We start from the raw sequence: 72,089 nt of genomic DNA, 5'->3' as shown, positions 1-72,089 counted from the left end.
AGGTACTACTCGGTTAGTTCATGTTACTAATATGCTATACATCCTTCGTTAATGACTTAACAATCGTTAACTATAATCTCTGCTTCGACTTAATAGATTCCATTTCATAATAAATCAAGTGTATTATTCAAATACATGATTGATTTTACACTTTCATTTTTGATGAACTTGAAACTTTCCAGAAAACATCATCTGTGCCTTGTAAGGTTCACAAAAAATTCCACGAGCAACAACATCCTTCACCAAGGAATATCAATAAGAATAAATAATGAAGTATTGATTTCATTAGTGAAATATTCCGCGAAGATTATATGATCTCTAATGTTTTAGAGATTTTTTATTTCTAATTCAAGCCAAAAATCAAATGAGCTTAATATGATATTAACTCATTAAATCTGTATTACATCTGAAGAAAATATACATACATATATTTTCATAAAGATTGTAATGAAAATTCTTTTGTACAAAATATTACTTGTGAAATCTTTAACGGGTAGGTAATACTCGGGAAGTATATAAGTTCACAATTAATATGTTACACTGTACATTCTTCAACTTTGATTCAAAAATTATTAACTATACTCACAGCGATATACAATCGTTTACATACAAATTCAATTATATATTCTGACAGAACGAAATCCAAGTCAAGATTTAACAAGTGACATCATTCTTAGATCTCTACATCTTTCAAAGCTATACTTTGACTTCAAAATTGTGAAAGATCCTTTAGCATTGTTATTACCGAAAATAATCTTGCAATCGTTTTCAAAGTATCCAGTTTTATCACACTTCCAACCAGTCAACTTTGACTTTTCAGATTAGCCTTATTGTAACTTTGACATATACGTTCTTGTTACCGGGGAACCTTTCATGTTCCACCACATTAGCAGTAAATTTACCAACAACTTTATTAATCCTTGACCTTTTGAAAAATCCTTATACTCATTGAAACCCTATCATGTACTCATCCACATCTTGTAACAATAATTGGCATACCAACCACCGAGAATTAGCAATCAGTATTTTGAATCTCGCAGCATTTTCTACGACAACAGTTATATATAGATAACATCTATCTTCTAGACTTACATACTTCGAATGTGAAGTTTCTGAAAAACACCCCAAACTACGAAACTAGTTCTCCGAATTTTGAAAAAATGCTGATGAAGCAGTAAAAACTGTAAACGACCTTAACAGTCAAAAGTTTGATGATAAAGAATAGTATGGTGGTAAAGCTGAGAAAAAGAGAAGGTTTGGAACTGGAAAAAGGATTGAGCAGACCATGAAGGAGGCTGTGGACAAATCACAAAAATGAAATCTACCTTCAAAGAATACAAATGATTCAGTGTCTGCTGAAATTCTTAGCAAATACCTTGCTCCTTACTCTAAAACCTTTGCGGACAATATTCTTCATCATCATCTTATGTTTAAATATTCTAAGATATCATCGTATCTTCCATTATAAATATCCTCCATATTTCTGAAGATATTTTTTTATAACCATTCTTATCTGAAATCATTCATCTCTTCGCGCTATCTGTGTAACATCATAAAAGAAACTATTTTAGTTTCTAAAATCTGAAAAATTCAAAAAATAGATGTTTTGAAGTAATGTTGGGAATTGAAGCAAGAGTTAGTATAATATAATGACACTTGATCAACGTGATTATATTATAGTAAGTCATGCTGAGTTTCTAATGGAACGTGATAAAGGTTCACAGATCACACCCTCATCATGAACCATGTTACATAACTCTTTCATTCTATTTAATCTCTAAATATATCAAGAAAATACTTTTCTTGATGATTTGGTCTTTTCCAGATATTCTGGTAATTTGACAAATCAAGATCGTGCCATTACAATTTCTTTCTTAGAACATTAACTATGTTCATTCCGAAATGTATAGCTATGAATTCTGGACCATTATTCGCTTGACTTGAAGTCGGGAAGGAAAAAAACGAAAGCATGGAGCTCCTAAATATAAGGGAAAATATAAAGCCTGACAACAACACATATATTACAAACCGTGTATATCAATGCGTATAGCAATATAAAGACACAGGAGAATGAAAAATACTATAACTCCAAGGTAATAGTAGAAGAAAATAACTTTCTTTGATGGCAGATGAAAAAGAAGAATGAAGGATACGATAGCCAAGAAAATATCAAGAATCAAAACTGGATTAAGTATTTCACAATCTTTTGGAAGTATGAAATAAGGAAGAAGATGTAGGAGTGGTGAAAATAATGAAACGAAAGTGGTTAATTTATAGCAAAATATCAGACATAACAATCGAGGCAGATTACGCATTTAAAGGAAATCTTAATTTCCTTAAATTTTGAAGAATCAAATCTTATTTAGATTATGAAGATTTTCTATTCCTTAAATTCCGAAAATCAATCGTAACTACGTCAAAAGTTAAAACGAATCTCTATTCTTTCATTTCAATCTTTTACGATAACTTCTCTCATACGCTTCGAGAAATCGGATTGTTTTATCCATATTATTCAACGGTGATAAAATTCTATTTATCAACTCATATTCATCATGAAAACATTTTTATTGTTAGCCATGACGACCTCACTCAAATTTCGGGACGAAATTTCTTTAACGGGTAGGTACTATGATGACCCGGAAATTTCTGACCAAATTTAAACTTTATCTTTAAATGATTTAATGTTTTCGACACGATAAGAAAAGTCTGTAATGTTGAGTCTCAAAGTTTTTGAACTATATTCATGTAATCAATTATTCTTTGACTGTTCTCGAAGATTCACGAACAATATATATATAACTTAATGTGCATATATATATATATATATATATATATATATATATATATATATATATGATTTCAAGTTATTTAGTAAACGATAGTAACATTCGATTATTGATTCGATTGATATTTAGATAAGTTAACTAAAACGTTTAAGATGAACCAGTAAAACACTAATTTGCTACAGTATTTTCGAATTGCTACAGTACCCGAAAAGCTACAGTGTTTTCAAAAATCACTATTTGCTACAGTAAAAAAAAACTTTGCTGCAGTAACTTTGCTACAGTAAACACTATTTCAAAATGAAAATGTATATATGTATATGTATATACTACGAGACGATGATTTATAGAAGTAAATGACCAAAGCACTCGAAAGTTTAAGATACACTTTGAGTGATATAGTTTATTGATAATTTAAGAATATATTTTAACAAAGGTACGAGTCACGAAACGTAAAGAGCCAGTTTTCTCAGCGTACGAATGGACATTCGAAAAACGGGAACCGGGACATAAGTCGAGTGATGACGTACGACTTATCAGAACAAAAATTACAGGTTAACTATGCATGAGAATTTAATATAATATATAAATAATTATATAAATTAAATATATTATATAATAATATGTCGACAAGGTACACGTTAAACAAATGTGAGCTGTAAAACATCCCCATGAGATCGCATGGGAAAAGGCCTTGGGAGCCATACGATCGCATGGCAGACCTGGACTGACCACATCTATAAATTTGATCGAATTCTGTTTTGTAAAACACATATCTCTCTCAATCTATATTACTTCCTCTGTATTTATTTTATTTATATTATTATTATTATTATTATTATTATTATTATTATTATTATTATTATTATTATTATTATTATTATTATTATTATTATTATTATTATAAATCTTATTATTATTATTAGTAGTATTATACATAAAATACTACGACGAGGCCATGAGCGGGTCACTTTTGAAATGGGTATTCGAGCGGGATAGAGCTAAGAAAATTATGGGTTATAGCTATGGAGGTTATTAGTATTACTTAGGGGTTATGACCATGAGTCAAAGGTCAAACCTAGTGTTTATCATCTCTGTTGCGTCTACGTACTTTCCTATAATATTGAATCACAATATTGATACGTGAGCATTCATATCTTATCTTTTATATATTAATTGTGTATTCATGTCTAGTGCTCGAGTATATATATTTATGCATGCTTGTATGCTAAATTTTGTCGTTAAACAGTTTATGATGAATCACGAATTAAATATATATATTACCGATAAAAGGTATATGATATGCATGTTTTTGGAAAGCTGGTGAAAAATCAATAACTTTTCATTTATAAATCGCGTAATTTCGATTAACGAATTAAAAGATATGGTCAATTGAATTATGATTGACGTTAATTGGAATTGCTTTTGAATCTGCAATTAATATTTAAACAACTTGTTTGTAAGATTGATAAATTGGATTTTTGAATATTACCAGCCGAGTAAATGAATCCTTATATAAGGCACGTCTCGTTTTGTTGAACTATTGTCAAAATTGACTTTTTGAAACGACTTTGAATAACTTTTGTATGTCGATCTGGAGCATTAGGATTGTGATACACTATGACCTGACCTAGCTTGATAGACAATTATTGACCAACATATATTCTCTAGGTTGAGATCTACGGTTATTTGGTATTCCAAGTTTCGGTCACATTTCGGTGAACGACTTTATGTACTGCTAAGGTGAGTTTCATATGCTCCCTTTTTAAATGCTTTTGCAATCTATATTTTTGGACTGAGAATACATGCACTTTACTTTAAACGCAATGGATACAAGTACATACTAATTTCTACACTGAGTTTGAACCGAAAATCCCTTAACTTTGGTAACTAGTAACTGCCGGTTATAAGAACTGGTAGGCGCGAGTAATTATTAGGTTGAACCAAATCTCTAATAGAAAATTGCATGACTAAGGCATTATTGACCTAAATTGATTATGGTGAGGCACCCCAAATAAGACCAGCATTCATCTTTAATGCTTCACTATTTTTCGTTGAGAGTACCGATGCCTGTGCTCAGAATCAGAACTTGCTTTAGATCTACATCTCCAAGCAGCAAAACGTGATTCGGATGTAATCAAAAGAGCCAGCCATTTGTCAAAATAATCCTTTCACACCTCCACTATTTCTACTCCACCACCACACCCACATCATCTTTACTATTACTCAAAAAATCCAGAAAGCAAGATTCCTTCCGAAAACCCGATGTTATAAACCTCATAAGTATCGTGGCAAGGTCTTGAAAAAGTTTACCAGCTAAAAGTTTCTCGCGATGAAGTCTATATATATATATATATATATATATATATATTCAAAGTTCTAAAAAGGAGCAGACTTTAATAAGAGGAATGTTGAAGAGAACTTGACCGAAAATGATTATCAAATGAAGAAAAGTTCAAAAAGTGCTTCTCAAAAATACTTCAGCACTCCGAATAAAAGTCTAAAAACTACATTACCCTTTTATCTCATCCCTCAAAAACAACTTCACTACCACTCCAAAATTCCTTCTCCATCATTGACAGATGACCTACAAGTTGAGATTACTACCGTTCTAGCAGCAAGGATTTGAGTCTTTATCAAGCCTATGACGATGGGTGCAGCATGACTGGCTATGAGTGTATTTATTTCTTAGATCTATAGGGAACCATAAACACTTGAGTGATTGAGTGACCCGTGAAAGCTAGCCTATGTCATGTAACCTCCTCGCATGTTTGTAGAGATAATTTCAATCATAACATAGATGACTCACCTTATCTTTTTGATCTTATAATAAAAAACAAACTGCTTAGTCTATTAAAAAAGAAACTCCGAAAAGATTCTTAAGGAAATGAGAGTTTGCTTGAGGACAAGCAAAGTATAAGTGTGAGATATTTGATATCGGCTAAAAAGTCACGTTTGTACCCCAGTATTAAGGCCCAAAAACAAGAAAGATTCAAACTTTGTTAGCAAAATACCCACTTCGTCGGTTAAAATTGAAGAACAAGTAATTACGAAGACAGTGCAAAAAGAATCAAGAGAATCGGAGCTAAAACGAAGATTATAGATCGAAAACGGTGAAAGACAAGAAATCAAGTAACGATCCAAGAAAATTAGGCTGACCAGGCCAGCAAACGGCTTGCCATATGGCCTGCCAGTATGGCAAAAGGCCTGCCAAACATTCAGATCAAACGGGCTCGATAAACGGCTTGCCTTAGCAAATGGCCTCCAAAAACGGCCTGCCAAACGGCCTGCCAGCCGTTTACAGGCAAAAATCTTGTTTATTTAAAGGGTCATTGTCATTCATTCCAATACACACTTCAATTCACTTCTTTCTCACTCTTGTACAATATTAGTCATACTCTCAAGGCCTTCGAATCCTTACGGGAAACCTAGTACCTGGAGAAGAACGCCGAAGATTGTATTTGGAGCAGTCTGGAGTCTTGAAGTTGTCACTTTTGTATTCAGAACTCGTTTAATCTACTGGTACTTCTATCCCTTATCTTTATATAATGTCTTCTATCATTATGTTATGAGATATTGCTGCCATGATTAGCGAGTAGTTATCTTTAGTGTATGCTACGATGTAAGCAGTTATAATGTCGAAATAATATTATGGTTTGTGTATGTTGTTGAAATGCTTTCCGATTATGCTTTAAACTCAATCGCTTTTCCAACTAATAGAACGTAGTTATTGGCTCTGTTATTGAGAAGTTGCGAACCCCGATTCAGAGTACACTATCTGTGTCACCCTTTGGTAAGAGAAGTCTATCGGATACAACGTAAGATCGACTGAGGCACACCGGTGGTAGTAAGTCTATCAAGCTTTAGATTCCGACTGAGGACTCTTTCGTAGTGAAGCATCTGACTAGACTCTTAGTACATTGTCGGTCCCAGACCATGCTAGTGTAGTCACCAAGCATATAAACTTTGTACGTGCACATTGAAGCACATCGGTTGTTGTAAGATGTACCTCTGCTAAGTAAGGCCATGGAACCCAGTCAGTGCTGATTAGTACACTGCACCATAACGCGGTCTCAAGCATTGCACCCCGCTTGAGGGATTCTTAGTTAATTAAGGAACTGTTTGTTTAGACACATAAAGGATTGGACCGTTAGGATAACCGAACGTGTTCATGGAAGTCAGCTTGACTTGGCCATGGTGTTCTTTATGGTTGAACTCTTTTTAAGGGCCTAACTATCTTTTAAAACCAATCATTAACGAAAGCATTGAAACACATCACGTCTCTTGGATATGGTAAACCATGTATTCTATTATACTTAAGAAAGTTTATGTAGTGACCCGAACTTTTCCATGTTTATATATATATTAAATGAAATTGTTATTTACATGATTAAGTGTTTCCAACATGTTAAGCAATCAAACTTGTTAAGACTTGATTAACTGAAATAGGTTTCATATAGACAATTGACCACCCAAGTTGACCGGTGATTCACGAACGTTAAAACTTGTAAAAACTATACGATGACATATATATGGTTATATATATAGTTAACATGATTTTAATATAAGTATGTATCTCATTAGGTATTTTAACAATGAGTTATATACATAAAAAATGAGACTATTAATTTAAGAAACTCGAAAACGATATATATAACGATTATCGTTATAACAACGTCTTACTAGGTACATATGAATCATATTAAGATATTGATACACTTGGTTAATTATGTTAAATGATAAGTAAATATATTATTAAGTGTATTAACAATGAAATACATATGTAAAAATAAGACTACTAACTTAATGATTTCGAAACGAGACATATATGTAACGATTATCGTTGTAACGATATTTAACTGTATATATATCATACTAAGATATATTATATATCATAATATCATGATAATATAACAATTTAACATCTCATTTGTTATAATAAACAATGGGTTAACAACATTCAACAAGATCGTTAACCTAAAGGTTTCAAAACAACATTTACATGTAACGACTAACGATGACTTAACGACTCAGTTAAAATGTATATACATGTAGTGTTTTAATATGTATTCATACACTTTTTAAAGACTTCAAGACACTTATCAAAATACTTCTACTTAATAAAAATGCTTACAATTACATCCTCGTTCAGTTTCATCAACAATTCTACTCGTTTGCACCCGTATTCGTACTCGTACAATACACAGCTTTTAGATGTATGTACTATTGGTATATACACTCCAATGATCAGCTCTTAGCAGCCCATGTGAGTCACTAACACATGTGGGAACCATCATTTCGCAACTAGCAGGAAATATCTCATAAAATTACAAAAATATGAGTAATCATTCATGACTTATTTACATGAAAACAAAATTACATATCCTTTATATCTAATCCATACACCAACGACCAAAAATACCTACAAACACTTTCATTCTTCAATTTTCTTCATCTAATTGATCTCTCTCAAGTTCTATCTTCAAGTTCTAAGTGTTCTTCATAAATTCCAAAAGTTCTAGTTTCATAAAATCAAGAATACTTCTAAGATTGCAAGTTTACTTCCAAGTTTTCTAAATCCATTCCAAGTAATCATCCAAGATCAAGAAACCTTTGTTACTTACAGTAGTTTATCTTTCTAATACAAGGTAATAATCATATTCAAACTTTAATTCAATTTCTATAACTATAACAATCTTATTTCGAGTGGAAATCTTACTTGAAATTGTTTTCGTGTCATGATTCTGCTTCAAGAACTTTCAAGCCATCCAAGGATCCTTTGAAGCTAGATCTATTTTTCTCATTTCCAGTAGGTTTATCCAAGGAACTTGAGGTAGTAATTATGTTCATAACATCATTCGATTCATACATATAAAGCTATCTTATTCGAAGGTTTAAACTTGTAATCACTAGAACATTGTTTAGTTAATTCTAAACTTGTTCACAAATAAAAGTTAATCCTTCTAACTTGACTTTTAAAATCAACTAAACACATGTTCTATATCTATATGATATATTAACTTAATGATTTAAAACCTGGAAACACGAAAAACACCGTAAAACCGGATTTAAGCCGTCGTAGTAACACCGCGGGCTGTTTTGGGTTAGTTAATTAAAAACTATGATAAACTTTGATTTAAAAGTTGTTATTCTGGAAAAATGATTTTTATTATGAACATGAAACTATATTCAAAAATTATGGTTAAACTCAAAGTGGAAGTATGTTTTCTAAAATGGTCATCTAGACGTCGTTCTTTCGACTGAAATGACTACCTTTACAAAAATGACTTGTAACTTATTTTTCTGACTATAAACCTATACTTTTTCTGTTTAGATTCAAAAAATAGAGTTTAATATGAAACCATAGCAATTTGATTCACTCAAAACGGATTTAAAATGAAGAAGTTATGGGTAAAACAAGATTGGATAATTTTTTCTCATTTTAGCTACGTGAAAATTGGTAACAAATCTATTCCAACCATAACTTAATTAACTTGTATTGTATATTATATAATCTTGAGATACCATAGACATGTATACAATGTTTCGACCTATCATGTCGACACATCTATATATATTTCGGAACAACCATAGACACTCTATATGTGAATGTTGGAGTTAGCTATACAGGGTTGAGGTTGATTCCAAAATATATATAGTTTGAGTTGTGATCAATACTGAGATACGTATACACTGGGTCGTGGATTGATTCAAGATAATATTTATCGATTTATTTCTGTACATCTAACTGTGGACAACTAGTTGTAGGTTACTAACGAGGACAGCTGACTTAATAAACTTAAAATATCAAAATATATTAAAAGTGTTGTAAATATATTTTGAAAATACTTTGATATATATGTATATATTGTTATAGGTTCGTGAATCAGCCAGTGGCCAAGTCCTACTTCCCGACGAAGTAAAAATCTGTGAAAGTGAGTTATAGTCCCACTTTTAAAATCTAATATTTTTGGGATGAGAATACATGCAGGTTTTATAAATGATTTACAAAATAGACACAAGTACGTGAAACTACATTCTATGGTTGAATTATCGAAATCGAATATGCCCCTTTTTATTAAGTCTGGTAATCTAAGAATTAGGGAACAGACACCCTAATTGACGCGAATCCTAAAGATAGATCTATTGGGCCTAACAAACCCCATCCAAAGTACCGGATGCTTTAGTACTTCAAAATTTATATCATATCCGAAGGGTGTCCCGGAATGATGGGGATATTCTTATATATGCATCTTGTTAATGTCGGTTACCAGGTGTTCACCATATGAATGATTTTTATCTCTATGTATGGGATGTTTATTGAAATATGAAATCTTGTGGTCTATTGTTACGATTTGATATATATAGGTTAAACCTATAACTCACCAACATGTTTGTTGACGTTTAAAGCATGTTTTTTCTCAGGTGAATACTAAGAACTTCCGCTGTTGCATACTAAAATAAGGACAAGATTTGGAGTCCATGTTTGTATGATATTGTGTAAAAACTGCATTCAAGAAACTGATTTCGATGTAACATATTTGTATTGTAAACCATTATGTAATGGTCGTGTGTAAACAGGATATTTTAGATTATCTTTATTTGATAATCTACGTAAAACTTTTTAAACCTTTATTTATGAAATAAAGGTTATGGTTTGTTTTAAAAATGAATGCAGTCTTTGAAAAACGTCTCATATAGAGGTCAAAACCTTGCAACGAAATCAATTAATATGGAACATTTTTAATCAATAAGAACGGGACATTTCAGTTGGTATCCGAGCGTTGGTCTTAGAGAACCAGAAAATTTGCATTAGTGTGTCTTATCGAGTTTGTTAGGATGCATTAGTGAGTCTGGACTTCGACCGTGTTTTCTTTAAAAATGATTGCTTAACATTTTTGTTGGAAACTATATATTATTAACATGTATATATTATGTGATATATTAATCTCTTAACATGTTTGATATTGTGTGATAGATGTCTACCTCTAGCACAAATCCCATTGACTCACCTAATAATAACGAAGTGTGGAATATATATTAGACTGATTCACAAGTTCCCGAAGAAGAACCGGAAGAAGAATCAGAACCGGAAGAAGAATCAGAACTGGAAGAGGAGGAACCGGAGGAGGAAATAGAACCGGTGAGGGAAATAATAAAACGGTTAAGTAAAAGAAAATCCTCAACCAACCGACCAAGGTTAATTATGGTCAATGGTGTTTCCGCCAAGGAAGCAAAATATTGGGAGGATTACCAATTCTCCGATGAATCGGATTCTGACGAGAATTCCGATGATGTTATAGAAATTACCCCAACTGAATTTAAAAAGGCAAAAGAAAATAATAAGGGAAAGGGCATAAAAATAGAGAAATCTAATTCCAACCCCGATGAACTTTATATGTATCGTCAACCCCCGAAGCCCTTAAGTTGTAACAATGACCCAGAAACCTCTAAACCACCAGGTTTTTCTAAACCGTTGTGGAAAATGACAGCTCGTATTAGGGGAACTTCATATATCCCTAGAAACTTGGAAAAACGAACCAAAACCGAAGAAGAAGAAACGAACGAGTTGGAATAAGATAGTTCTATTCGTGTGGTGTAATATATGTAATATAGTGTGCTTATGCTTTATGATATATGTAAAAATTGCTTGTATTAATAAGTATTTTTTTTTATGAATCTAACTCTTGTCTATTTTACAGTATAAAAACACAAAATGGATAGACAACCCAATATTTTAAGAGACCTACCCGGAGACATGATTGATGAAATCTTGTCTAGAGTCGGTCAGAATTCTTCGGCACAACTATTTACGGCGAAATCAGTTTGTAAGACATTCGAAGAACGTTCCAAGAATGTCTTGGTTTATAAGAGACTTTCGTTTGAAAGATGGGGGATATCACATTGGGAAACCCATAAGTTACGATGTGTTTACTTTGACGCATATATTGCGGGGAACCCAAATGCTATTTTACGCAACGGGTTAAGAAATTATTTTGACTCAATGTATCCGAATATAGGACTTCATGATTTAGAAAAAGCGGCTAACATGCAACATAAAGAAGCATGCTATGCTTACGGGTTAGTAATGTTCGCTTCTCACCAAAGTGATAAAAAGAAAATCGGGCTACAACTATTAAACAAAACGTTCCCACAAGTGACGGAGTCGGTAATTGGGGTAAGAAATGAGGTTTTTAGGTTATTACGAGACTGTTGGTCATTACGTAACCCTCGTCCCTTTGACGACGTTACAACACGCTGTCTTATCAACGGCCATAACGGTTATGTTCCACAAGACCAAGGATGGGAAGTAGTCCTAGTAAAACCAGAATGCATGACTTGTTTCTGGACGTATGAATTACGTGTCTTTATTGCCTTTGCTGAACGACTTGTGTACTAGCTAGAATTATCTTCACAACGATCTTGTATCAAAGTTATTGTATGCTATATTTCATGCTTTATGTAAAATAAGCGGTATTGTAAGTTTGTAAAATATTGTATAAAAGTTTGAACGCGAAATATTATTATAATCAGTTTTTCATATAGAATTGTAGTAGTTGAATTGTATATTAGCTACTAAGTATGAACTTAACGGGTAGGTACTACCCGAATTTAAACTTATAAAACGCTAATATGAAGAAAAAGCTTTTATAAATGAGTTCATATTATGCTACGAAATACTATTAACTACTCTTAATATTCTGTATGATTAACTTGTTCCATTTGACTATTTTGAAGGAAATGGCACCGACTACTAAACACACCGTGAATATGAATGAAGAGGAATTTCGTACTTTTCTAGCTTCAAACATAGCCGCAGTACAGGCTGCGCTACATACCAACAATAACCTTGGATCTAGCAGTACAGGAAATCGTGTAGGATGCACCTACAAAGAATTCACTGCCTGCAAACCTTTGGAATTTGATGGAACCGAAGGACCGATCGGATTGAAACGGTGGACCGAGAAGGTCGAATCGGTGTTTACCATAAGTAAGTGTACTGAAGAGGACAAAGTGAAGTACACTACGCATACCTTCACAGGTTCTGCGTTAACATGGTGGAATACCTATCTAGAGCAAGTGGGACAAGATGATGCGTACGCACTACCGTGGTCAGCATTCAAGCACTTGATGAATGAGAAGTACCGTCCCAGAACTGAGGTCAATAAGCTCAAGACAGAACTTAGAGGGTTACGAACCCAAGGATTTGATATTACCGCGTACGAAAGACGATTCACAGAATTGTGCCTATTGTGTCCGGGAGCGTTCGAAGATGAGGAAGAGAAGATCGACGCGTTTGTGAAAGGATTACCGGAAAGAATCCAAGAAGATATAAGTTCACACGAGCCCGCCTCCATACAACAGGCATGTAGAATGGCTCACAAACTAGTGAACCAGATTGAGGAAAGAATTAAAGAACAGACGGCTGAAGAGGCCAATGTGAAGCAAGTCAAAAGAAAGTGGGAGGAAAACGGTGATAAGAATCACCAATACAACAACAACAGCAATTACAATAATAATCGCAACAATTATCCCAACAATCGCAACATCAATCGCAACTACAACAAACGGCCCAACAACAACAACAACAACAACAACAACAACAGCAACAGCAACTACAACAATCATCCCAATAACAATAACAACCGCAACAACAACAACAACAACAACAACAATCAGAAGCAGCTATGCCAAAGGTGTGAAAAGTATCACTCGGGATTCTGCACCAAATTTTGCAACAAGTGTAAAAGAAATGGTCATTGCGCGGTGAAGTGTGAGGTCTACGGACCAGGGGTTAACAGAACGAAAGGAACAAATGGTGTCGGAACGAGTAATGGCGGAGCAAGTAGTGTCGGAGCAAGTTATGCCAATGTAGTTTGTTATAAATGTGGAAAACCGGGCCACATTATTAGAAATTGCCCGAACCAGGAGAACACGAATGGACAAGGCCGCGGAAGAGTTTTCAATATTAATGCGGCAGAGGCACAGGAAGACCCGGAGCTTGTTACGGGTACGTTTCTTATTGACAATAAATCTCTTACGTTTTATTTGATTCGGGTGCGGATAGAAGCTATATGAGTAGAGATTTTTGTGCTAAATTAAGTTGTCCATTGACACCGTTAGATGGTAAATTTTTACTCGAATTAGCAAACGGTAAATTAATTTCAGCAGATAATATATGCCGGAATCGAGAAATTAAACTGGGTAGCGAAATATTTAAGATTGATTTGATACCAATAGAGTTAGGGAGTTTTGATGTAATAGTTGGCATGGATTGGCTGAAGAAGGTGAAAGCAGAGATCGTATGTTATAAAAATGCAATTCGCATTGTAAGAGCAGAAGGAGAACCCTTAATGGTGTACGGAGAAAAGGGCAACATGAAGCTACATCTTATTAGTATTTTGAAGGCACAAAAACTAATAAGAAAAGGTTGCTATGCTGTTCTAGCATACGTCGAGAAAGTACAAACTGAAGAAAAGAGCATCAATGATGTTCCCGTCGCAAAAGAATTTTCCGATGTATTTCCGAAAGAATTACCAGGACTACCTCCACATCGATCTGTTGAATTTCAAATAGATCTTGTACCAGGAGATGCACCAATAGCTCGTGCTCCTTATAGACTCGCACCCAGCGAGATGAAAGAACTGCAAAGCCAACTACAAGAACTATTAGAACGTGGTTTCATTCGACCAAGCACATCACCATGGGGAGCTCCTGTTTTGTTTGTCAAGAAGAAGGATGGTACATTTAGGTTGTGTATTGACTACAGAGAGTTGAACAAACTTACCATCAAAAACCGTTATCCACTGCCGAGAATTGACGACTTATTTGATCAACTACAAGGCTCGTCGGTTTATTCGAAGATCGATTTACGTTCTGGATATCATCAAATGCGAGTAAAGGAGGATGATATTCCAAAAACTGCTTTTAGGACGCGTTATGGTCATTACGAGTTTATGGTTATGCCGTTTGGATTGACTAACGCACCAGCTGTGTTCATGGACCTTATGAACCAAGTGTGTGGGCCATATCTTGACAAGTTTGTCATTGTTTTCATCGATGACATACTTATTTACTCAAAGAATGATCAAGAGCACGAAGAACATTTGAGAAAAGTGCTAGATGTATTGAGGAAAGAAAAACTGTACGCTAAGTTTTCAAAGTGTGCATTTTGGTTGGAAGAAGTTCAATTCCTTGGTCACATAGTGAACAAAGAAGGTATCCAGGTGGACCCGGCAAAGATCGAAACCGTTGAAAAGTGGGAAACCCCAAAAACTCCGAAGCATATACGTCAATTTTTAGGATTGGCTGGTTACTACAGAAGATTCATCCAAGATTTCTCCAAAATAGCAAAACCCTTGACTGCATTAACGCATAAAGGGAAGAAATTTGAATGGAAGGATGAACAAGAGAAGGCGTTTCAATTATTAAAGAAAAAGCTAACTACGGCACCTATATTGTCATTTCCTGAAGGGAATGATGATTTTGTGATTTATTGTGACGCATCAAAGCAAGGTCTCGGTTGTGTATTAATGCAACGGACGAAGGTGATTGCTTATGCGTCTAAACAATTGAAGATTCACGAGTAAAATTATACGACGCATGATTTGGAATTAGGCGCGGTTGTTTTTGCATTAAAGACTTGGAGGCACTACTTATATGGGGTCAAAAGTATTATATATACCGACCACAAAAGTCTTCAACACATATTTAATCAGAAACAACTGAATATGAGGCAGTGTAGGTGGATTGAATTGTTGAATGATTACGACTTTGAGATTCGTTACCACCCAGGGAAGGCAAATGTGGTAGCCGACGCCTTGAGCAGAAAGGACAGAGAACCCATTCGAGTAAAATCTATGAATATAATGATTCACACTAACCTTACTACTCAAATAAAGGAGGCGCAACAAGGAGTTTTAAAAGAAGGAAATTTAAAGGATGAAATACCCAAAGGATCGGAGAAGCATCTTAATATTCGGGAAGACGGAACCCGGTATAGGGCTGAAAGAATTTGGGTACCAAAATTTGGAGATATGAGAGAAATGGTACTTAGAGAAGCTCATAAAACCAGATACTCAATACATCCTGGAACGGGGAAGATGTACAAGGATCTTAAGAAACATTTTTGGTGGCCAGGTATGAAAGCCGATATTGCTAAATATGTAGGAGAATGTTTGACGTGTTCTAAGGTCAAAGCTGAACATCAGAAACTATCAGGTCTACTGCAACAACCTGAAATCCCGGAATGGAAATGGGAAAACATTACCATGGATTTCATTACTAAATTGCCAAGGACTGCAAGTGGTTATGATACTATTTGGGTAATAGTTGATCGTCTCACCAAGTCAGCACACTTCCTGCCAATAAAAGAAGATGACAAGATGGAGAAGTTAGCACGACTGTATTTGAAGGAAGTCGTCTCCAGACATGGAATACCAATCTCTATTATCTCTGATAGGGATGGCAGATTTATTTCAAGATTCTGGCAGACATTACAGCAAGCATTGGGAACTCGTCTAGACATGAGTACTGCCTATCATCCACAAACTGATGGGCAGAGCGAAAGGACGATACAAACGCTTGAAGACATGCTACGAGCTTGTGTTATTGATTTCAGAAACAGTTGGGATCGACATCTACCGTTAGCAGAATTTTCCTACAACAACAGCTACCATTCAAGCATTGAGATGGCGCCGTTTGAAGCACTTTATGGTAGAAAGTGCAGGTTTCCGATTTGTTGGAGTAAAGTGGGGGATAGACAGATTACGGGTCCGGAGATAATACAAGAAACTACCGAGAAAATCATCCAAATTCAACAAAGATTGAAAACCGCTCAGAGTCGACAAAAGAGCTACGCGGACAGTAAAAGAAAAGATATAGAGTTTGAAATTGGAGAAATGGTCATGCTTAAGGTTTCACCTTGGAAAGGCGTTGTTCGATTTGGTAAATGGGGGAAACTAAATCCAAGGTACATTGGACCATTCAAGATTATAGATCGTGTCGGACCAGTAGCTTACCAACTGGAGCTACCTCAACAACTCGCGGCTGTACATAACACTTTCCACGTCTCAAATTTGAAGAAATGTTTTGCTAAAGAAGATCTCACTATTCCGTTGGACGAAATCCAAATCAATGAAAAACTTCAATTCATTGAAGAACCCGTCGAAATAATGGATCGTGAGGTTAAGAGACTTAAACAAAACAAGATACCGATTGTTAAGGTTCGATGGAATGCTTGTAGAGGACCCGAGTTCACCTGGGAGCGTGAAGATCAGATGAAGAAGAAATGCCCGCATTTATTTCCAGAAGATACGTCAACACCTCCAACTGCTTAAAATTTCGGGACGAAATTTATTTAACGGGTAGGTACTGTAGTGACCCGAACTTTTCCATGTTTATATATATATTAAATGAAATTGTTATTTACATGATTAAGTGTTTCCAACATGTTAAGCAATCAAACTTGTTAAGACTTGATTAATTGAAATAGGTTTCATATAGACAATTGACCACCCAAGTTGATCGGTGATTCACGAACGTTAAAACTTGTAAAAATTATACGATGACATATATATGGTTATATATATAGTTAACATGATTTTATTATAAGTATGTATCTCATTAGGTATTTTAAAAATGAGTTATATACATAAAAAATGAGACTATTAATTTAAGAAACTCGAAAACGATATATATAACGATTATCGTTATAACAACGTCTTACTAGGTACATATGAATCATATTAAGATATTGATACACTTGGTTAATTATGTTAAATGATAAGTAAATATATTATTAAGTGTATTAACAATGAAATACATATGTAAAAATAAGACTACTAACTTAATGATTTCGAAACGAGACATATATGTAACGATTATCGTTGTAACGACATTTAACTGTATATATATCATACTAAGATATATTATATATCATAATATCATGATAATATAACAATTTAACATCTCATTTGTTATAATAAATAATGGGTTAACAACATTCAACAAGATCGTTAACCTAAAGGTTTCAAAACAACATTTACATGTAACGACTAACGATGACTTAACGACTCAGTTAAAATGTATATACATGTAGTGTTTTAATATGTATTCATACACTTTTGAAAGACTTCAAGACACTTATCAAAATACTTCTACTTAACAAAAATTCTTACAATTACATCCTCGTTCAGTTTCATCAACAATTTTACTCGTATGCACCCGTATTCGTACTCGTACAATACATAGCTTTTAGATGTATGTACTATTGGTATATATACTCCAATGATCAGCTCTTAGCAGCTCATGTGAGTCACCTAACACATGTGGGAACCATAATTTGGCAACTAGCATGAAATATCTCATAAAATTACAAAAATATGAGTAATCATTCATGACTTATTTACATGAAAACAAAATTACATATCCTTTATATCTAATCCATATACCAACGACCAAAAACACCTACAAACACTTTCATTCTTCAATTTTCTTCATCTAATTGATCTCTCTCAAGTTCTATCTTCAAGTTCTAAGTGTTCTTCATAAATTCCAAAAGTTCTAGTTTCATAAAATCAAGAATACTTCCAAGATTGCAAGTTTACTTCCAAGTTTTCTAAATCCATTCCAAGTAATCATCCAAGATCAAGAAACCTTTGTTACTTACAGTAGGTTATCTTTCTAATACAAGGTAATAATCATATTCAAACTTTAATTCAATTTCTATAACTATAACAATCTTATTTCGAGTGGAAAACTTACTTGAAATTGTTTTCGTGTCAGGATTCTGCTTCAAGAACTTTCAAGCCATCCAAGGATCCTTTGAAGCTAGATCTATTTTTCTCATTTCCAGTAGGTTTATCCAAGGAACTTGAGGTAGTAATGATGTTCATAACATCATTCGATTCATATATATAAAGCTATCTTATTTGAAGGTTTAAACTTGTAATCACTGGAACATAGTTTAGTTAATTCTAAACTTGTTCGCAAATAAAAGTTAATCCTTCTAACTTGACTTTTAAAATCAACTAAACACATGTTCTATATCTATATGATATGTTAACTTAATGATTTAAAACCTGGAAACACGAAAAACACCGTAAAACCGGATTTACGCTGTCGTAGTAACACCGCGGGCTGTTTTGGGTTAGTTAATTAAAAACTATGATAAACTTTGATTTAAAAATTGTTATTCTGGGAAAAAGATTTTTATTATGAACATGAAACTATATCCAAAAATTATGGTTAAACTCAAAGTGGAAGTATGTTTTCTAAAATGGTCATCTAGACGTCGTTCTTTCGACTGAAATGACTACCTTTACAAAAATGACTTGTAACTTATTTTTCCGACTATAAACCTATACTTTTTATGTTTAGATTCATAAAATAGAGTTCAATTTGAAACCATAGCAATTTGATTCACTCAAAACGGATTTAAAATGAAGAAGTTATGGGTAAAACAAGATTGGATAATTTTTTCTCATTTTAGCTACGTGAAAATTGGTAACAAATCTATTCCAACCATAACTTAATCAACTTGTATTGTATATTATGTAATCTTGAGATACCATAGACACATATACAATGTTTCGACCTATCATGTCGACACATCTATATATATTTCGGAACAACCATAGACACTCTATATGTGAATGTTGGAGTTAGCTATACAGGGTTGAGGTTGATTCCAAAATATATATAGTTTGAGTTGTGATCAATACTGAGATACGTATACACTGGGTCGTGGATTGATTCAAGATAATATTTATCGATTTATTTCTGTACATCTAACTGTGGACAACTAGTTGTAGGTTACTAACGAGGACAGCTGACTTAATAAACTTAAAACATCAAAATATATTAAAAGTGTTGTAAATATATTTTGAACATACTTTGATATATATGTATATATTGTTATAGGTTCGTGAATCAACCAGTGGCCAAGTCTTACTTCCCGACGAAGTAAAAATCTGTGAAAGTGAGTTATAGTCCCACTTTTAAAATCTAATATTTTTGGGATGAGAATACATGCAGGTTTTATAAATGATTTACAAAATAGACACAAATACGTGAAACTACATTCTATGGTTGAATTATCGAAATCGAATATGCCCCTTTTTATTAAGTCTGGTAATCTAAGAATTAGGGAACAGACACCCTAATTGACGCGAATCCTAAAGATATATCTATTGGGCCTAACAAACCCCATCCAAAGTACCGGATGCTTTAATACTTCGAAATTTATATCATATCCGAAGAGTGTCCCGGAATGATGGGGATATTCTTATATATGCATCTTGTTAATGTCGGTTACCAGGTGTTCACCATACGAATGATTTTTATCTCTATGTATGGAATGTGTATTGAAATATGAAATCTTGTGGTTAAACCTATAACTCACCAACATTTTTGTTGACGTTTAAAGCATGTTTATTCTCAGGTGAATACTAAGAGCTTCCGCTATTGCATACTAAAATAAGGACAAGATTTGGAGTCCATGTTTGTATGATATTGTGTAAAAACTGCATTCAAGAAACTGATTTCGATGTAACATATTTGTATTGTAACCATTATGTAATGGTCGTGTGTAAACAGGATATTTTAGATTATCATTATTTGATAATCTACGTAAAACTTTTTAAACCTTTATTTATGAAATAAAGGTTATGGTTTGTTTTAAAAATGAATGCAGTCTTTGAAAAACGTCTCATATAGAGGTCAAAACTTCGCAACGAAATCAATTAATATGGAACGTTTTTAATCAATAAGAACGGGACATTTCAGTTGGTATCCGAGCGTTGGTCTTAGAGAACCAGAAAATTTGCATTAGTATGTCTTATCGAGTTTGTTAGGATGCATTAGTGAGTCTGGACTTCGACCGTGTTTTCTTTAAAAATGATTGCTTAACATTTTTGTTGGAAACTATATATTATTAACATGTATATATTATGTGATATATTAATCTCTTAACATGTTTGATATTGTGTGATAGATTTCTACCTCTAGCACAAATCCCATTGACTCACCTAATAATAACGAAGAGTCAAATATATATTGGACTGATTCACAAGTTCCCGAAGAAGAACTGGAAGAAGAATCAGAACCGGAAGAAGAATCAGAACCGGAAGAGGAGGAACCGGAGGAGGAAATAGAACCGGTGGGGGAAATAATAAAACGGTTAAGTAAAAGAAAATCCTCAACCAACCGACCAAGGTTAATTATGGTCAATGGTGTTTCCGCCAAGGAAGCAAAATATTGGGAGGATTACCAATTCTCCGATGAATCGGATTCCGACGAGAATTCCGATGATGTTATAGAAATTACCCCAACTGAATTTAAAAAGGCAAAAGAAAATAATAAGGGAAAGGGCATAAAAATAGAGAAATCTAATTCCATCCCCGATGAACTTTATATGTATCGTCAACCCCCGAAGCCCTTAAGTTGTAACAATGACCCGGGAACCTCTAAACCACCAGGTTTTTCTAAATCGTTGTGGAAAACGACAGCTCGTATTAGGGGAACATCATATATCCCTAGAAACTTGGCAAAACGAACCAAAACCGAAGAAGAAGAAACGAGCGAGTCGGAATAAGATAGTTGTATTCATGTGGTGTAATATATGTAATATAGTGTGCTTATGCTTTATGATATATGTAAAAATTGCTTGTATTAATAAGTATTTTTTTTTATGAATCTAACTCTTGTCTATTTTACAGTATAAAAACACAAAATGGATAGACAACCCAATATTTTAAGAGACCTACCCGGAGACATGATTGATGAAATCTTGTCTAGAGTCGGTCAGAATTCTTCGGCACAACTATTTACGGCGAAATCAGTTTGTAAGACATTCGAAGAACGTTCCAAGAATGTCTTGGTTTATAAGAGACTTTCGTTTGAAAGATGGAGTATATCACATTGGGAAACCCATAAGTTACGATGTGTTTACTTTGACGCATATATTGGGGGGAACCCAAATGCTATTTTACGCAACGGGTTAAGAAATTATTTTGACTCAATGTATCCGAATATAGGACTTCATGATTTAGAAAAAGCTGCTAACATGCAACATAAAGAAGCATGCTATGCTTACGGGTTAGTAATGTTCGCTTCTCACCAAAGTGAGAAAAAGAACATCGGGCTACAACTATTAAACAAAACGTTCCCACAAGTGACGGAGTCGGTAATTGGGGTAAGAAATGAGGTTTTTAGGTTATTACGAGACTGTTGGTCATTACGTAACCCTCGTCCCTTTGACGACGTTACAACACGCTGTCTTATCAACGGCCATAATGGTTATGTTCCACAAGACCAAGGATGGGAAGTAGTCCTAGTAAAACCAGAATGCATGACTTGTTTCTGAACGTATGAATTACGTGTCTTTATTGCCTTTGCTGAACGACTTGTGTACTAGCTAGAATTATCTTCACAACTATCTTGTATCAAAGTTATTGTGTGCTATATTTCATGCTTTATGTAAAATAAGCGGTATTGTAAGTTTGTAAAATATTGTATAAAAGTTTGAACGCGAAATATTATTATAATCAGTTTTTCATATAGAATTGTAGTAGTTGAATTGTATATTAGCTACTAAGTATGAACTTAACGGGTAGGTACTACCCGAATTTAAACTTATAAAACGCTAATATGAAGAAAAAGCTTTTATAAATGAGTTCATATTATGCTACAAAATACTATTAACTACTCTTAATATTCTGTATGATTAACTTGTTCCATTTGACTATTTTGAAGGAAATGGCACCGACTACTCGACACACCGTGAATATGAATGAAGAGGAATTCTGTACTTTTCTAGCTTCAAACATAGCCGCAGTACAGGCTGCGCTACATACCAACAATAACCTTGGATCTAGCAGTACAGGAAATTGTGTAGGATGCACCTACAAAGAATTCACTGCCTGCAAACCTTTGGAATTTGATGGAACCGAAGGACCGATCGGATTGAAATGGTGGACCGAGAAGGTCGAATCGGTGTTTGCCAAAAGTAAGTGTACTGAAGAGGACAAAGTGAAGTACGCTACGCATACCTTCACAGGTTCTGCGTTAACATGGTGGAATACCTATCTAGAGCAAGTGGGACAAGATGATGCGTACGCACTACCGTGGTCAGCATTCAAGCACTTGATGAACGAGAAGTACCGTCCCAGAACCGAGGTCAATAAGCTCAAGACAGAACTTAGAGGGTTACGAACCCAAGGATTTGATATTACCACGTACGAAAGACGATTCACAGAATTGTGCCTATTGTGTCCGGGAGCGTTCGAAGATGAGGAAGAGAAGATCGACGCGTTTGTGAAAGGATTACCGGAAAGAATCCAAGAAGATATAAGTTCACACGAGACCGCCTCCATACAACAGGCATGTAGAATGGCTCACAAACTAGTAAACTAGATTGAGGAAAAAATTAAAGAACAGACGGCTAAAGAGGCCAATGTGAAGCAAGTCAAAAGAAAGTGGGAGGAAAACGGTGATAAGAATCACCAATACAACAACAGCAATTACAATAATAATCGCAACAATTATCCCGACAATCGCAACATCAATCGCAACTACAACAAACGGCCCAACAACAACAACAACAACAACGGCAACTACAACAATCATCCCAACAACAATAACAACCGCAACAACAACAACAACAACAACAACAATCAGAAGCAGCTATGCCAAAGGTGTGAAAAGTATCACTCGGGATTCTGCACCAAATTTTGCAACAAGTGTAAAAGAAATGGTCATAGCGCGGCGAAGTGTGAGGTCTACGGACCAGGGGTTAACAGAACGAAAGGAACAAATGGTATCGGAATGAGTAATGGCAGAGCAAGTAGTGTCGAAGCAAGTTATGCCAATGTAGTTTGTTATAAATGTGGAAAACCGGGCCACATTATTAGAAATTTCCCGAACCAGGAGAACACGAATGGACAAGTAGAAATTTCCCGGGCCACATTATTATTAAGTAACCACTACTCCTTCCTAACTATCTTAGGCTTAAATATAGGTTCGATTCTACTGATATCTCAAAAATATGACTTTAGGTCATACTTCCTTTACTCATACGAAGGAGTAGTACGATTTAGGCCCCGCTAAATATAAATTTAAAACAGTACCTTCCCCCTGGGTGGCTGATCCTGGCGCGCTGCGGCCCGATGACACCGCACGAATAAAAACCGTCCGTTTCGGCCATATCAAAGGACTTGATGAGAAATATTTGATGTGGCTCCAAAGATAAGGATTCAGTTGCATAAGTTGATGAGGGTCAAGGGTGCGGGTGCGATCGAGGTGTTGATAAATACAGAAGATGTCTTCTTATTCATAAAGGTACATTTTTGTTACATTACTGTAATTATTATTATTATTGTACCTGTATGTCGTGTTCCTGCCTTTGTCGAATTTTGTGTTTGTTGTAATGATAATCTGTGGTGATTAATGTTTTTAGTTACGATTGATTAATTATTCCTGTAAGATAGAAGTAGATGATAGTTGACGGACCCAGTTATGTGTCTGGAGCTACCCTTTCCACTATCAGGATTTCATTTCCTTAGACTGATTACCATGTTCTGTGAGACTTTATAGATATGACCTTTGTGATATGGTGTCATGTTATTGTGAATTGTTTGTTATATGGCCTGTTAAACTATACGTGAGAATACTGTTGGCTTAGACTGGAAGAATTGAGATGAATGATTTGTAGTATTAACCAAGACAAATATGAAGTCCTTTCCTTACCGTTGACTGATGGGATACGCGTAGTGTGCCATAGAGACTGATTAGGATAGTGACCCCTTGATGATTGGTGAAAGTCCCGAACCATATTGTGTAGCTATGTGAAGTGTAGTCTTCATGCTTGTCGACCGTGACTGAACCAGTAAATGACAGATCCTATGATATTGTAGTATGACGGGACTTGTTGTGTTGGACTTAGGTGAAATGTAATTCCTTTCCATGGATCAACGGGACACACGTAGAGGCCCGCAAGGATTGGAATAGAGTAGTAGCCTCATTGTCTTCTAGTAAGAGGACCCGGACCCTGTTTGTTGCTGCCATGTGTATGTGGTTTGCGTGTTACACATGATGTTGACTTCTGGTTTAGATGATTGTGACCGTAGTAACACCTCGAGAAATCGCTTTTCCTACCATAGACTCATGTGAGTTGGTGGTGACCTTTCAAAAGTAAGCTTGAATGAAGCTTTCCATGTAGTCTTGACTGAAGATAGAAATACTATGTTTTGTCATTATGTGAGGAGTATTACTAGCTTGGCTGTACCATTGCAGGATTGGACTAACTATGTAGGACCCATAGAGTTGTCCTGAGAAGTTGTTGACTTTTGTGAATTGATATGGCTCATTAGATGTCAGTATAGGATACATTTGTTTAGTGACCTCTTGGAAGTAGAAAAGACCTTAACAGGAATAGGAATTCAATTCAAACTGAATTATGATGAATCTTGATTAGGTCGGGAGACGTGATTAGAATAGTGACCATATTACTGTTAAGGTAGAATCATTGATCTGGTAGTTCGATAGTGACTGTTGTGAATATTCCGTCTTTTGAGGATTTGAATGTAAGGTCGAGGACGGACGATAATAGTATTGACAAATAAGACGATGTAAGTAGGTATACTTTATTAGATGTTGGATCAGATTTACAAATGTGGTTACTAAAGAGGACTTAGTAGAATTAAGATCGAACTAAAACCAAGTTAGGTGTTTTCTTTCAAGACTTTTGGGGTTTTGATAGTCTTAGATTGTAAAATCTATTAGTTTGAGATATAGTGGAGATTTATAACTACCAGTGACTTGAGAAAATAGACTGTGTTGTATTGATGAACTCGATTAAGATCTTGTTTCGAAATACTCAAAATGAAAGTGTGATTTAGAATGATGTATTGCGTCTGGCCAACGAAAATACATTGTAGTAAATCATACAGTAGTTTCAAGAGTCGGAAGAGATGTAACAAGTGTTAGATCGGATGTTGTTTGATGATTAATGCGATTTTCGATGATTATTGATCGAGAATTGACTTTTCTGACATAGTAATGCTAGTTTATCAATGTCTGGACCTAGGTTATTGATGATCGAATAACTATAGTTTTGAGTTCGGATGAGGTTCTAAGCAAAATTAAGATGATGCAGAGATAGTTTTTGGGGTGTCAAACACGTGTATTGATGTCATTTGACGAACTTATTTGTTAGATGGATGTTTATTGCTTGTGTTAGCGGATATCGTTGACTTGAAATCCATGTTCGAATGATTAATGTTGGTTTAATATTGCATTTGTAAGTGTTTCTTCTAATGATGATATGAATAAAGCTATGCTTTTAGTGATGATCTTCGGGTAAGTATTGATGTTATGCGAGGTGTATATGAAATAGTTATTAATTTCACTACCAAATACTATTAAATACGATACAATTTTACACAAGTTATTTATTTATTTATAGAGTGGATATACCTAAACCTTGCTACAACACTATAGGCAATGTACCTAATCGTAGAGTAGTGTAGTTTTTAGTAAGTCCGGTTCGTTCCGCAGGGAGCTAGCCAAGTTTAACGCTATATTTTTAAAGTATATTTGTATATATATATATATAAGTAGTATTATTTTTGTTATAAAAAGGGGTTTTTACCGTTTAATGACCGGTTTGTCGATTTTATGTCTTAAGTCGCAATTAAAACCTAATGTAAAATATTAAATATACAAATGTCTTAATTTAAAGCGTAAAGTAAATGACGATAAATAAAAGTGCGATAATTAAAAGTGCAATAACTAAAATGACAGTAAATAAAAGTACGATGAAATATGAAATAAAGGAATTATGCTTATTTAAACTTCCGTAATCATGATGTTTGACGTGTTGATTTTAATTTATTACCATGGGTTAATTGTCCTTTGTCCTGGATTATTCGATATGTCCATCTAGTTTTTGTCCATAACAGTCCATCAGTCATAAATATAAAGTGCGAGTGTCCTCGTCAAATTATCCTTATATCCGAAGTCAAATATTCCAACTAATTGGGGACTTAAACTGTAATAAGGTTTTAATACTTTTTTAACAATTACACCAAGTGTCCTTGTATGTAATCCACCCCTGTTTTAATGAATCCAATTAACTATTAATCCATTCCCATGTCCGGTTAAATGAACGATTATTAGTATTTATAAATATCCCGCCCATCGTGTCCGATCGAGTGTATATGGTTATTTATAGATACGTCAAATTGTAAATCTCTATATTAAATTAACGAACTATCATTCAGTTAAATAAATATAAAGCATATTAATAGCCCATAGTCCAATTTTCACAAGTGTCGGTCTTTTGTCCAAACCCCAATTATGGTATAAAGCCCAATTACCCTGTCTTAATATTTAATCCAACATCACGATTACTTCGATTTAAATAAGCATAATAATAACTTAGCTACGAGACATTAATTTAAAAAGGTTGAACATAACTTACAATGAGTATTAATCGCGTAGTGTTACACGGACAGAATTTCGACTTACAAACTTAAAACATTCGCCACTATAACCTTATTATTATTAACTTAAAATTAAAATTAAAATTAAAATATAAATATATATTGAAGAGAGTGTGAGATAGATAATATATGGTGTGTATAAAACGTCGAGCAAACTGCCTTTTTATAGAACCTGGCCAGCTACAGTGAGCCATGCGATCGCATGGGTTTAAGGCTACCAGGCCATGCGATCGCATGGCAGCCATCTCCTGGTCACATTGCATTTTAAACGTGGGCTGCTCGTATTTATTTAATATATAATATAATATATATAATTTTATATAATTATATATATATATATATTATATTATATTCTTGTGCATCGTTGACTTGTAATTTTAGGTCCGTTGCGTCGCGCGTTATTGTTGTTTCATGTCCTGGTTCTGGATTTTCGAACGTCCTTTCGTACGATTTAATATCTTGTACTTTGCGTTTCGCGGCTCGTACTCTTGTAACTTTTAGACGATTTTATCAATAAATTGAACCACTTGGATTGTACTTTGTACTTTTTAGCGTTTTGGTCGTTTGCGTCTTCAAATCGTCGAATCTGTCTTTTATCTTCACCTTTTATTATTTAAAAGAATATCACTTGTAAATAGAACAATTGCAACTAAAAGCTTGTCTTTCTTAAAGGATAATGCTATGAAATATATGTTCATTTTTAGCATTATCAAGTATCGACCTAAATGAGTGATTTATGACGAAACTCTTAAATATTGAGTTTGAACTAGGTATTTATCTGCAGATATTGGGTTGTTTTGTTGTGATCGATGTTGACCTAGCGTTAAATTATTTGAAGAATTAGATACTTTTCTTTGTGTATAGAGGTTAGTGTTAGCCTTTAACCTGTGACACGAACCTGACTAATACTAAAATTCGATGAAAATGATTTAGAAAATAACCCTAAGACGAAATTGATGGATATAAAGTGATGAGTCGATAGCGGTATTTAGTGACTCTAGTATGTGATGTACCTAGACCTCGTGTAATTTTTTTGTTAATGGGGTTAAATTTGTTGGTTCTGATAGCATTATAACCAAGTGATGATCTTTCTGATGTAACTTTAGCAATGTTGGGCGTGTGTATTGATGTTACTTGAGGAAATTAACACTTGCATATTTACTTCCGGAATGTGAGGACAGTTATTCTTTACTCAAGATTTGGGATGTAATGATTGAATTGATTTGAAATTGGGTTGGTAATCATTTCTATTATGATTGAGTTGACCAGAATCAAGATGTAGTCGTTGAATAATTGGGTGAATATTGACCCAGATAAGCGAATTTCAATGAAATTCTTAAATATCGGGATTGAAACAGGTATAAAATTACGGATTTTGGGTAATTTAGTGTAATTCGAGTTGACTTGGCAATATTGTAGTGATGAAATTAGCTAAGTTTGTGTGTTCTAAGGTAAATGATAGTCATTATCAGTGTTTTAGACTGAGTTGATCTAGAAAATTTGGTAAAGGTGACTCGAGGATAACCTCAAATCATAATTGACATATATCATGTAGAGGGTCATTAGTAGTGACTCGAGAGTTAGTGTGTAAACCTAAACTTGATACGAAATTTTTGTGGTATTTCGTCAGATTGATGATAGATCAAGTTTGGAATTCAGACGAAATTAGACTTGTTCAGTTATCAAATAGCGGCAGGTTTTTAGCATTGAATTTCTTTAGCTAGTGGTAAATACTGTTTTCTAGACCAGAATTTGAGGAACGATTCAGATATCGTGTGGTGTAAGTAAGTAAGTTTGCATATCGGCATATAGCGGGTCTTAACCCTTGGGTAGTAGACTAGCGGATGGCGTGTTTGACTTTAGATCGATAAGTTAGCTTTTGACCTACGAGAATGGACGGGGCTTTGTAAGGCGTATGACCGTAAGACATGTTTTGACTTAGGTCTAGTTGTAACTGTTGTGGTAGTTTGTAATACCCATGACCTTTGTTGACCTTGATTGACCAGATTCCGAGGACGGAATCTCTTTAAGGGGGTAGATTTGTAACATCCTGAGATCGGGCCTAGGTGGAAATGACCCATATTGCCCTTGCATGGTATAAATTAGTGATTTTAATAATTATATATTTATAATTATTTGTGTATTTGGTTAAGACCAGTTTGTGACAAGGGTCACAGAATAGGTTTGTTTATTTGAATTGTACTTCGTTTGGGTCACCAAACTACGTACGAAAGATATCAGATAACTGGCAAATACCCGTGTGTGATGGGGTATTGTGTTTAACACTAATATATAAGCTAGGAGTCAGCTCCTTCTCTCATTTTCTTGAATCTTCTAAACAACACTCCGTACCTAACTTTCACTTCCTTGAAACCCTAATCTCTATATCTTGATTTGGAGCTTAAGTTGTGTCTGAAATTGTTTTTCTTGTGTCATTGGGATTCTATCAAGGTAAGATTTGTATGATTTCATGTCCAAATTAGTGTTATTTGGGATTGAAGCTAGGTTTTTTATAAATGTGATTTTGGTATCATAATGCTTAAATTGATGTTATTTTGGCTTAAAACTTGTGAGTTTATACTTCTAAATGTTTTGTGTACAAGTTATAATCTGTTTTGAGGTCAAAAACAGGTCCAAGATCGAGATTTGGGGGATTTTGGTTCGAAACTCGTCAGTTTCTGCTGCTGTTGCTCGATGAACACAACCGTACGGTTGCAGCTTGCAACCGCACTGGTATACTGTGCAATCGTACGGGGGCATGTGCAACCGTACGGATGCAGTGGTGTTGGTGCAACCGGGTAGTGAGTGTGCAACCGTACGGATGCATGTGCAACCGTACGGATGCTTGTGCAACCGTACTGATGGACCTGTAACCGTACGATTACACCTGCAACCGTACGGATGTAGTGACCCGAACTTTTCCATGTTTATATATATTAATTGAGATTGATGTTTACATGATTAAATGTTTCCAACATGTTAAGCAATCAAACTTGTTAAGACTTGATTAATTGAAATAGGTTTCATATAGACAATTGACCACCCAAGTTGACCGGTGATTCACGAACGTTAAAACTTGTAAAAAAAAAACTATATGATGACATATATATGGTTATATATATAGTTAACATGATATTATGATAATTAAACATATCATTAATTATATTAACAATGAACTACATATGTAAAAACAAGACTACTAACTTAATGATTTTGAAACGAGACATATATGTAACGTTTATCGTTGTAACGACATTTAATGTATATATATCATATTAAGAGATATTCGTACATCATAATATCATGATAATATAATAATTTAAAATCTCTTTTGATATTATAAACATTGGGTTAACAACATTTAACAAGATCGTTAACCTAAAGGTTTCAAAACAACATTTACATGTAACGACTAACGATGACTTAACGACTCAGTTAAAATGTATATACATGTAGTGTTTTAATATGTATTTATACACTTTTGAAAGACTTCAATACACTTATCAAAATACTTCTACTTAACAAAAATGCTTACAATTACATTCTCGTTCAGTTTCATCAACAATTCTACTCGTATGCACCCGTATTCGTACTCGTACAATACACAGCTTTTAGATGTATGTACTATTGGTATATACACTCCAATGATCAGCTCTTAGCAGCCCATGTGAGTCACCTAACACATGTGGGAACCATCATTTGGCAACTAGCATGAAATATCTCATAAAATTACAAAAATATGAGTAATCATTCATGACTTATTTACATGAAAACAAAATTACATATCCTTTATATCTAATCCATACACCAACGGCCAAAAACACCTACAAACACTTTCATTCTTCAATTTTCTTCATCTAAGTGATCTCTCTCAAGTTCTATCTTCAAGTTCTAAGTGTTCTTCATAAATTCCAAAAGTTCTAGTTTCATAAAATCAAGAATACTTTCAAGTTTGCTAGCTCACTTCCAATCTTGTAAGGTGATCATCCAACCTCAAGAAATCTTTGTTTCTTACAGTAGGTTATCATTCTAATACAAGGTAATAATCATATTCAAACTTTGGTTCAATTTCTATAACTATAACAATCTTATTTCAAGTGATGATCTTACTTGAACTTGTTTTCGTGTCATGATTCTGCTTCAAGAACTTCGAGCCATCCAAGGATCCATTGAAGCTAGATCCATTTTTCTCTTTTCCAGTAGGTTCATCCAAGGAATTTAAGGTAGTAATGATGTTCATAACATCATTCGATTCATACATATAAAGCTATCTTATTCGAAGGTTTAAACTTGTAATCACTAGAACATAGTTTAGTTAATTCTAAACTTGTTCGCAAACAAAAGTTAATCCTTCTAACTTGACTTTTAAAATCAACTAAACACATGTTCTATATCTATATGATATGCTAACTTAATGATTTAAAACCTGGAAACACGAAAAACACCGTAAAACCGGATTTACGCCGTCATAGTAACACCGCGGGCTGTTTTGGGTTAGTTAATTAAAAACTATGATAAACTTTGATTTAAAAGTTGTTATTCTGAGAAAATGATTTTTATTATGAACATGAAACTATATCCAAAATTTATGGTTAAACTCAAAGTGGAAGTATGTTTTCTAAAATGGTCATCTAGACGTCGTTCTTTCGACTGAAATGACTACCTTTACAAAAACGACTTGTAACTTATTTTTCCGACTATAAACCTATACTTTTTCTATTTAGATTCATAAAATAGAGTTCAATATGAAACCATAGCAATTTGATTCACTCAAAACGGATTTAAAATGAAGAAGTTATGGGTAAAACAAGATTGGATAATTTTTCTCATTTTAGCTACGTGAAAATTGGTAACAAATCTATTCCAACCATAACTTAATCAACTTGTATTGTATATTATGTAATCTTGAGATACCATAGACACGTATACAATGTTTCGACCTATCATGTCGACACATCTATATATATTTCGGAACAACCATAGACACTCTATATGTGAATGTTGGAGTTAGCTATACAGGGTTGAGGTTGATTCCAAAATATATATAGTTTGAGTTGTGATCAATACTGAGATACGTATACACTGGGTCGTGGATTGATTCAAGATAATATTTATCGATTTATTTCTGTACATCTAACTGTGGACAACTAGTTGTAGGTTACTAACGAGGACAGCTGACTTAATAAACTTAAAACATCAAAATATATTAAAAGTGTTGTAAATATATTTTGAACATACTTTGATATATATGTATATATTGTTATAGGTTCGTGAATCAACCAGTGGCCAAGTCTTACTTCTCGACGAAGTAAAAATCTGTGAAAGTGAGTTATAGTCCCACTTTTAAACTCTAATATTTTTGGGATGAGAATACATGCAGGTTTTATAAATGATTTACAAAATAGACACAAGTACGTGAAACTACATTCTATGGTTGAATTATCGAAATCGAATATGCCCCTTTTTATTAAGTCTGGTAATCTAAGAATTAGGGAACAGACACCCTAATTGACGCGAATCCTAAAGATAGATCTATTGGGCCTAACAAACCCCATCCAAAGTACCGGATGCTTTAGTACTTCGAAATTTATATCATATCCGAAGGGTGTCCCGGAATGATGGGGATATTCTTATATATGCATCTTGTTATTGTCGGTTACCAGGTGTTCACCATATGAATGATTTTTATCTCTATGTATGGGATGTGTATTGAAATATGAAATCTTGTGGTCTATTGTTACGATTTGATATATATAGGTTAAACCTATAACTCACCAACATTTTTGTTGACGTTTAAAGCATGTTTATTCTCAGGTGAATATTAAGAGCTTCCGCTGTTGCATACTAAAATAAGGACAAGATTTGGAGTCCATGTTTGTATGATATTGTGTAAAAACTGCATTCAAGAAATTGATTTCGATGTAACATATTTGTATTGTAAACCATTATGTAATGGTCGTGTGTAAACATGATATTTTAGATTATCATTATTTGATAATCTACGTAAAGTTTTTTAAACCTTTATTTATGAAATAAAGGTTATGGTTTGTTTTAAAAAGGAATGCAGTCTTTGAAAAACGTCTCATATAGAGGTCAAAACCTCGCAACGAAATCAATTAATATGGAACGTTTTTAATCAATAAGAACGGGACATTTCAGTTGGTATCCGAGCGTTGGTCTTAGAGAACCAGAAAATTTGCATTAGTGTGTCTTATCGAGTTTGTTAGGATGCATTAGTGAGTCTGGACTTCGACCGTGTTTTCTTTAAAAATGATTGCTTAACATTTTTGTTGGAAACTATATATTTTTAACATATGAATATTATGTGATATATTAATCTCTTAACGTGTTTGATATTATGTGATAGATGTCTACCTCTAGAACAAGTCCCATTGACTCACCTAATAATAATGAAGAGTCAAATGTAAATTGGAATGATTTGTGGACTGATTCACAAGTTCCCGAAGAGGAACCGGAAGAAGAGTCGGAACCGGAAGAAGAATCGGAACCGGAAGAAGAATCGGAACCGGATGAAGAAATAGAACCGGTGGGGGAAATAATAAAACGGTTAAGTAAAAGAAAATCCTCAACCAACCGACCAAAGTTAATTATGGTCAATGGTGTTTCCGCCAAGGAAGCAAAATATTGGGAGGATTACCAATTCTCCGATGAATCGGATTCCGACGAGAATTCCGATGATGTTATAGAAATTACCCCAACTGAATTTAAAAAGGCAAAAGAAAATAATAAGGGAAAGGGCATAAAAATAGAGAAATCTAATTCCAACCCCGATGAACTTTATATGTATCGTCAACCCCCGAAGTCCTTAAGTTGTAACAATGACCCGGGAACCTCTAAACCACCAGGTTTTTCTAAACCAATGTGGACAACGACGGCTCGTATTAGGGGAACATCATATATCCCTAGAAACTTGGCAAAACGAACCAAAACCGAAGAAGAAAAAACGAGCGAGTCGGAATAAGATAGTTGTATTCGTGTGGTGTAATATATGGAATATAGTGTTCTTATGCTTTATGATATATGTAAAAATTGCTTGTATTAATAAGTATTTTTTTTTATGAATCTAACTCTTGTCTATTTTACAGTTTAAAAACACAAAATGGATAGACAACCCAATATTTTAAGAGACCTACCCGGAGACATGATTGATGAAATCTTGTCTAGAGTCGGCCAGAATTCTTCGGCACAACTATTTAAGGCGAGATCAGTTTGTAAGACATTCGAAGAACGTTCCAAGAATGTCTTGGTTTATAAGAGACTTTCGTTTGAAAGATGGGGGATATCACATTGGGAAACCCATAAGTTACGATGTGTTTACTTTGACGCATATATTGCGGGGAACCCAAATGCTATTTTACGCAACGGGTTAAGAAATTATTTTGACTCAATATATCCGAATATTGGACTTCGTGATTTAGAAAAAGCGGCTAACATGCAACATAAAGAAGCATGTTATGCTTATGGATTAGTAATGTTCGCTTCTCACCAAAGTGAGAACAAGAACATCGGGCTACAACTATTAAACAAAACATTTCCACAAGTGACGGAGTCGGTAATTGGGGTAAGAAATGAGGTTTTTAGATTATTACGGGACTGTTGGACATTACGTAACCCTCGTCCCTTTGATGACGTTACAACACGCTGTCTTATCAACGGACATAACGGTTATGTTGCACAAGACCAAGGATGGGAAGTAGTCCTAGTAAAACCAGAATGCATGACTTGTTTCTGGACGTATGAATTACGTGTCTTTATTGCCTTTGCTGAACGACTTGTGTACTAGCTAGAATTGTCTTCACAACTATCTTGTATCAAAGTTATTGTGTGCTATATTTCATGCTTTATGTAAAATAAGCGGTATTGTAAGTTTGTAAAATATTGTATAAAAGTTTGAACGCGAAATATTATTATAATCAGTTTTTTATATAGAATTGTAGTAGTTGAATTGTATATTAGCTACTAAGTATGAACTTAACGGGTAGGTACTACCCGAATTTAAACTTATAAAATGCTAATATGAAGAAAAAGCTTTTATAAATGAGTTCATATTATGCTACGAAATACTATTAACTACTCTTAATATTCTGTATGATTAACTTGTTCCATTTAACTATTTTGAAGGAAATGGCACCGACTACTCGACACACCGTGAATATGAATGATGAGGAATTCCGTACTTTTCTAGCTTCAAACATAGCCGCAGTACAGGCTGCGCTACATACCAACAATAACCTTGGATCTAGTAGTACAGGAAATCGTGTAGGATGCACCTACAAAGAATTCACTGCCTGCAAACCTTTGGAATTTGATGGAACCGAAGGACCGATCGGATTGAAACGGTGGACCGAGAAGGTTGAATCGGTGTTTGCCATAAGTAAGTGTACTGAAGAGGACAAAGTGAAGTACGCTACGCATACCTTCACAGGTTCTGCGTTAACATGGTGGAATACCTATCTAGAGCAAGTGGGACAAGATGATGCGTACGCACTACCGTGGTCAGCATTCAAGCACTTGATGAACGAGAAGTACCGTCCCAGAACCGAGGTCAATAAGGTCAAGACAGAACTTAGAGGGTTACGAACCCAAGGATTTGATATTACCACGTACGAAAGACGATTCACAGAATTGTGCCTATTGTGTCCGGGAGCATTCGAAGATGAGGAAGAGAAGATCGACGCGTTTGTGAAAGGATTACCGGAAAGAATCCAAGAAGATATAAGTTCACACGAGCCCGCCTCCATACAACATGCATGTAGAATGGCTCACAAACTAGTGAACCAGATTGAAGAAAGAATTAAAGAACAGACTGCTGAAGAGGCCAATGTGAAGCAAGTCAAAAGAAAGTGGGAGGAAAACGGTGATAAGAATCACCAATACAACAACAACAGCAATTACAACAATAATCGCAACAATTATCCCAACAATCGCAACATCAATCGCAACTACAACAAACGGCCCAACAACAACAACAACAACAACAACAACAACAACAACAACAACAACAGCAACTACAACAATCATCCCAACAACAATAATAACCGCAACAACAACAACAATCAGAAGCAACTATGCCAAAGGTGTGAAAAGAATCACTCGGGGTTCTGCACCAAATTTTGCAACAAGTGTAAAAGAAATGGTCATAGCGCAGCGAAGTGTGAGGTCTACGGACCAGGGGTTAATATAACGAAAGGAACAAATGGTGTCGGAACGAGTAATGGCGGAGCAAGTAGTGTCGGAGCAAGTTATGCCAATGTAGTTTGTTATAAATGTGGAAAACCAGGCCACATTATTAGAAATTGCCCGAACCAGGAGAACACGAATGGACAAGGCCGTGGAAGAGTTTTCAATATTAATGCGGTAGAGGCACAGGAAGACCCGGAGCTTGTTACGGGTACGTTTCTTATTGACAATAAATCTGCTTACGTTTTATTTGATTCGGGTGCGGATAGAAGCTATATGAGTAGAGATTTTTGTGCTAAATTAAGTTGTCCATTGACGCCTTTAGATAGTAAATTTTTACTCGAATTAGCAAATGGTAAATTAATTTCAGCAGATAATATATGTCGGAATCGAGAAATTAAACTGGTTAGCGAAACATTTAAGATTGATTTGATACCAGTAGAGTTAGGGAGTTTTGATGTGATAATCGGTATGGACTGGTTGAAAGAAGTGAAAGCGGAGATCGTTTGTTACAAAAATGCAATTCGCATTATACGAGAAAAAGGAAAACCCTTAATGGTGTACGGAGAAAAGGGCAACACGAAGCTACATCTTATTAGTAATTTGAAGGCACAAAAACTAATAAGAAAAGGTTGCTATGCTGTTCTAGCACACGTCGAGAAAGTACAAACTGAAGAAAAGAGCATCAATGATGTTCCCGTCGCAAAAGAATTTCCCGATGTATTTCCGAAAGAATTACCAGGATTACCCCCACATCGATCCGTTGAATTTCAAATAGATCTTATACCAGGAGCTGCACCAATAGCTCGTGCTCCTTACAGACTCGCACCCAGCGAGATGAAAGAACTGCAAAGCCAATTACAAGAACTTTTAGAGCGTGGTTTCATTTGACCAAGCACATCACCGTGGGGAGCTCCTGTTTTGTTTGTCAAGAAGAAAGATGGTACATTCAGGTTGTGTATCGACTACTGAGAGTTGAACAAACTTACCATCAAGAACCGCTACCCACTACCGAGAATCGACGACTTATTTGATCAACTACAAGGCTCGTCTGTTTATTCAAAGATTGACTTACGTTCCGGGTATCATCAAATGCGGGTGAAAGAAGATGATATTCCAAAGACTGCTTTCAGAACACGTTACGGTCATTACGAGTTTATGGTCATGCCATTTGGTTTAACTAATGCACCAGCTGTGTTCATGGACCTTATGAACCGAGTGTGTGGACCATACCTTGACAAGTTTGTCATTGTTTTCATTGATGACATACTTATTTACTCAAAGAATGACCAAGAACACGGTGAACATTTGAGAAAGGTGTTAGAAGTATTGAGGAAAGAAGAATTGTACGCTAAGTTTTCAAAGTGTGCATTTTGGTTGGAAGAAGTTCAATTCCTCGGTCACATAGTGAACAAAGAAGGTATTAAGGTAGATCCGGCAAAGATAGAAACTGTTGAAAAGTGAGAAACCCCGAAAACTCCGAAACACATACGACAGTTTTTAGGACTAGCTGGTTACTACAGAAGGTTCATCCAAGACTTTTCCAGAATAGCAAAACCCTTGACTGCATTAACGCATAAAGGGAAGAAATTTGAATGGAATGATGAACAAGAGAAAGCGTTTCAGTTATTGAAGAAAAAGCTAACTACGGCACCTATATTGTCATTGCCTGAAGGGAATGATGATTTTGTGATTTATTGTGATGCATCAAAGCAAGGTCTCGGTTGTGTATTAATGCAACGAACGAAGGTGATTGCTTATGCGTCTAGACAATTGAAGATTCACGAACAAAATTATACGACGCATGATTTGGAATTAGGCGCGGTTGTTTTTGCATTAAAGACTTGGAGGCACTACTTATATGGGGTCAAAAGTATTATATATACCGACCACAAAAGTCTTCAACACATATTTAATCAGAAACAACTGAATATGAGGCAGCGTAGGTGGATTGAATTATTGAATGATTACGACTTTGAGATTCGTTACCACCCGGGGAAGGCAAATGTGGTAGCCGATGCCTTGAGCAGGAAGGACAGAGAACCCATTCGAGTAAAATCTATGAATATAATGATTCATAATAACATTACTACTCAAATAAAGGAGGCGCAACAAGGAGTTTTAAAAGAGGGAAATTTAAAGGATGAAATACCCAAAGGATCGGAGAAGCATCTTAATATTCGGGAAGACGGAACCCGGTATAGGGCTGAAAGGATTTGGGTACCAAAATTTGGAGATATGAGAGAAATGGTACTTAGAGAAGCTCATAAAACCAGATACTCAATACATCCTGGAACGGGGAAGATGTACAAGGATCTCAAGAAACATTTTTGGTGGCCGGGTATGAAAGCCAATGTTGCTAAATACGTAGGAGAATGTTTGACGTGTTCTAAGGTCAAAGCTGAGCATCAGAAACCATCAGGTCTACTTCAACAACCCGAAATCCCGGAATGGAAATGGGAAAACATTACCATGGATTTCATCACTAAATTGCCAAGGACTGCAAGTGGTTTTGATACTATTTGGGTAATAGTTGATCGTCTCACCAAATCCGCACACTTCCTACCATTAAGAGAAGATGACAAGATGGAGAAGTTAGCACGACTGTATTTGAAGGAAGTCGTCTCCAGACATGGAATACCAATCTCTATTATCTCTGATAGGGATGGCAGATTTATTTCAAGATTCTGGCAGACATTACAGCAAGCATTAGGAACTCGTCTAGACATGAGTACTGCCTATCATCCACAAACTGATGGGCAGAGCGAAAGGACGATACAAACGCTTGAAGACATGCTACGAGCATGTGTTATTGATTTCGGAAACAGTTGGGATCGACATCTACCGTTAGCATAATTTTCCTACAACAACAGCTACCATTCAAGCATTGAGATGGCGCCGTTTGAAGCACTTTATGGTAGAAAGTGCAGGTCTCCGATTTGTTGGAATGAGGTGGGGGATAGACAGATTACGGGTCCGGAGATTATACAAGAAACTACCGAGAAGATCATCCAAATTCAACAACGGTTGAAAACCGCCCAAAGTCGACAAAAGAGCTACGCTGACATTAAAAGAAAAGATATAGAATTTGAAATTGGAGAGATGGTCATGCTTAAAGTTTCACCTTGGAAAGGCGTTGTTCGATTTGGTAAACGAGGGAAATTAAATCCAAGGTATATTGGACCATTCAAGATTATTGATCGTGTCGGACCAGTAGCTTACCGACTTGAGTTACCTCAACAACTCGCGGCTGTACATAACACTTTCCACGTCTCGAATTTGAAGAAATGTTTTGCTAAAGAAGATCTCACTATTCCGTTAGATGAAATCCAAATCAACGAAAAACTCCAATTCATCGAAGAACCCGTCGAAATAATGGATCGTGAGGTTAAAAGACTTAAGCAAAACAAGATACCAATTGTTAAGGTTCGATGGAATGCTCGTAGAGGACCCGAGTTCACCTGGGAGCGTGAAGATCAGATGAAGAAGAAATACCCGCATCTATTTCCAGAAGATTCGTCAACACCTTCAACAGCTTAAAATTTCGGGACGAAATTTATTTAACGGGTAGGTACTGTAGTGACCCGAACTTTTCCATGTTTATATATATTAATTGAGATTGATGTTTACATGATTAAATGTTTCCAACATGTTAAGCAATCAAACTTGTTAAGACTTGATTAATTGAAATAGGTTTCATATAGACAATTGACCACCCAAGTTGACCGGTGATTCACGAACGTTAAAACTTGTAAAAAAAAAACTATATGATGACATATATATGGTTATATATATAGTTAACATGATATTATGATAATTAAACATATCATTAATTATATTAACAATGAACTACATATGTAAAAACAAGACTACTAACTTAATGATTTTGAAACGAGACATATATGTAACGTTTATCGTTGTAACGACATTTAATGTATATATATCATATTAAGAGATATTCGTACATCATAATATCATGATAATATAATAATTTAAAATCTCTTTTGATATTATAAACATTGGGTTAACAACATTTAACAAGATCGTTAACCTAAAGGTTTCAAAACAACATTTACATGTAACGACTAACGATGACTTAACGACTCAGTTAAAATGTATATACATGTAGTGTTTTAATATGTATTTATACACTTTTGAAAGACTTCAATACACTTATCAAAATACTTCTACTTAACAAAAATGCTTACAATTACATTCTCGTTCAGTTTCATCAACAATTCTACTCGTATGCACCCGTATTCGTACTCGTACAATACACAGCTTTTAGATGTATGTACTATTGGTATATACACTCCAATGATCAGCTCTTAGCAGCCCATGTGAGTCACCTAACACATGTGGGAACCATCATTTGGCAACTAGCATGAAATATCTCATAAAATTACAAAAATATGAGTAATCATTCATGACTTATTTACATGAAAACAAAATTACATATCCTTTATATCTAATCCATACACCAACGACCAAAAACACCTACAAACACTTTCATTCTTCAATTTTCTTCATCTAAGTGATCTCTCTCAAGTTCTATCTTCAAGTTCTAAGTGTTCTTCATAAATTCCAAAAGTTCTAGTTTCATAAAATCAAGAATACTTTCAAGTTTGCTAGCTCACTTCCAATCTTGTAAGGTGATCATCCAACCTCAAGAAATCTTTGTTTCTTACAGTAGGTTATCATTCTAATACAAGGTAATAATCATATTCAAACTTTGGTTCAATTTCTATAACTATAACAATCTTATTTCAAGTGATGATCTTACTTGAACTTGTTTTCGTGTCATGATTCTGCTTCAAGAACTTCGAGCCATCCAAGGATCCATTGAAGCTAGATCCATTTTTCTCTTTTCCAGTAGGTTCATCCAAGGAATTTAAGGTAGTAATGATGTTCATAACATCATTCGATTCATACATATAAAGCTATCTTATTCGAAGGTTTAAACTTGTAATCACTAGAACATAGTTTAGTTAATTCTAAACTTGTTCGCAAACAAAAGTTAATCCTTCTAACTTGACTTTTAAAATCAACGAAACACATGTTCTATATCTATATGATATGCTAACTTAATGATTTAAAACCTGGAAACACGAAAAACACCGTAAAACCGGATTTACGCCGTCATAGTAACACCGCGGGCTGTTTTGGGTTAGTTAATTAAAAACTATGATAAACTTTGATTTAAAAGTTGTTATTCTGAGAAAATGATTTTTATTATGAACATGAAACTATATCCAAAATTTATGGTTAAACTCAAAGTGGAAGTATGTTTTCTAAAATGGTCATCTAGACGTCGTTCTTTCGACTGAAATGACTACCTTTACAAAAATGACTTGTAACTTATTTTTCCGACTATAAACCTATACTTTTTCTATTTAGATTCATAAAATAGAGTTCAATATGAAACCATAGCAATTTGATTCACTCAAAACGGATTTAAAATGAAGAAGTTATGGGTAAAACAAGATTGGATAATTTTTCTCATTTTAGCTACGTGAAAATTGGTAACAAATCTATTCCAACCATAACTTAATCAACTTGTATTGTATATTATGTAATCTTGAGATACCATAGACACGTATACAATGTTTCGACCTATCATGTCGACACATCTATATATATTTCGGAACAACCATAGACACTCTATATGTGAATGTTGGAGTTAGCTATACAGGGTTGAGGTTGATTCCAAAATATATATAGTTTGAGTTGTGATCAATACTGAGATACGTATACACTGGGTCGTGGATTGATTCAAGATAATATTTATCGATTTATTTCTGTACATCTAACTGTGGACAACTAGTTGTAGGTTACTAACGAGGACAGCTGACTTAATAAACTTAAAACATCAAAATATATTAAAAGTGTTGTAAATATATTTTGAACATACTTTGATATATATGTATATATTGTTATAGGTTCGTGAATCAACCAGTGGCCAAGTCTTACTTCTCGACGAAGTAAAAATCTGTGAAAGTGAGTTATAGTCCCACTTTTAAACTCTAATATTTTTGGGATGAGAATACATGCAGGTTTTATAAATGATTTACAAAATAGACACAAGTACGTGAAACTACATTCTATGGTTGAATTATCGAAATCGAATATGCCCCTTTTTATTAAGTCTGGTAATCTAAGAATTAGGGAACAGACACCCTAATTGACGCGAATCCTAAAGATAGATCTATTGGGCCTAACAAACCCCATCCAAAGTACCGGATGCTTTAGTACTTCGAAATTTATATCATATCCGAAGGGTGTCCCGGAATGATGGGGATATTCTTATATATGCATCTTATTATTGTCGGTTACCAGGTGTTCACCATATGAATGATTTTTATCTCTATGTATGGGATGTGTATTGAAATATGAAATCTTGTGGTCTATTGTTACGATTTGATATATATAGGTTAAACCTATAACTCACCAACATTTTTGTTGACGTTTAAAGCATGTTTATTCTCAGGTGAATATTAAGAGCTTCCGCTGTTGCATACTAAAATAAGGACAAGATTTGGAGTCCATGTTTGTATGATATTGTGTAAAAACTGCATTCAAGAAACTGATTTCGATGTAACATATTTGTATTGTAAACCATTATGTAATGGTCGTGTGTAAACATGATATTTTAGATTATCATTATTTGATAATCTACGTAAAGTTTTTTAAACCTTTATTTATGAAATAAAGGTTATGGTTTGTTTTAAAAAGGAATGCAGTCTTTGAAAAACGTCTCATATAGAGGTCAAAACCTCGCAACGAAATCAATTAATATGGAACGTTTTTAATCAATAAGAACGGGACATTTCAACGGATGTAGATCAGTGCTGACAGTTGTTGTTTAATGGCTATTTTATAGTCGTTATGCTGCCCGTGTCTCTAATTTTGATTAGAACACAGCACTAACTTGGTTTATGTTGTATCAGGTGGAAAGGATGAAGAGAAGGCTCAGTAAGATTAGAATTCTGAGTGCCTTATGTTGCTGGTAGTCGGTGAGTGGGACTAACTGGAGTATATAGTATAGAGTAGCATGTTATATTATGATTGCCATGCTTGTTAGATATACTTCCTATTATGGTTCATTAGTATGTTGTGATGACTGCATGTTAGTTGATGTTTGTCTGCTGGAGCCCAGTACGTCCCTATTGTGTGGTAGCCTCGGTAGGAGAGATCAACCTGCGGGTTGGGTTCCTCTGTGGTAGCCTAGACAGTCGTGGTGTATATATGTGTGAATGACGCGTCTGTCGCGTGTGGATTATATATACACAACACGGTGGTGGAGGAACTTCTGGTAAGCCCCAGTCCGATCAACTGGTGGTTAATGGTTTGGCCGATCCGCCAGAGTCTCTGTAGATGGCACTTAGATGATGTTTATGTGTTAGAATTTGTGACATGATTAGTATGACGGTTCCTGTATACTATTACCTGTAGTTAGTTGCACTAACTTAGCTTCATGCTAACCCCTCCTCTTCCCTGCAGGTTGACTGTTGCATACTTGATAGATTCTAGGGAGATGGATTGTTGAGAGATATGTTTGACTAGTCGAAACTCTGATGTGGCGTCTTTTCTATTAAAGTTGTATTTATGTTTTAGTATACCACCCGATCATTTATTTATTAACGTGTTTATCATTAAGAGGATTATATATATATATATATATATATATATATATATATATATATATATATATATATATATATATATATATATATATATATATATATATGTATATATATATATATATATGTATATGTATGTATATATATATATATATGTATATGTATGTATATATATATATATATGTATATATATGTATGTATATATATATATGTATATATGTATAATGTAGCTGATAAATTTGTCTTCCGCTGTATTTTAAAAAAAAATCTGGGGTGTTAAATCCACCGCCCTGGATGTACTCGCCCTCATTCAAATCATCGATAAGCATGTTGCAGGGCGAGGTGAAGCTGGTTTCCTGGTCCCTTTTTGAACGTTACACAGCAACAAGCAGGAGCAATGGATAGTTTTTTAAAATTTGTGACTCTATATATACATATACATATTAAATATACACTTAACAATATACACTTCACATTCATCTTAAACACTCTCATTTCAAATACACTTTTATCTTTAACACACCAAAATATGTCAACACCATTTCTCGGTTCGTTCGACGTTTACTTCGGCGGTTCGTTTGATTTGGAGTACAAATCATACAATGACACACGTGCTACGAAGGTTTCTTTCGAAGATGTCGACGTCGATTGTAGTGTCCAAGCCTTCCGAAAATTTGTGAAAGAAAATGTTTTGTTGAAATGGACGGACATTATGTTTTTTGTCGAGCCGAATCAGGCGGCTACCTATCTTACGACCAACGAACGTTGGTCCGGGATACAAGATTGGGTCGCGGACGGTGTCAAACGGATTTCACTATATCTAATATATGAAGACGCGGAATCGTTGGGTATGAGCTATATTGAAGAGCTCAACCATGGGTACGATGATGAGGGTCATTACATACCCTCAGGACCTGTTTACGACACCGATGGTCATTTTTTCGGATTTGGATTCCGATTATTAAAAACGTATTTTTGTTTGTGTCCCGAATAAATGTTTGTATTTTAATTTAGTTGTATTTGTCTTTTTTATTATTATGTTTATGTTTGTGTTTGTGTTAAATAAGTGTTTGTTTAAAAATATGTTTCTATTTTATTTATTCGTTACATATAAAAATTAATCACAATAAATACAAATTTTATTAAATTTTGAGAAGTATGTCATGGTTGATAATGATGTGTCCTGGGAGTGTTATGGGAGGAAGTGGTGAGAAAGGAGAAGAGAGAAAGCTGATGTGGCGCTGAGGAAGTGCCTATGACAGCGTCATGGTTGGGATTGGTCTTAACTAACTTAATTCTATACACGCACGTGAATACGGGTTAGATTCAACATACTAGCTATATGATGGTCCAAAATTTATGAAATTCGCAAGTCCTATTAAACTACAAATGATCATAAAGTTTCAGTATCACAGCCCGCAACTTTATACGTCAAACATATTAGCGGAGACGAACTGTTGCTTATTATTACTTTTGAATTTAAGTCGATTACTTTAGTTTGAAAAAGATTTTTTAAACACATTAGAACGTGTTTATTTGTGTTATCATGGTTAATTATTGTCTTAAAATATTCAATTTACTATGATTAATGACAACACGTCTAAAGTTAATGTGTTCGATGATGATTTTTGTGAAAAGAATGTTCCGAATAATAGACATCCTAGGTTATGAAGTGGTTCTTAGACATAAGCTAAAAAAGGATGGTATGTGAATATACATATGAAATAATTGTCAATTTGTATGTATAAGTATATTTAGTATCTATTAATTTGGCACAATTGTTTGTTATATGCAGCTACTACCAAACAAGTAGATCATGGCAATATATGAAACTGGAAATGATGAAGTCATCATCAGCACACCCACAGGTTACAATGCAAACCTGCAAATTGAGGATGATGGTATAGACGTATGGATTAACGTTGAGAGTTAATGGTTTAAGGTTTAGGAATTGCTATTTAGGGTTTACGGTTTATGGTTTACATTTTAAGATTAAGATTTTGGGTTAAGATTTTTAGAATTTATGCTTTAAGGTTTAGGGTTTAGTGTATAGGGTTTAGGATTTAGGGTTTAGGGTTAAGGGTTTAGTTTTTAGGGATCAGCTCTATTTTAGAGTCAACATCAACCGTCGATTTATTAGCGATTTACTGTCGTTTAGAGCCTAAATTGAATTCCAAGCAGGATTTTAAACCCATGGAAATTTGATTCTACCATTTTCATGGCGTCTCAATTTCATTTTACTATTTAAAAAATAAATTTTCCTACTTATTGGCCGGAGGTCCACTCAGAAGTAATCTCTTTATCCGTCGAATAGAGAGAGAGAGAGAGAGATAACTTTCTTTACTTTTGAGAGCATTTCACTCTAGGTAGAGAAATGACTTGTTTTTCTTCTCGAATAGGGGAAGGATTGTCTACATCTCACCTTCCCCATACACTATTCATGTGGTATTGAGTTTTGTTGTTGTTGTTGTTGTAGTTTAGGGTTTAGGGTTTGATGGTTTATGGTTTATGGTTTAGAATTTAGTGTTTAGGGTTTAGATATAGGGTTTAGGTTTAGTGTATATGGTTTAGGTTTTAGAGTTTAGGGTTTAGGATTTAGATTTTAGAATTTATGGTTTAGGGTATAGGGTTTAGTGTGTAGGGTTAAGGTTGGTGGTTTAGAGTTTAGGGTTGATTTAGGGTTTAGAGTTTAGGATTTAGGGTTTAGATATAGGGTTTAGGGTTTAGAGTTTAGGGTCTAGGGTTTTAGTGTTTATGGTTTAAGGTTTAGACTTTTGAGGTTTAGATTTTAGAATTTATGGTTTAGGGTTTAGGGTTTAGGGCTTAGGGTTTAGTGTATATGATTTAGGGTTTAGGGTTTAGGGTTTAGGGTATATAGTTTATGGTTTACGGTTTAGATTTTTGAATTTAAGGTTTATGGTATATGGTTTAGGGTTTAGAGTTTAGGGTTTAGGGTTTAGCGTGTGGGGTAAAAGGTTGGTGGTTTGGGGTTAAGGGTTTCGAGTTTAGATATAAGGTTTAGGGTTTAGAGTTTAGTGCATTGGGTTTAGGGTTTAGTGTTGGGTATAGGGTTTAGATTTTAGAATTTATGGTTTAGGGTTTAGGGTATAGGGTTTAAGTTTTAGGTTTAGGGTTTATTGTTTAGGTTTAGGATTTAGAGTTTAGGGTTATTATGTTTAAGATTTAGATTTAGGGTTTAGGTTTAGGGTTTGGTGTTTAGGGAGCGAGGTATGTTGATTGAATTGCCGGTAGAAAATTAAGATTAATAGGAGTTTTAGTACATAATATGTAGGAGACCGCAGATATATGCACAATATTTACTCTGGTAGAAGTTCTGAAAGGACAAAAGCATTAATAATATGTAATATTAACTTATAAAATATGAGATTACAAAAATTGAAATAATTTATTCTAACTACATTTACATGAGTCAAATATAAGTAATATATATTATTAATTTTTTTAAAATTTGCAGAAAGAAAAGAAAAAAACAAAGAATAGAGAAGCAGTTATGAAACACCGTATAAAAAAGGTTCCAATTGTTAGAATGACAATAGTAATTGTTAAAATTTAAACTGTTATATTTAACGTATATTTATATTTTTTTTGCTGTAGACGTACTTCACTAAGATGAAAGAAAATATTATACAACTGAACAGGGAAATACAACTAAAAAATAAACTACTACAAAAGGTACCTTTTTAATATATGTTCACCAAAAAATAGAAAATATATGAATTTATGATTTTCAATTCTAAATCCATTTACAATTACATTGCTAAAGTATTATATCACATTTACATATTGCCAAGAACCGAGACCTCAATCGTGGTATACCTTAATTTAATATAATTTATATACTTCGATCTTTTATAAAACAATACTATGTAATTTGGAGGTCAAACTAAAGCTCGAAGACGACCATGACTCGACAAAGAAGCGCACTGAGAAAATACGGTTCAACATTGTGCACGCACCATCGAGGTATGATGCGCTCTTAGGATTCCCGTCGTTGCGAAGGTTTGAAGCAGTGCTCTCCATCGTGCATGGTTTGTTCAAATTTCCTATGAAGGCTGGAATTGCAGCGATGATGTCAAAATCACCAGGAAGCAACAACGACCTAGTAATTTACTAATTGTTAATTCCACGATTATAGGATGGTTACTTGATCTGAATAGATGCTTAAAACGCGCAAACAGTTAAGCGCGCTCACCAGATATAAATGAGCACAATCTTGTACAATCCGAAACATAAGACGCACGTTTAAATGCACATTAACGCATACTTACGCGCATTCGCTGATTTACAAAAAACATTGAACTGGTCTAAAAAGGTCCTAGGGAACAACACGATGGAAGATGGAAAAGGAAACAACCCGACCGACGGAACAACGGATACGGGGAGCTACGGCGTTCAGCCATGAAGTTGCATACAGCTAAATGCGGAGACACATTTAGAGTTTTTGTAACTTAAGCCAATGTTTTTCATACGTTGTTCCTAGGAAAGATACCATCGTACCGCTTATGTAACTGCGCAACCAGAAAAAAAACTATTGTAATCAATATCGGTAGTGTGCCTAAGTTTCTTTTGTTTTCCAAGATATTGTCTGCACAAATCTTTGTGCCCTATATAATGCAAAGTAGCTCTTAACTTGGAGTGGTGCGTACGGCTGCGAATACCTCGCGCACTCCTGCCTTTGAAGGGGTGTTTTCTCCAACCCCGCACGGTAGAAGCTTGTTTGGCGACAAGCTAGATTTTATTACCGGAAGGTGACGGACATTGGTTTGTCCTAGCCACACCCGAGTAGAATACGAGATCTGCAAGTCATGACTATAAGCGATAGGGTTGGTCGCCCTTGACCGCAGTCCTAAGTGTTGTTACACTTAGAAGACTCTCGATGCGCAACTATTAGGGTGCGTGATTTAAGTCTATGTTGTGTGCACGACAACATATATGATAAATCATGCACTGACATGCCTTGAGTATAGTATATAGTTAACAAATTTAACTTATCTAAGCCAAGCATGTAACGTGCTTGAAACGATTAAGTCGATATTGGTGTCACCACAATTCACAAGTACAGTCCTAAACCCGGTATAATGCATGCACAATATTTGAATACAAGTACTAAAAGTAATAACGCGAACAAGAAGCATTACTTAATAAAGAGTTTCATCTCATTAAGTATTCATTACAAAAAGCGCAATACGCGTACAATACGTGAATATGAGAAGTTACAAGATAACATCCAACAATGACTCAATAAAGTCCTTCGCGCTAACGCGCATGCCCCGCGTTGCCCCCACTTCGTCATAAAAAACAGTACGACGTCTGCGCACATTCGTGTACAGGTCTATCTCTGGATTTTCCCCTTTTAGATGACTTCTGCACACTTACGAAGATATAGCACGTGTATCCTTCTCAAATCAAGCAGCTAATGGGTTAAGAAGCTTTTAAGAGATATCTTGCCTCTGAGCAACATACTATTATTAATCTATAGAGATTTATACTGCATGCTAAGAAGACTGCTTTGGTGGTTGAACATAATTTTGGGATGGCAGCCAACTTAGCAAACCAAGTTATCGTTTATGAAGGAATCCTGCCTGAGCGCAGGCGAGGACCCAATCAATTTCCGACCAAGAATCAATAAGCCCAGTCCGACAAAGGACAGGGAGCATAAACTTGCTGGATCTTACTATTGCTTAGACGATAAACTAGGTCGTGTGCGTGCATCGACACGAGTTGTCAGATCAATAAAACGCAAGAACACGTCCTGAAGAAGGTCACACGCGATTATATTACAGTAAGTCATACTGAGTTTCTAATGGAACGTGATGATTCACAGAACATACCGTCATCATGTACTATTTACACGACTCTTACATTCTACCCAATTTCCAAACATATTAAGAACATATCATCTTGATAGCTCTATATTTTCGGATATTCTGGTAATTTGCCAAATCAAGATCGTGCCATTACGATTTTCTTCTTGGAACATTAACTATGTTCATCCAAAAATTCATATCTACAAATTCTGGACCATTATCCACTTGACTTAAGGTCGGGAAGAGAAAACGAAAGCATGAAGCTCCGAAATATAATGGAGAATATAAAGCCCGATAACAACCCCGAAATTACAAACCTTGTATATCAATGCGTATAGCAATATAAAGACACGGGAGAATGAAAAACACAATAACCCCAAGGTAATGGTAGAAGAAAATAACTTCCTCCGGTGGTAGATGAAAAAGAAGAATGACAGATATGAAAGTTAAGAGTATATCAAGAATCAATACTGGATGAAGCATATTAACGAATGCTTTAAAGTATGAATTGGGGAGAAAGACTAGAAGGTGTGAGCTGTGGAAATAAAGAAACGAAGGGGGTGGATTTATAGTAAAATATCAGACAGAGAAATCGAGACAGATTATCGCATTTAATCAAATAAGATCATGATTTCCTTAATCGCCGAAGAACCAAATCTTATTGCAAAGATTTTCTTTAAATTCCATAAATTCCGAAAATCAATCATAACTACGTCATCGGTTAAAATGAATATACGTTTACTCATTTCACTCTCTTGCGATAACTTCACTTATACTCTTCGCGTAATCAAATTGTTTTATCTATATTACTCAATGATGATAAAACTCTATTTATCAACTCATATTCGTCATGAAAACATTTTTAAAGTTAGCCATGACGACCTCGATCAAATTTCGGGACGAAATTTCTTTAACGGGTAGGTACTGTGACGACCCGGAAATTTCCGACCAAATTTAAACCTAACCTTTATATGTTTCCGACACGATAAGCAGAATTTGTAATGTTGAATCTCAAAAAGTTTGGAACTACATTCATGTAATCAATTATCCTTTGACCGTGTTCGACGATTCACGAACAATTATGTGTATATAGATATGTATATATAATATATAATAACTGAAAACATTAACAAAGTATTTGATATATATGATACTTTACATGAACGTATTTGTTTCGATATATTTATCGACAGAATTAAGAGATAATATCAAATGATTGAATTATCAGATACATTATGATATGATTACGGGTCAATGTTATGAGGTCCACTGTGATTTAAGAAATCTATTCTTTTTGACAATATTCAGAAAATGGTCAAGTGATCTATAAGTAAGAACGTGGAGTGTAAATAACTTAGATGTTGGATATCGACAAGTTAAGTAACTCGACATTTTTCATTAAGATGATTTCATACGTTTATTAAACCTTTGGACTTTATCCCATGCTTCACCAACAGACTGTAATTTAAAAACTTGAAACCTATTATGAATATATATAATTCTACTTTTCTAAAAATGTTTTATGATATAACGATTTAAATTAATATTAAATATATTTATACGCGTATTATACGTACATAGTTTTATACTTTTACTATACTTTAACTTTACCTTTACTTTACTTTTACTTTACTTTTACTTTACTTTAACTTTAATAATTCACTTTAATAATTCACTTTAATAATTCATACTTTAATAATTCACTTTAATAATTCATACTTTAATAATTCACTTTAATAATTCATACTTTAATAATTCACTTTAATAATTCATACTTTAATAATTCACTTTAATAATTCGTACTTTAATAATTCACTTTAATAATTCATATTTTAATAATTCACTTTAATAATTCAAAAATCTATTATAAATAGAATTCAATAGGTTTCATTATTTCATAGAAATTTGAAAATATATTTCTCTAAACTCTCTCAATCAAATTACATATATATATTTACTTAGTATTATTTCAAGATATTATTAGTATACATAAAATACTACGATGGAGTTATATTCAGACGATTTCAAAATAAGTTTTCAAACGGGATAGAGCTAAGGAAATTATGGGTTATAGCTATGGAGGTTATGGGTATTGTTCGAGGGTATTGCTCGTGAGGTCAACCTAACGTTTATCATTTTCATTACGTCTACGTACTTTCCTGCAATATTGAATCACAATATTGATACGTTAGCATTCATATCTTATCTTTTATATATTAATAGTGTATCCCTGACTAGTGCTCGAGTATATATGATTATGCATGTTTGTATGCTTAGTTTCGTCGTTAAATAGTTTATGATAAATCACGAATTTGATACATATGCTACTGAGATAAGGTATATGATATGCATGTCGTTGAAAAGCTAAAGAAAAATTAATAACTTTTCATCTAGAAATCGTGTGGGTTCGATGAACGGATTAAAAGATATGGTCAACTGAATTATTATTAATTTTAATATTATTATTAAAACGATTATTATAATTGTTATCAGTTGATGTTATTACTAAAATTATCTTTATTACTAAAAATTAATATTTTTATTGAAACTATCATTTTATTATTTTTATCATTATTATTATTATCAATATTATTTAATCAAATAAATATGCGTACAAAGATATTTTTACCACACGTAATATAATTACATTAATAATACATACCATTATATTTTTATGATATTAAGTGAATTTTATAAATTTTATTACTTGAGATATATAAAAGTATATTTTTATCATATATAAATTTAAATATAAATTTTTATTTATTAATAAATGACTGGTATTATTTAGTATAATAAGATCTGATAAATATATTTAAATATATAAAACGACTATATATAAGTTATATAATAAACATGTATAGATTTTGGAAGTCATTTTGGGTCAAGTTGATTTTTGTTGACTTTTGCATGTCAGTCTCGAGCATTAGGATTGTGATACACTATGACTTGACCTAAATTGTTAGACAGATATTGACCAACATATAAATATATATACTTAATATAGGTTCGTGAATCCGAGGCCAACCTTGCACTTGTTAAATGACGTTATATGTATTTTTACTATGAAATACAGTATGGTGAGTTTCATTTGCTCCCTTTTTATATATATTTCTGGGCTGAGAATACATGCGCTGTTTTATAAATGTTTTACGAAATAGGCACAAGTACTAAAACTAATTCTATGTGGGTTTAAACCAGAAATATACCCTTAGCTTGGTAACATTAAACTACTTGTCTATATACAGTAGGCGCGAATCCTAAAGATAGATCTATTGGGCCTGACAAACCTCATCCTGACTATGAGATGCTTTAGTACTTCGATGTTATTTTAAACACACCTGATCTGGTGTACTTCAGAGGGTAAAACATGAACGTTAAGTCTTGTTACCGGGTTCCTACAACTTATAGAATACTTTTATACACTTGCGAGTGTACATATATTTATAAACGAAAATCTTGTGGTCTATTAATATATTGAAATGATTGTTATGATAAACCTATGAACTCACCAACCTTTTGGTTGACACTTTAAAGCATGTTTATTCTCAGGTATTAAAGAAATCTTCCGCTGTGCATTAGCTCATTTTCAGGATGTTACTTGGAGTCATTCATGGCATATTTTGAAAGACTTTGCATTCGAGTCATTGAGTTCATCAAGATTATTATTAAACCAATTATAGTTGGATGTATTATGAAATGGTGTGCATGCCGTCAACTTTCGTTGTAAAGAAAGTTTGTCTTTTAAAAACGAATGCAATGTTTGTAAAATGTATCATATAGAGGTCAAATACCTCGCGATGTAATCAACTATTGTGAATCGTTTATAATGTATATGAACGGGTCCTTTCAACTTACCACTTTTCTTCTTCCTATAGGACTCCTCCTCCCTCTTATCAACATGATTTTACTTCGTCTTATGAGCAGAGATGCCCTGGTCAATCGAGCCCCTCCGTTGACAACAGGAGGGATGGATACTATAACATTACGATCGCTGAATCCCACATATGTGCATGGAACCTCCTCCTCAAAATGTACGCAACCTTTAAACGCATGTAACTTAATGCCAATATAAGGAACATAATTCCCTGTGCCAATGGTAGATGAATGACGAAGGGTGCTGGACTGCGTAACCTGTAAATGTGTAACTACTTTATCGGGGGAAGATTTTTAATATGATGATCGAAACTAGGAGAAACAAGGCCAAAAGAGTAAAGAAGGAGGTAATCCTCCGTTATACCCTCCAAATCTGGTCGAAGGACCATCAAAAAAGATTCTGCGGTGTTCAGTTTCAGTAACAGAGAAAGAAAAAGATGAAATCTTATGTAAGGATGAAAGAAAAGGAGCTGGAAAATATAGGGTTGGTAGCTCGAAGAAGAAGGTGTGCAAGTAATGGATATTTTATGAGAAGAACGAAGGTATTTATAAGGGTGAGGAGGAAAGTGTGAAAAAATGGAAAGCGCACCGTGTCCGTACACGTGTCGCAAATGCAACGAAGAGGGAACAAATAGGAAACAGTGATCAGGTTGAAGCAATGATTACGCTGAAGATTTCTGTGTGACAGGCTATAGTGACATATGGCAGAATGATGATTGAGTTTGTGGTTCCTCGCGCTGAACAGACTGACAACCCGTAAAAACCACTCTAGCATTAAATGCACTGATCTACTGCACTGTGCGTAATAATTTGAGTTCTGCAACACAGGTGCTTCTTTGCATTAAATGCAACCCTTCGACGTCCTAAACATCATCATTAGAAGTTCTACGTCATGCACAACACTTTGAATTAAATGCACCTTTCAGCGCACTATAAGGCATTATTAGAGTTCTACATCACGCACAACAAATTGCGTGCAATATAGAACTGGGGGACTTAATGTTGCACATAGCTGCACATCTATATGCGCTATATCAGATCAGCGCGTGTCACCCCACTTAAATCTCACATGCTCATATCTTACACTGACTAGGGCGCAGTCTTTTCACACTTTAACAAAGAACTCGCAAACACCGATTGCGCAGTTCGAGCATAGCGCCGTTTTAAGAAAACGGATAAGGCTAAAAAGGTACTAGGGTGATACTAAAGAAGAAAGGACACCTGTGGCAACACGATACGATCCTGACACTGTAGAGTGGGCAGAAAAGGACAGCACGGTATAAAGGGGACAGCACTAAGATAATGGTAGCACTTTTCCAGCTTTTTGGAATAAAAGGACAGAGACAATACGACGTGGCAACAACATATCCTCTTTTGTCCCCTTACGTGGCGCTAAGGGACAAAAGCTAACAAGTATAAATAAGGGTAACTTGAACGAATGAAGGGATTAACTGGAAATTCATTCCACTTCACCAACAAAAAATAAATCTCAAGTACATCTCAACGGAGCTAACCTGTGCAACCGGCATAGCACCCTCAAACATTTAGACATTTTAGGTAGCGCATGTAGTGACCCGAACTTTTCCATGTTTATATATATATTAAATGAAATTGTTATTTACATGATTAAGTGTTTCCAACATGTTAAGCAATCAAACTTGTTAAGACTTGATTAATTGAAATAGGTTTCATATAGACAATTGACCACCCAAGTTGACCGGTGATTCACGAACGTTAAAACTTGTAAAAACTATACGATGACATATATATGGTTATATATAGTTAACATGATTTTATTATAAGTATGTATCTCATTAGGTATTTTAACAATGAGTTATATACATAAAAATGAGACTATTAATTTAAGAAACTCGAAAACGATATATATAACGATTATCGTTATAACAACGTCTTACTAGGTACATATGAATCATATTAAGATATTGATACACTTGGTTAATTATGTTAAATGATAAGTAAATATATTATTAAGTGTATTAACAATGAAATACATATGTAAAAATAAGACTACTAACTTAATGATTTCGAAACGAGACATATATGTAACGATTATCGTTGTAACGACATTTAACTGTATATATATCATACTAAGATATATTATATATCATAATATCATGATAATATAATAATTTAACATCACATTTGTTATAATAAACAATGGGTTAACAACATTCAACAAGATCGTTAACCTAAAGGTTTCAAAACAACATTTACATGTAACGACTAATGATGACTTAACGACTCAGTTAAAATGTATATACATGTAGTGTTTTAATATGTATTCATATACTTTTGAAAGACTTCAAGACACTTATCAAAATACTTCTACTTAACAAAAATGCTTACAATTACATCCTCGTTCAGTTTCATCAACAATTCTACTCGTATGCACCCGTATTCGTACTCGTACAATACACAGCTTTTAGATGTATGTACTATTGGTATATACACTCCAATTATCAGCTCTTAGCAGCCCATGTGAGTCACCTAACACATGTGGGAACCATCATTTGGCAACTAGCATGAAATATCTCATAAAATTACAAAAATATGAGTAATCATTCATGACTTATTTACATGAAAACAAAATTACATATCCTTTATATCTAATCCATACACCAACGACCAAAAACACCTACAAACACTTTCATTCTTCAATTTTATTCATCTAATTGATCTCTCTCAAGTTCTATCTTAAAGTTCTAAGTGTTCTTCATAAATTCCAAAACTTCTAGTTTCATAAAATCAAGAATACTTACAAGATTGCAAGTTTACTTCCAAGTTTTCTAAATCCATTCCAAGTAATCATCCAAGATCAAGAAACCTTTGTTACTTACAGTAGGTTATCTTTCTAATACAAGGTAATAATCATATTCAAACTTTAATTCAATTTCTATAACTATAACAATCTTATTTCGAGTGGAAATCTTACTTGAAATTGTTTTCGTGTCATGATTCTGCTTCAAGAACTTTCAAGCCATCCAAGGATCCTTTGAAGCTAGATCTATTTTTCTCATTTCTAGTAGGTTTATCCAAGGAACTTGAGGTAGTAATGATGTTCATAACATCATTCGATTCATACATATAAAGCTATATTATTCGAAGGTTTAAACTTGTAATCACTAGAACATAATTTAGTTAATTCTAAACTTGTTCGCAAATAAAAGTTAATCCTTCTAATTTGACTTTTAAAATCAACTAAACACATGTTCTATATCTATATGATATGCTAACTTAATGATTTAAAACCTGGAAACACGAAAAACACCGTAAAACCGGATTTACGCCGTCGTAGTAACACCGCGGGCTGTTTTGGGTTAGTTAATTAAAAACTATGATAAACTTTGATTTAAAAGTTATTATTCTGGAAAAATAATTTTTATTATGAACATGAAACTATATCCAAAAATTATGGTTAAACTCAAAGTGGAAGTATGTTTTCTAAAATGGTCATTTAGACGTCGTTCTTTCGACTGAAATGACTACCTTTACAAAAACGACTTGTAACTTATTTTTCCGACTATAAACCTATAATTTTTCTGTTTAGATTCATAAAATAGAGTTCAATATGAAACCATAGCAATTTGATTCACTCAAAACGGATTTAAAATGAAGAAGTTATGGGTAAAACAAGATTGGATAATTTTTCTCATTTTAGCTACGTGAAAATTTGTAACAAATCTATTCCAACCATAACTTAATCAACTTGTATTGTATATTATGTAATCTTGAGATACCATAGATACTTATACAATGTTTCGACCTATCATGTCGACACATCTATATATATTTCAGAACAACCATAGACTCTCTATATGTGAATGTTGGAGTTAGCTATACAGGGTTGAGGTTGATTCCAAAATATATATAGCTTGAGTTGTGATTAATACTGAGATATGTATACACTGGGTCGTGGATTGATTCAAGATAATATTTATCGATTTATTTCTGTACATCTAACTGTGGACAACTAGTTGCAGGTTACTAACGAGGACAGCTGACTTAATAAACTTAAAACATCAAAATATATTAAAAGTGTTGTAAATATATTTTGAACATACTTTGATATATATGTATATATTGTTATAGGTTCATGAATCAACCAGTGGCCAAGTCTTACTTCCCGATGAAGTAAAAATCTGTGAAAGTGAGTTATAGTCCCACTTTTAAAATCTAATATTTTTGGGATGAGAATACATGCAGGTTTTATAAATGATTTACAAAATAGACACAAGTACGTGAAACTACATTCTATGGTTGAATTATCGAAATCGAATATGCCCCTTTTTATTAAGTCTGGTAATCTAAGAATTAGGGAACAGACACCCTAATTGACGCGAATCCTAAAGATAGATCTATTGGGCCTAACAAACCCCATCCAAAGTACCGGATGCTTTAGTACTTCGAAATTTATATCATATCCGAAGGGTGTCCCGGAATGATGGGGATATTCTTATATATGCATCTTGTTAATGTCGGTTACCATGTGTTCACCATATGAATGATTTTTATCTCTATGTATGGGATGTGTATTGAAATATGAAACCTTGTGGTCTATTGTTACGATTTGATATATATAGGTTAAACCTATAACTCACCAACATTTTTGTTGACGTTTAAAGCATGTTTATTCTCAGGTGAATACTAAGAGCTTCCGCTGTTGCATACTAAAATAAGGACAAGATTTGGAGTCCATGTTTGTATGATATTGTGTAAAAACTGCATTCAAGAAACTAATTTTGATGTAACATATTTGTATTGTAAACCATTATGTAATGGTCGTGTGTAAACAGGATATTTTAGATTACCATTATTTGATAATCTACGTAAAGCTTTTTAAACCTTTATTTATGAAATAAAGGTTATGGTTTGTTTTAAAAATGAATGCAGTCTTTGAAAAATGTCTCATATAGAGGTCAAAACCTCGCAACGAAATCAATTAATATGGAACGTTTTTAATCAATAAGAACGGGACATTTCAGTTGGTATCCGAGCGTTGGTCTTAGAGAACCAGAAAATTTGCATTAGTGTGTCTTATCGAGTTTGTTAGGATTCATTAGTGAGTCTGGACTTCGACCGTGTTTTCTTTAAAAATGATTGCTTAACATTTTTGTTGGAAACTATATATTATTAACATGTATATATTATGTGACATATTAATCTCTTAACATGTTTGATATTGTGTGATAGATGTCTACCTCTAGCACAAATCCCATTGACTCACCTAATAATAACGAAGAGTCGAATATGTATTGAACTGATTCACAAGTTCCCGAAGAAGAACCGGAAGAAGAATCAGAACCGGAAGAGGAGGAACCGGAGGAGGAAATAGAACCGGTAGGGGAAATAATAAAACGGTTAAGTAAAAGAAAATCCTCAACCGACCGACCAAGGTTAATTATGGTCAATGGTGTTTCTGCCAAGGAAGCAAAATATTGGGAGGATTACCAATTCTCCGATGAATCGGATTCCGACGAGAATTCCGATGATGTTATAGAAATTACCCCAACTGAATTTAAAAAGGCAAAAGAAAATAATAAGTGAAAGGGCATAAAAATAGAGAAATCTAATTCCAACCCCGATGAACTTTATATGTATCGTCAACCCCCGAAGCCCTTAAGTTGTAACAATGACCCGGGAACCTCTAAACCACCAGGTTTTTCTAAACCGTTGTGGAAAACGACAGCTCGTATTAGGGGAACATCATATATCCCTAGAAACTTGGCAAAACGAACCAAACCGAAGAAGAAGAAACGAGCGAGTCGGAATAAGATAGTTGTATTCGTGTGGTGTAATATACGTAATATAGTGTGCTTATGCTTTATGATATATGTAAAAATTGGTTGTATTAATAAGTATTTTTTTTTATGAATCTAACTCTTGTCTATTTTACAGTATAAAAACACAAAATGGATAGACAACCCAATATTTTAAGAGACCTACCCGGAGACATGATTGATGAAATCTTGTCTAGAGTCGGTCAGAATTCTTCGGCACAACTATTTACGGCGAAATCAGTTTGTAAGACATTCGAAGAACGTTCCAAGAATGTCTTGGTTTATAAGAGACTTTCGTTTGAAAGATGGGGGATATCACATTGGGAAACCCATTAGTTACGATGTGTTTACTTTGACGCATATATTGGGGGGAACCCAAATGCTATTTTACGCAACGGGTTAAGAAATTATTTTGACTCAATGTATCCGAATATAGGACTTCATGATTTAGAAAAAGCGGCTAACATGCAACATAAAGAAGCATGCTATGCTTACGGATTAGTAATGTTCGCTTCTCACCAAAGTGAGAAAAAGAACATCGGGCTACAACTATTAAACAAAACATTCCCACAAGTGACGGAGTCGGTAATTGGGGTAAGAAATGAGGTTTTTAGGTTATTACGAGACTGTTGGTCATTACGTAACCCTCGTCCCTTTGACGACGTTACAACGAGCTGTCTTATCAATGGCCATAACGGTTATGTTCCACAAGACCAAGGATGGGAAGTAGTCCTAGTAAAACCAGAATGCATGACTTGTTTCTGGACGTATGTGTGAAGACCCGTCCTAATCCATCCGGACGAAGTCCATATCGATTATAAACGATTCACAACAGTTGATTACATCGCGAGGTACTTGACCTCTATATGATACATTTTACAAACATTGCATTCGTTTTTGAAAAGACAAACTTTCATTACATCGAAAGTTGACAGGCATGCATACCATTTCATAATATATCCAACTATAATTGACTTGATAATAATCTTGATGAACTCGACGACTCGAATGCAACGTCTTTTGAAATATGCCATGAATGACTCCAAGTAATATCTATAAAATGAGCAAATATACAGCGGAAGATTTCTTTCGTACCTGAGAATAAACATGCTTTATAGTGTCAACCAAAAGGTTGGTGAGTTCATTAGTTTAACTTAAACAATCGTTTCCATCATTTTAATAGACCACAAGATTTCAGATTTCCATTTCTCATAAACATACGTCCCATGCATAGAGACAAAAATATCATTCATATGGATTGAACACCTGGTAACCGACATTAACAATATGCATATATAAGAATATCCCCATCATTCCGGGATCCTCCTTCGGACATGATATAAATTTCGAAGTACTAAAACATCCGGTACTTTGGATGGGGCTTGTTGGGCCCGATAGATCTATCTTTAGGATTCGCGTCAATTAGGGTGTTTGTTCCCTAATTCTTAGATTACCAGACTTAATAAAAAGGGGCATATTCGATTTCGATAATTCAACCATAGAATTTAGTTTCAATTACTTGTGTCTATTTCGTCAAACATTTATAAAAGCGCATGTATTCTCAGTCCCAAAAATATAAAGGATAAAAAGGTAAATGAAACTCACGATACTGTATTTTGTAGTAAAAATACATATGACGTCATTGAACAATGCAGGGTTGGCCTCGGATTCACGAACCTATATCAATTGTGTATATATTAATACGTATAATGTAAGTTACAAAATTTCATTTATTAATATGTATTATTTATATATTATAGTTTTGTAGAATTTATTCTAACCTTTATTTTAAAACGTATACTTATATTATATTTTAAGTTATATTTTATATATATATCTATTTTATGTATATATATCTATAATGATTTACGTTTATATAAATAGTGACATTAATATATTTATATACATATATTTGTGGTTAGTATTGTATTTATGAAATTTTATTAGTTTGTTATGTGAATTATTAATACAATCCTAGTATATACCATAAGTATATATATAGTGTACAAAAGATTTATTTGTTAAAATAATAATTTAGATAATAATGATTTACTAATAATAATAATAATTTTATTAACAATGATAATACTAATAGCAAAAAAAATGAAAATGATAACTGTTAATGATACTAATAATAATAACTCTAAAATAATATTAATACTAATACCATACTTATGTTAATAATAAGGGTTCTAATATTTATAAAATGATAAATGATAATCATAATAATACTAGTAAATATTAATGATGATACTGATAAATATGATATTATTAATTGTAAATGTACTGATGATACTATTATTTATAAACCGGTACAAATTCTAATATTGATGATAATAATATATTTTTATTTCCTTCATAATAATAATAATGATAATCATAATCATAATCCTAATGATGATAAAATACTAAAATGATAAGTTTATTACTAATAATAATATTATTAATACCTATCATAATAATAATAGTAATGTCTATAATACTTTCAAATATGATAACAAGTATGATACTAATAATAACAATAACAATAACAATCAAAACTATCACAATAATAATAATAATACTAATAATAATTAATATATAATAACAATAATAAAATTAGAAAAGAAAACTACCTCACATGAAAAGAGTTTCAAAAAAAAAGAAACTACCGTCCTCTGGACTCGATCTCGTGACCACATGCTCACACGCAAACACTCTCGACCATCCCACCAATTCTGATTCTCTGTACTAATATCGAATTTAAATTTTATATATAAACTGTTTTTCTTCTATTCCTCTTCTTCTCCACAAGTCTCATGGATTCAACAAAACATCAATAACCAAAAAAAAAAAAAAAAAATCAGGGTTCCCTTTAAAGCTTCAAAACATTACAGAAAAAATAATAATTTGGGTTCTAAAATAAAAAAAAAAAATACTAAAGGCCTACTGCAGCGTCGGTTCTTGGAACAAAACAAAAAAAATTGATTTCGTAATAGATAACATTATAGATAATGTTTATAACACGAAATAGTTTTCTATACATGTATAAAAACTACTGGAATCGTCAATTTGATCAGAAACATATACACGAACGCGAATTTGTCTCAAGAACAATTGTTGACTTTTTTTAAACTAAACTTTGACTTCAAAATTCAAGATCGATATAAAGATTTGAGAGTTGAGATTTTGCAGATAGATTCAAAGAAAGATTTCTAACCTTTCTGCATTTTTAGATTTTGAAACTTTATTCGAAATTGAATTAAGAGAAAAAAAAATTGGAGCGTGCAGAGAAGAAGAAAAAAAAAATATCGCTGTGCTCTTTAATCCCATTGGATTTCCTTTTTATTTGATTTGCAATTATACATAATCATGTTGTAATAATAGAGATCGGTTGATAAAAAATGGAGAAAATGTCAACACAGGTTCACGAGTTGGGAGCAGGAAAGAAACAAAAAAAATAATAATAATAGAGATAAAGGATACAGAGGTCACGCGTATAATATAGATCCCTACTGTTAATAATAATATATAATAACAATACTATTAATATCTAATAATATTAATAAAATTAATAATAATGATAAATATAATATTAATGATAATAATAATTGTAAAAATGATAATAATAATAATAATAATAATAATAATAATAATACCATACTAATTATGATAATATTAATATTTTATCGATAATAATAATATTAGTAATAATAATCTAATTTATACATCCAATTTCATCTTTATATGATATAAAGTGATATTATGAATACAAATATTGATATTTGACGATACAAATAACATTACTACAACAACTATATTTGTATTTAAATTTAATTTATTAATATCATCTATTATTATGTAATATTTAATAATTATGTAATATGTATTGTAACATATACTGAATATTATATATTTATGCATTTTAATATAAATATATTATAATATTTATTTACATACTAATTATATTATACTTATGTATGTAATTATGAAAAATATAAATGTTTTATATATGTAAGTATTATATATATTTATTAAAATAGTACATTATTTCATCATAGATATATTATAAATTTCTACATATACATAATATAATAATTATGTATAAAATCATATATATATATAGTTATATTTATGTATATATGTATACTACCATATATATAAAATCATGTTTTAAATGTTGAGTAGATGATTAATTATGTATATTAAACAATTAACTACAAAGTATAACATTGTACATTTAATATTTTGATAACGTTGGTAAAATATGTTTGAATCATTTATATACAATATACTATATATATTCAAAATGAAAATCTTTAGTTATTAAATGTTATCTTTTATAATAACAAAATTACTTAATAGTTCATTAATACTAATATAATTAGTTTTATATATAATTATTTATATTTACATTCTTAGTTACAATTAAAGGTTCGTGAATCGTCGGAAATAGTTAAAGGTCAAATGTTATCATGAAATAGTTCAAACATAATGAGACTCGGTTTAATAGACTTTGCTTATCGAGTCGAATCATATAAGATTATGTTTAAATTTGGTCGGAAATTCCCGGGTCATCACAGTACCTACCCGTTAAAGAAATTTCGTCCCGAAATTTGAGTGAGGTCGTCATAGCTAACAATAAATATGTTTTCCTGACGAATATGAGTTGATAACTTGAGTTTTATCATCATTGAGTAATATGGATAAAAATAATTCGATTATTCGAAGAGTGCGAATGAAGCTATTCACAAAAGGATGAAATGAGAAACAAAGATTTGTTTTTAACTTTTGACGTAGTCTGGTTTGAATTTAGAAAATAAGGCGCGTCTTAACTTTTGACATTGCCTTGGTTGAATTCCGGAATTTAAGGGATTTAAAGAAAATCTTGAAGATCTATAAAATCTGATTCTTCGGGATTTATGGAAATTAAGATCTCTTTAATTAAATACGGTGATCTGCCCCGATTACTACGTCTGATATTTCCAGTATAAATTAAGCTCTTCCTTTCCATTATTCTCACCATTCTTATACTTTCTTTCTTAGTTCATACATCCAAAAGATTCTGAAAATGATTAATCCAGTTCTGATCCTTGTCCTCATCCTTACTATCGCAACAATCATTCTCCTTTTCCAACTTCCACCAGAGGAATCTGCTTTCTTCTACTTCGCCCTCGGGATTATAATGTTTTTAATTCTCCCGTGTCTTTATGTTGCGATAAACATTGATATACACGGTTTGTAATTTATGTGTTGTTATCGGACTTTATATTCTCCCTTATATTTCAAAGCTCTATGCTTTTGTTTTCTCTTCCCGACTTCAAGTCAAGCGAATAATGGTCCAGAATTTATAGATATAGAGTTTCGAATGATTATAATGTTCTAAGCATGAAGGAACGTGATAGCACGATTTGATTTTCAAATTTATCAACATCACGGAAGATAGAACCATCAAGAATACATTTTCTTGATTTGTTACGGAGTTAAGTAGGATGAAAGAGTTATGTAACATGGCACATGATGACGTTATGATCTGTGAATCATCACGTTTCATTTAGAAACTCAGCATGACTTACTGTAATATAATCACGTTGATCAAGTGTCATTATATTATACTAACTCATGCATCAGTTCCCATAATTACTACAATAACATTCATATTTTAAGCTTGAAAATTTACAGAATATAGAAACTAACAGTTTCTATATGATGTAATACTGATAGCACGAAAAGATTAATGATTTCAGATAAGAATAGTTATAAAAATATCTCCAGAAATATGGAGGATATTTATAATGAAAGGTACGATAATATCTCAGAATATCTAAGATCAGAGGATGATAGAAACTATTGTCTGCAAGGGTTTAGAGTAAGGAGCAAGTTATTCACTATAGACTTTAGCAGACATTGAATTATTTGGATTCTTTGAAGTCAAACTTATTCTTTGTGATTTATCCACGGCTTTCTTCATAGTTTCGCATAATCTGCTTTTCGGTACTATATTTTCTATTGAATGTTTCCAATATATTGATACACAGGAAGCACGAAGAGGTATATAATTTCGGACGAGAATATTTATGAAAATATCCTCAGAAATATCAAAGATATTGATGATGATATTTTGGAATTTCTAAGTTCGACGGTTGATGGAGAAAGATTTTCCGCAAGATTTTAACATGACTTCGGAGCAAGATATTCTCTAAAGATTTCAACGGATCCAGAATTACCTGAATCCTTTGAATATAGGATTTGGTCCTTGTATTTGTCCTTGGTCTCCTTCATGGGTAACTCAATCTGTTTTTCAATACCCAATTTTCTATCGAGCGTTCCTAACACTCCTTTCTTTATCATCAAACTTTTGTCCGTTTAGACCATCTACCATTTTTCTGTTTCCTCTGCATTTAATGCTATGACATCTGAATCATCGGTTATTAATCCGAGGTGGTTTCAGGAGAATTGTGTTTTAGATGATTAAACGCTGATGGTAATATGATGGAATATGAAAGGTTACCTGGTAACAATAAAAGAGCACGCGTATATATAAACGTTATAATAAGGTTGTTTCGTACGAAAAGTCGAAGTTGACTTGTTGGAGCTGTGACAAAATTGGCTAATTTTGAAAAGGGATCGCAAAGTTGTTTTTGTTAATAAATGCCAAAGGATCTGACGCGGCTACGTGTTGAACTTTTACTCAATTGCCGAGAGTTTCTCGGGTGCATAACTATATGCATAAATCTTTCCTTCCGTAGATGAAGTGCGGTTGATTCATCCTATCGATTGAGGTGTTTTCAAGAATCATGAAAGGTTTGAACGCATAATGTAATCGTGAAGATACAAATGAGGTTTAAGACGAAATCAAGTGGCAAACTTGAAGAATTGTTTAGTTTCATATGTTATATTCAATATTTTAATTCATTTTAATTGTCCAATGTTATTAGTCCACAGTCGATAGTCCACAGTTGACAGTGCAATCATTCATATATAGTTTAATATATAATATTTGAATTAATTAATACGTATCGTGACCCGTGTACATGTCTCAGACTCGATCACAACTCAAAGTATATATATTATTATAGAATCAACCTCAACCCTGTATAGAGAACTCGATCATTACTGCATATAGAGTGTCTATGGTGATTCCAAATAATATATATAGATGTGTCGATATGATATGTCAAAACCTTGTATACGTGTCCCGATATTTAAAGTGCGTAAAATAAATAACAGAAATTAAATGACGATAAATAAAGTGCGTAAAGTAAATAACAAAAATTAAATGACAATAAATAAAATTGCGAGAATATAAATTGCGATAAATAAAATGTAATACGGAATTAACAGTTAACTAGGAACAGTTAGCTAGGATTTTGTTAGCGTGGTTTCTTAATAAAATTTAATATTGTTAATTAGTCTGTTTCTAATCAATTTTTATTGTGTCCATTATTTCTTCATTATGCCACTTGTTGGATTCTGATAGGTCAAAATTCAAATATGAAATTGAATTTGAATGAAAATAGTTATTCTTTGGTGAATGGATAAGTATCCCGGTGGTTGTAAATAGGATAGTGAATAACTGTTGAATCAGATTCGAAGAATATACAGTGTAACTTATTTATGTGAAATTTAAATATTCCTCGGGTATTACCTACCCGTTAAAATATTTTTATTATTAACAGTTTGTACAAAAGAATTTTTAATTACAATCTTTATGAAAACATATATACATATATATTTTCTTCAAATGTAATCATGAATTTAATGAGTTAACATGATATTAAACTCATTTAGTTTTCAGTTGGAACTAGAATAAATAATCTCTAAAACATTAGAGATTACATAATCAACATGTCGAACGAAGATAACTGATGTAGAATGTCATGTAGAATGTCATGTAGAATGATGATTATACTCGAGGTATAGATTGAGATGTTGAGGCATGTGATATTGAAATTTGGGTTGTTGGTGGTACTGTTGGTGCCGGTGATTTGGATGAAGCTGGTACGTTTTGCACCATATTTTCCAAGACTACAACTTATGCGCGAAGTTCGTTAACTTCTTCTATTACACCGGGATGATTGTCGGTTCGGACGAGCGGATGAATGAGGTTTAGAATCTGAGATAGTATATGATCATGATGAGATACTTTGGAAATGAGAGAGAAAATGGTGTCTCGAACAGGTTCGCCGGTAAACGTTTTAGGTTCATTGTCAAGAGGTGAATTTGGTTAGTGGAAATGATCGCCTTCTTCGCGTTTCCATTGATTAAGTCGACTACGAACCCATCTCCAATTCATTCAGAATAGATGATGGCTAATTGATCGATTCATTCCGGTTACTCTGCTTTCGGAGCTCGAGTGGAAATCCATATCGAAATAGCTGTCGGAATAACTATCGAAATAGCAATCGAAATCTGATGGACTCGAACTGGTTGAGGGATTCATCTTGTACGATCAGATGAAGGATTTTCGATAAGAAATAGATTATAGGATGTAGATTAGTACCCTGCAATACATAATTTACATATGCATATATAATACTAAAATCCCATAAGCTACGGAGGAATCTACGGAAGCTGTCAGGCAAAGGTAACAATAACAGATACGCTAAGATATGAATTTAACTATACACTGTCTATGCAATAAAGGAAGTAAGACGTGTCTTAGACTTTAAGGATGATAAGCAAATAATTTTTCGATACTAAATGATAAGCAAAACTTTTGACATGCAAACACGGTCGAAGTCCAGACTCATTAATGCATTCTAACGACTATCAGTTAGACTCACTAATGCAAGACCTGGTTCGCTAAGACCACCGCTCTGATACCAACTGTGAAGACCCGTCCTAATCCATCCGGACGAAGTCCATATCGATTATAAACGATTCACAACAGTTGATTACATCGCGAGGTACTTGACCTCTATATGATACATTTTACAAACATTGCATTCGTTTTTGAAAAGACAAACTTTCATTACATCGAAAGTTGACAGGCATGCATACCATTTCATAATATATCCAACTATAATTGACTTGATAATAATCTTGATGAACTCGACGACTCGAATGCAACGTCTTTTGAAATATGCCATGAATGACTCCAAGTAATATCTATAAAATGAGCAAATACACAGCGGAAGATTTCTTTCGTACCTGAGAATAAACATGCTTTATAGTGTCAACCAAAAGGTTGGTGAGTTCATTAGTTTAACTTAAACAATCGTTTCCATCATTTTAATAGACCACAAGATTTCAGATTTCCATTTCTCATAAACATACGTCCCATGCATAGAGACAAAAATATCATTCATATGGATTGAACACCTGGTAACCGACATTAACAATATGCATATATAAGAATATCCCCATCATTCCGGGATCCTCCTTCGGACATGATATAAATTTCGAAGTACTAAAACATCCGGTACTTTGGATGGGGCTTGTTGGGCCCGATAGATCTATCTTTAGGATTCGCGTCAATTAGGGTGTCTGGTCCCTAATTCTTAGATTACCAGACTTAATAAAAAGGGGCATATTCGATTTCGATAATTCAACCATAGAATTTAGTTTCAATTACTTGTGTCTATTTCGTCAAACATTTATAAAAGCGCATGTATTCTCAGTCCCAAAAATATAAAGGATAAAAAGGTAAATGAAACTCACGATACTGTATTTTGTAGTAAAAATACATATGACGTCATTGAACAATGCAGGGTTGGCCTCGGATTCACGAACCTATATCAATTGTGTATATATTAATACGTATAATGTAAGTTACAAAATTTCATTTATTAATATGTATTATTTATATATTATAGTTTTGTAGAATTTATTCTAACCTTTATTTTAAAACGTATACTTATATTATATTTTAAGTTATATTTTATATATATATCTATTTTATGTATATATATCTATAATGATTTACGTTTATATAAATAGTGACATTAATATATTTATATACATATATTTGTGGTTAGTATTGTATTTATGAAATTTTATTAGTTTGTTATGTGAATTATTAATACAATCCTAGTATATACCATAAGTATATATATAGTGTACAAAAGATTTATTTGTTAAAATAATAATTTAGATAATAATGATTTACTAATAATAATAATAATTTTATTAACAATGATAATACTAATAGCAAAAAAAATGAAAATGATAACTGTTAATGATACTAATAATAATAACTCTAAAATAATATTAATACTAATACCATACTTGTGTTAATAATAAGGGTTCTAATATTTATAAAATGATAAATGATAATCATAATAATACTAGTAAATATTAATGATGATACTGATAAATATGATATTATTAATTGTAAATGTACTGATGATACTATTATTTATAAACCGGTACAAATTTTAATATTGATGATAATAATATATTTTTATTTCCTTCATAATAATAATAATGATAATCATAATCATAATCCTAATGATGATAAAATACTAAAATGATAAGTTTATTACTAATAATAATATTATTAATACCTATCATAATAATAATAGTAATGTCTATAATACTTTCAAATATGATAACAAGTATGATACTAATAATAACAATAACAATAACAATCACAATAATAATAATAATACTAATAATAATTAATATATAATAACAATAATAAAATTAGAAAAGAAAACTACCTCACATGAAAAGAGTTTCAAAAAAAAAGAAACTACCGTCCTCTGGACTCGATCTCGTGACCACATGCTCACACGCAAACACTCTCGACCATCCCACCAATTCTGATTCTCTGTACTAATATCGAATTTAAATTTTATATATAAACTGTTTTTCTTCTATTCCTCTTCTTCTCCACAAGTCTCATGGATTCAACAAAACATCAATAACCAAAAAAAAAAAAAAAAATCGGGGTTCCCTTTAAAGCTTCAAAACATTACAGAAAAAATAATAATTTGGGTTCTAAAATAAAAAAAAAAAATACTAAAGGCCTACTGCAGCGTCGGTTCTTGGAACAAAACAAAAAAAATTGATTTCGTAATAGATAACATTATAGATAATGTTTATAACACGAAATAGTTTTCTAAACATGTATAAAAACTACTGGAATCGTCAATTTGATCAGAAACATATACACGAACGCGAATTTGTCTCAAGAACAATTGTTGACTTTTTTTAAACTAAACTTTGACTTCAAAATTCAAGATCGATATAAAGATTTGAGAGTTGAGATTTTGCAGATAGATTCAAAGAAAGATTTCTAACCTTTCTGCATTTTTAGATTTTGAAACTTTATTCGAAATTGAATTAAGAGAAAAAAAAAATTGGAGCGTGCAGAGAAGAAGAAAAAAAAAATATCGCTGTGCTCTTTAATCCCATTGGATTTCCTTTTTATTTGATTTGCAATTATACATAATCATGTTGTAATAATAGAGATCGGTTGATAAAAAATGGAGAAAATGTCAACACAGGTTCACGAGTTGGGAGCAGGAAAGAAACAAAAAAAATAATAATAATAGAGATAAAGGATACAGAGGTCACGCGTATAATATAGATCCCTACTGTTAATAATAATATATAATAACAATACTATTAATATCTAATAATATTAATAAAATTAATAATAATGATAAATATAATATTAATGATAATAATAATTGTAAAAATGATAATAATAATAATAATAATAATAATACCATACTAATTATGATAATATTAATATTTTATCGATAATAATAATATTAGTAATAATAATCTAATTTATACATCCAATTTCATCTTTATATGATATAAAGTGATATTATGAATACAAATATTGATATTTGACGATACAAATAACATTACTACAACAACTATATTTGTATTTAAATTTAATTTATTAATATCATCTATTATTATGTAATATTTAATAATTATGTAATATGTATTGTAACATATACTGAATATTATATATTTATGCATTTTAATATAAATATATTATAATATTTATTTACATACTAATTATATTATACTTATGTATGTAATTATGAAAAATATAAATGTTTTATATATGTAAGTATTATATATATTTATTAAAATAGTACATTATTTCATCATAGATATATTATAAATTTCTACATATACATAATATAATAATTATGTATAAAATCATATATATATAGTTATATTTATGTATATATGTATACTACCATATATATAAAATCATGTTTTAAATGTTGAGTAGATGATTAATTATGTATATTAAACAATTAACTACAAAGTATAACATTGTACATTTAATATTTTGATAACGTTGGTAAAATATGTTTGAATCATTTATATACAATATACTATATATATTCAAAATGAAAATCTTTAGTTATTAAATGTTATCTTTTATAATAACAAAATTACTTAATAGTTCATTAATACTAATATAATTAGTTTTATATATAATTATTTATATTTACATTCTTAGTTACAATTAAAGGTTCGTGAATCGTCGGAAATAGTTAAAGGT

The sequence above is a fragment of the Rutidosis leptorrhynchoides genome, chromosome 1 (genome assembly GCF_046630445.1).
Source record: "Rutidosis leptorrhynchoides isolate AG116_Rl617_1_P2 chromosome 1, CSIRO_AGI_Rlap_v1, whole genome shotgun sequence".
In the NCBI taxonomy this organism is placed as follows: Eukaryota; Viridiplantae; Streptophyta; class Magnoliopsida; order Asterales; family Asteraceae; genus Rutidosis; species Rutidosis leptorrhynchoides.
Note: the sequence above shows the minus strand (reverse complement) of the source record.